The 72,089-nt window shown below is 44.5% G+C and overlaps 1 long non-coding RNA gene across 1 annotated transcript; it reads left to right on the forward strand.

Annotated features, from left to right (window-relative positions):
• Positions 1–9,877: 9,877 nt before the first annotated feature.
• LOC115646191 lies at positions 9,878–31,604 on the forward strand. The gene is made up of 3 exons (XR_003998967.1): positions 9,878–9,943; positions 30,545–30,677; positions 31,262–31,604. It is a non-coding gene; the product is annotated as an uncharacterized LOC115646191 (long non-coding RNA).
• Positions 31,605–72,089: the final 40,485 nt, after the last annotated feature.

The following is a 72,089-nucleotide window of genomic DNA, read 5'->3' on the forward strand; positions in this document are numbered from 1 at the left end:
CTGGGAAGTAGTACCACAAGTAGCCAGCAACTGTAATACATGGAGGAACTAGACTGGCTGAGATGTCAGTGGCACAGGAGGTACTGAAGCTTAAGGTAAAATTCAATAAGAACTAGATCCACAAAGGGGCTTAAGTGCCTAGCTGCCACTTTAGGTGTCTAAATGTCAGGATCAGGGCCCACTATGATTCACAGGAACTTCCCCAGAGCCCTGTAGATATCTAAACTCACTTGGCACCTACATTTTTGCAGTAGGCTTTCCCTAGGTGCATATGTCTTTGCTTCTGAGCAAGCTCACTGCAGCTCCATGCCAGATGTCCAGATGCTGAAGCCCCCAAAGCGATGCTCAGACTAAGAGAAGATAGATGTTCCTTCACCTACCTCATCTATGGGGTCTGACCTAGTAGGTGTTATCAGAGCTCGCCTACCAAATTGAGCCTCTGTGGGCAAGCTTGCAGAAAACTGCCACAGGCTGTGGTAGCAGGGCTGCCTCCCTCGTGACTATTAGCCCAATGGATAGGGTACTCAACTGGTGTGGTAGAGACATGTGGGTCAAGTCCCCCCTCCACCTCAGAGGGAAAAGAGATTTGAACTAGAATCAATGTGAATAAATAATGAAAGAATCATTGGGCACCCATGCAGTAGTGCAGGGTTTCTCAAACAGGGGTTGCTGCTTCTGTAGGGAAAGCCCCTGGCAGGCCAGGCCAGTGTGTTTACCTGCGCCTTCCGCAGGTCCGGCCGATCGTGGTTCCCACTGGCCACGGATCACTGCTCTGGGCCAATGGGAGCTTCTGGAAGCGGCGCAGGGCGAGGCATGTACTGGCTGTCGCTTCCAGCAACTCCCATTGACCAAGAGCAGCGATCTGCGGCCAGTGGGAACCGCGATCGGCCAGACCTGCAGATGTGCCAGGTAAACACACCTGCCTGGCCTGCCAGGGGCTTTCCCTACAGAAGCAGTGACCCCTGTTTGAGAGACCCTGGAGTAGATGGGTAAAGAAGACAAGCATAATAATGACTTCTTAGCTTGATAGGGCACTCACCTGGGAGGTGGAATACCTAGGATGCAGTCCCTCTGCTCCAATGATTTTTTTTAAAAAATTTTTTATCCAGAGTGCAACAGATTCAACAGGACACAGACTGACGGATCCCCATATCAGACTATCCTATAGCTTAGTGGTTAGGGCACTCACCTCAGAGGCAGCAAATCCTTTCTCCCACTCAGGAAGAGGTGGAATTTGAACTAGGGTTCTTCCACATCCCAAGAGAGTACTCTGACTGCAGGACTAAAAGTTATGAGGGAGGTCTGATGGAGAGCACTCCTGTATTCACACCCTATTGTAATAATCTTTATACAATGCATGCTAGGTGAGATACCATTTGAAAACGCATAACTTGCTGATTAGTAATATGGTAAAATGCATGTAGCAACATTATATGTAAAGTTATGAACATAAGCTGAAATCATGAGTGAAGTATTTCCCAGATAAGTATGGGGAGTGACTAAATCAGTTTCTCAAGACAAAGGGTGAGCTGATGCCCCAGCCAGGTGTCAACAAAGATGGGTGATCACCTATCAAGTGCCCATTCTCTGGCAAGAAAGGAGTACAGCATACCCCCTGTCTTAGTTGTCAGTTGGCAAAGCTTTTCAAAGACGGACTAAAACTACAAAAAGGAGAGGCAAATACCTCAAACCCCACCCATCTCATTCTCTGCACTCGAGAAGACAAAGGAAACAGCCGTTGGAGTCTTGAGGGGAGGTCCTAATCTGAAAACTTGGTCAGTTATGCTGTTGAAAACATGCATGGAGAAACTTCCCTTTGAATCTAATATAGTTTGAGTTAGGATCTAGAAAGTGTTCATATTTATTGTCTTGTAGCTATTTCTGATTTTTATGGCTTATTGCTTTTACTCACTTAAAATCTATGTTTTTGTGGTTAATAAACTTGTTTTATTTTTTATGTAATCCAGAGTATTTAACTTAAATTGAGTTACCCAGAAATTTTAAGGGGATAAGCTTGGTATGTTATTGCCTTAAAGGAATAACAGACTTAGTATATTTGGACTGTTCAGGAGAGGATTGGGCAGTACAGGACATATATATTTTTCTGGGGGGATTGGGAGTGTGTTGGCATCACCCTGCAGCATAGCCGAGGTTGGTAAGAGCCAGAGCGTAATCCGACTGTGGCTGGCAGGCTGCAGTTACTCTCAGATATCTACTCAGGCATGGCTTGCATTCCTGAGGATTTTTTGTGAGCAACCCAGGTGAGAGCTAATGCAGAAAGATATTGCAGGGTACCCAATGTTGTAGGGCAGGTGAGACATAGTGCCTTGCTGGTCTGGATAACACCCCCAGTATGTCATAGAGCTCCTAGTCACCTTCTTCTTTTCCCTGCTGGCCTCTTGCAAAAACTAGTGTAGACACTTAACCCAAAGGAGGGTTTGCATCCAAGAAGCCCAAGCAGAGAGTGCCACCTCCCTGCAGCTCAGACTTAGGTGCCTATCTCTCAAAGAGAGGATGGGGCTTTACAGCTTTAGACCTCTCCCTTCTTTCTCCCCCACCCTCCAGCTTCTGGCTCAGTTTGCCATTGCTAGCTTAGGTGAGCAGCTGCCTAGCATGCTGGCTTTTCTGAATCCCACATTCTGGGGACTGGTCTTCACTAAAGCTGTAAGTCAACCCAAGTTACGCTACTTCAGTTATGTAAGTTATGTAACTGAAGTCGACGTAACTTAGATCAACTTAAAACAATGTCTACACCACACTGTGCTGATGAGAGAAACTCTTCCACCAACTTCTTAAGCTTCTCAGGGAGCTGAAGTACAGAGTAAATCTGCCATCGATTTAGCGGGTCTTCACCAGATCCACTAAATTGACGCTCCTGCATTGATCACAGCAGTGTTGATTTAGCCTTAAGTATAGACATGCCCTGAGGCACCTATCTCTCCCCATTCGTTGTTCAGGGAGCCTAGGTGCCTAACTCAGACTTTGTGAATCCCAATGATTTTTCTAGGTGCCTAAAAGTTAGGCATGGCCACACTCAGCATCATCACATCCAAGTTCCTTTGTGAATCTAACCCTAATTGAGCAACATCAGTTCTGTGCACTGTAGAGAGAGTATATATGATCATGTAATTATGCACTACATCATAATGCATCTGTACAAAAGGGGCAAATTAAGGTTGCACAGGCAATGCAATTCTTGCATTTCATAACTTTTGGGTGCCTTACTTTGCAACTGTAGTCATGTTTTTTGGTTTTTTTTTAAATGTAACTTTTTGTGTGTAATACATATACATTCCACCCACCCACATAGAAAGCTGGATGGGGACAGGGTTGTTACTTATAAAAGGGAGTGGTATGTATCACTTAATTAGGTACTCTGATTCTGCGGCTAAAGGGAGAAATATTTCCAGCAGAGTATTTCACAGCCTTTGTAGCAGAAAAACTAGAAAGGCCTTGTAGTTTTCATGGTCCAGAAGTCTTGGAAGCTATTTTCATGTGGATATGACCATTTTGAAGTCTAGAGACATTCTTGGATCCTACTGATGCAGAGTAAGATAGAAGAGTTGGGTGAATAGAATAATTTGACAACAAAAGATGTCTGTCTTCAACTTGTGTAAAATTTTAATATGAAAATCAGTATCATTTACTTCAGAAAACTGGATAAAGTAATGTAAATCTGTCATTGTTTGTAGGAAACAAAATAGGTAAAGTTTCTCTACAAAATTGCAAGTTGTAACTTGATGGCATAACTTATAAGCATGCTGATAACAAAAGAGAAAGTGAAAAAATCTTGTAATAGACAACTGAAAAATATTCATCATACAAGTATAATTTACTAAGAAATGCAGTTTTCTATTATGTTATTGAGACTGTGAATTATAATGTACAAAGTTGTGATGGACTGGTATAAACAATCATGGGATTTTTTTGTTAATTAACCAAAACAGTTTTGGTTAATATCTCATAGTATATAACATGTAAATAAATGAATATGAGCAAAATTATTACAAGAGCAGCATTATGATAAAGGTAGAAAAGAGGCAAAACTCTGTATTTACTTAAAAATTGCTAGCAAAAGATCAAATGAGGTACAGCTCTTCCTTATTGTAGTAGTCTGATGACAGCAACAGCAGTGACTATTATACATCAAATTATTTCCAACACATTAAGCAAACAAATCATTTATATAGACTAAAGCAAGCAAATTATTGATAATTTACTGTGTGCAGTGTATCAGTAAACTGTGCCTGAGAGACTTGCAGCAAACAGCACATCATACTATCTAAATCCATAAAGTGTCAGCTGCAGTTGAGAGAAAATACATGTAGATTAAAGATATCTATTGACTTACATCTGGAAGATACCACTGCCTCTTCATGGGGATTAGGTAGCGGGAGAATCCTGACATATATTAGTATTTGTTAACCCTTTATGGTCTTGCAGTTTTATTGGTTTTTAACCAGTGATCTTTAATGAAAAAGAACATGTCCTGTTGTCCTTACATTGAACAGAGTGCTATGGGCTCAGGCAGTAATTCACAAATGGGGTCCATTGTGGATGCCTGCCAGTTTGGAGGGTTGTCTGTGATGAGCTGTTTTTCAGCCAGCAGCTTCACAGTGATTGGTCCCCAGTCTCAGAGCACCAATGTTCAAAGAAAGCCGCCTGCCCAGGCAAAACTTCAGCTTTCTGTGCTCCAGCCAAACTCAGTGTGTTCAGACTTCTAGCAGCAGCAGGTGCCAGTAACACACTATACTAGTGGGAGATGAGAAAGTTCTGCATCTTAATACAAGGTCTTTCTGAACTGGGGAGCAGAGTATAGTTTATTACAATTTGGTTAGGAGAAAGTGGTGCTATCTCTTCCAATGTCCAGAACTTTCTGATTAGGTGAAGCCTGGCCCTACTGATCCATGTCCTTTTACATTGGGAGTGGGACCTGCACCTTCCCCCTTTCCATCAAAAATGTTCTCAAAGAAATGGAGGAAGAGAGAGGTGTCTCAAACCACAGGTCATCTATTCCCTTCCCTCATGTCTTTCCCTATAGCCTATCCCTTCTTGGGCAGGGAGGGGATCCTGAGTCCTATCTTTCTCCAGCTAAACGGAGAGATGGCCTCTAGAAGCTTTCTGTTCAGAAAAAGTTAATTCAGTGGAAATGTTTTACTGGTAATAAATAAAACAAATACTTTATGCTTTTATAGTGTGGAAGTAGAGAAAGAACGGACAGGGATTTGTAGGAGACCTTAATGCATGATAGTCTTTGTTAGCAAGAGTTAGGCTACTGTAACCCTAATAACGCGAGATTTGTAGAAGCGAGGGATGTGTGAGGCGAGTGGAAAAGAACTTTGTGAGAAGTTTTTCAACCTTGTGTAGATAATACGAAACATAGACTGGAGTCTCTTAAGTGAGAAAAACAAGATATCAGGATGACCTACGTATAAACAAAATGCAGCTGTTGCTTATTATTGTCTGTAACAAAAGTATAAATGCTTGCTATAATTGTTTACCTGTTGAGAGACCTGTCTAGGAAGGGGAGACCCTATGTCCTAGTGCACTCTCACCCTGCTGTAGCTGCTAAACAGAATAATGTATCTGACTTTGCTGCACCCAAACAAATAAGTGGGAACTCAGTTTTTCTCTGATAATAGCAATAGCAAAATATTGTCCCTGGGTGAAAAAATAGATCTTTAGATTTTGATAAATTTCCCTAAGCCAAAGGCTGGGGGCTATATGCATAATCAAAGGCACTATTCTTCACCGGAGGGAACTCTGTTTTTTTGGTAGCTGCTATTGCCTTTGGAGTTAGTCAGCATTTGTATAATATTAGTAACCTGCCTGTCATTATTCTCAAGATACAAAAATATCCAAATAAGACATTTTTCCCCCCAGTTGAGTGTAAAAGGAAAGTTTTAATGGATTGAAATATCTACAGTGGTTTAACAATCCCACTGCTATAGAGAGAGGTCTGTAGGAATTCTTCCTCTCTACCTCCAAAATGGACAATGTTGTTATAGCCATCACATAAATAAACAAACACACACACACTTGCACATGTTAGCAATAGTCTTTTGGATCACTTGTGGCATCTTGAAATAAAGCAAACTTATCATATACCTTTTACCCTCTCGCCTGCACTCTGACCATTACTCCATCTTCACAGGATTATTCCACATTCCAAACCTCTAAGAAGCTTCTGATAGCCAGCCTTCCCTGGAAAGCTATCTGGTAAAAGAATGTTTGTTTCTTTCACCCAGACCATGCCAGACAGAGAATGAAGGATCAAGACCTCATAACAGTTTTCATTTGGCTTTGTGGGAGAGGGATAGCTCAGTGGTTTGAGCATTGACCTGCTAAACTCGGGGTTTTGAGCTCAGTCCTTGAGGGGGCCATTTGGGGATTGGTCCTGCTTTGAGCAGGGGGTGGGACTAGATGATTTCCTGAAGTCTCTTCCAACCCTGATATTCTATGATTATACTATTATAGCCCCTTTCATCTCAAGCATCACAAGGCCATTGGCAATAAAGAATAAGCCAAATTAATGAAATCAGGCTTAAGCCTAGCTTTGAAAACACCACAAAGCAACATGGGGAGTTCCAAATTAAATGAACACAGTAGCTAAAGTCTCTGTGCTCAAAGGCTTTAAACCCAGATGTCTTTACACTGATAGCTAGTCAGCTTTGCACAAGCAGAAGGCTTGCATTACTTGACCTCAAGGTGCAAGACAGAGTTCAGGAAATAAAAAGGTCAGTGGCATAAGCCAGACTGATTTTATTCAGTGCCTTGTATGTTAAAAGAGCAATTTTCAGCACAGTAGGTTAGAACTGATTATTCTGATCTCCTAGAAAAGGCAATAATTGAAAATGCCTAGCAAGAACAGCAACCCTGGCTGCAGAATTGTGTACAAGTTATGATCAATACAGAACTCTACCAAGGAAGTGTGTTAAAGAGGATATGGCAATAATCAAGTCTTGAAGTGACCAATCCAAGGATCACACTCTAGTGTCATATTAAGGCAAAAAAGACCTGAATCCTAGTGATACTATTTAAGTGATAGAACAATAAATCAAAAGACACAATTGGTCAAGTTGCTGTGAAATTTTTCACTTGCTGTGCAGATAGGTTGCTAATAAAACATTAACATTTCAAGAGAAGAATCCATTTCCCCACAGCCAGGTGCTACAATAAAGAGAGATACTAGTTTGGTTTTCGTAAGTGTTTATCTTTCAAAATTGTTGTGACATATTTGCTTGTGTGTGTCTGGGAGATGGGAAAACAGTGCTGGGACAAATGTGGCAGAATCTATTCATAAGACAAGATGGAGCTGAATGTTAATAGCATAGCAATTACCAAATGTACTGGGTATTATGTTGCCAAATTGGACTTTTTTTGTATTTAGCAATCCCAGAAGATAAAAAAAAAGTGATTTTTATTATGATTCATACTAAGTCACAATAAGACGTACCCATGAACATTGTTTTCTGAAAATAAGTAGAATTAATTTAAAAAAAACAACTACTTAGAAATATTTTTAAATCACGACATAAAAGTTTGATCTTGCATCAGTCTTACTCTGGATGTCATTTATTTTGATGGAGTTGCAGTACTTATGATTTACACCAGGGTAAGCTATATAAGAATTCAGATTCCAGAGATTTATATGTGGATAGTGTATAATTGATAACACAAGAAACTATATGTCACATTGGTAGACCTATGAAAATCAATGGTTTGTTCTGTGCAGATGTTTTCTTTGGCTTTTGTTTAGTGGGGCAGATGCTCCCTGCAGAATTGAGTCTGTGTGAGCCTGTCAGAGGCTGACTGCCCCTTTAAGGCAAGCTAGACTCTCACTGGCAGCATGGGCTGATGGAGATAAGGTAATGTAATGATAATGACTAATCCCAGCTGTAAAACGAAAAGACTATACAAACAGAGTGGAGAGCTCAGCTTGGAGATGGGCATGACTGCAGAGAAGACAGGACTGTTCTGTATGTAGGAAAACCAACAGGGAGCAGATTCCTGTGGGAGAGGCCCTGAGGTAAAGTCAGTAAAAGTCTTTCAGTGGGGCCTGAGAGAGGTGGATGACTTATTAGTTAAGCAGACAACGGAGAAGCCAGAAACCTGAGAACCAGAGAGTGCCTATGTTGAGCACAGGCTGCAGGGAAGCAGCACAAAGGGATTCAGAGGTAGGAAGTGACCCAGGGAAACCGCAGCATGTTGGAGGAAGAAGACCTAGCTGCTTAATAGAGGGTCCCTGGGCTGGAACCCAGAATAGAGGGTGGGCATGATTCCCCTACTAGTTTCTGAGGAAGGAGCACACAAGCCCAACTGCAGGAGTAGATTAGGTTTCCTGTGAGGAAGGTCCTGAGGGAAGGCCAGTGAAAATACTTCAGTGAACCCTCAGAGGGGTGGAAGAATCATTATTGAGCTGTTTAGCTTGGACTTTCAGTTGGATGTTTTGTTATCCTGGAAGGGACTGATTTTTGTGACTTGCCCAGCGGGCTGAGCCATGGAAGACCTGGTGAGAGGCAGATGATCTGCAGGGGGCGCTGGAGACCAGGGCCCCTTGCAGCACCGCAACCTGAACGCAACGGGGGTACTATGGCTGGTTAGTGTATGATGTTACAGGGTCAGATAAAGCAATGTCTTCAGAACAAGGCAACAAAGCTTCCCTTCCATGCCTAAAAATCTCTACTTTGTCCAAATTTGTTAGAAAACTTCACTCATCTTGCTGCCAGTGGCTAGGCACCTCAAATACCTGCTTTTTGAGCACAGGAGGTCTGATACTCTATAGTGCATAAGAATTGGGTAGTATCCTTTTAATTAGCTTCTTAGCCCTCTTGTGGCCCTCAGTGTCTTTTATCTCTATGACTAGATAGGTTTGAGCTCGGCTGATCTTCAAGAAATGCTTATCATCTGTTAATGAGGAAATTCTCTGTTTTAGGTAAAGAAATCTGATTCACGTGTAATATTGGGTTAATGGTAACCTAGAAAGCAACAGAGATATGTACAACCCCTTTGTTTTTAATCACTGCCCTTGTAGAGTAGAGGTATCCCATTAACTCCAACTAACCTAGTCTATAATGCTAAAGTTCTGGGACTGCTGGTTTTCTTCCTCTGTATTTGGTATATCGCAAAAGGTATTGGATGAGCTTTATGACATTTTGAAATTGCATTGTGAAATTTTGGAATTGCTCTTCAAGCACATTTTTATTATTTAAGATTTCAATGCTGTCGTGAAAGACATCAAAATTCTACTAATTTTTGTTTTGCAGTTCATATTTTAAAAAAACAAATCAACTTGCAGGCATTTTATTCTTTGCCAGTGCAGCTTTATTTCTCCATCATTATTGTCTATCAAGTACTTCATGACCTGCTTGCTTCACAAGAAAGAAGTTTAACATATGCAGTTTACAGTTGTTGCCTTCCCTATAATAATGCCCAGAGGAATGAGGATTTCCCCTATACATATAATTTTACTACCACTGAGGTTTTCTGCAATTTCACCTCTAATTAATCTCTAATAGTGATATGAAGTTAGAGAAACTGCACAAACAAGCTCCATTGTAAACCTTACTCCTTCTAAATCCAGACAATAGATCAGGGTGGGCAAACTATGGCCTGCGGGCTGGATCTGGCCCTTCAGGGCTTTGGATTTGGCTCACGGTATTGCCCCTCATGGTGCTGCAGGCCCGCCGCTGCTCTCAGAAGCGGCACCCAGGCATGGAGGCAGAGAGCTCCGCATGCATTGCCCTTGCCTCAAGACACCTCTCCCCTCCCACTCAGATCTTATTTTCTGGGAATGGGGAACCGTGGCCAATGGGAGCTTTGGGGGAGGTACCTGGAGGCGTGGCAAGGGTAGCACACACTGATCCCTCCGCTCCCCCTCCCCCAGGGGCCACAGCACTTCCTGGAGCGACACGGGGCTGCTGCCACGCCGGTGTCACTTTAGGTAAGTGGTGCTGGGCCGGAGCTCGAACTCCTTCTGCACTCCACCCCCAACTCCCTACCCTAAGACCCCTACCTGCACCTCGCACCCCTCCTGCACCCCAACCCCTTGCCCTGAGCCCCCTGCTGCACCCCAACCCCTGTGCACCCCAACCCCTGCCCTGAGCCCACTCCCGCAGTTGCACCCCGCCCTGAGCCCCCTCCTGCACCCCAACCCCCTTCCCTGAGCCCCCTCATACACCCCACACCTCTCCTCTGCCCCAATCCCTTGCCCTGAGCCCCTTCCTGCACACCACACCCTGTACTCACTCCAGCACCCCAACCCATTGCCCCAGCCCTGCATACAATTTCCCCACCCAAATTTGGCCCTAGGCCCAAAAAGTTTGCCCACCCCTGCAATAGGTTGTATTCTAAATCAACAGCTGTAGTGAACTCTCACTGGACTTCATGTCACCTGCAAGCTGATGAATCAGAAATCCTCTGGTACGGCCCTTGCAAAACGGTGATGGTTGTGCTTTGTGCTGATATGTGTTTTCTGGGTGCTCCATTCCCCAATTGCAGTTTCTAGGAGGTTTGTCCTTAAACCAACAATCATTTGCGTTGTGATGTTATCCCACAATGAAACCACAGTCTCTGAGTGTTCTTCATATTGTTTCCTGCTTGATGCTCAAGTATTTTGTTGTTGTTGCACAGATTACATGATGCTGTTGTTTTTCCCTGGCACCTGTAGTAGCTGTCTCAATTAATATAGCAATTTCTAGTGCATATTTTCAGACCAATAGTTCAATAAGCCACTTAGCTCTGTGTGTATGTTGGGATGGGGGAAGACAGTTCTTAGACCCTATGGCAGACAACATCACACCAGGGCCATGAACATGAACTTAGACTAATGTTTACATACCACTCAAGAGCCTAAACCCTCTCTGTGATTACGCATGGGTTCAGGGTTCACCTTCCCTCACCCACATTTTGCAATCATTGTTGAGTTCAAGTGAATTTAGAATTGCAAAGTGAAAGTGAGTAAAAGCCAGCACACCCATGCAGGGCTGTGCAAACCTAGCCCTCAGTGGGTGGGTTTGAGAAGACAGTGGGTAAATAATCTCAACAGGTAGATATGCTCTTTCATTACGCATTTGAATTCCAAGGCATCTCTGTACTGTAGGTTTCATTTCATTTTATTCTCATCATTTGATTCCATCTATCTGAGGAATTTTCCTTAGAATTCACAACAGCCCCAGAGGGTTCTCACTTTGAAAGTTCACATCAATGAAACACTTACTCTAGGTAACATAAAGATTCTTTCATTCATTCATCATGTAACATTGTAGGAGATAAGTGTGTTAAAGACTCTTCCAATAGTATAACAGGGTGGGTATCGTTTTAGAATTGATGTGGCAATTTTACAATTAAAAATTCACATCTTTGGTGAAACTTCTTTTCCACAGGCATTGTTTTTAACAATAGCAAGGAATCTGCATGTGGTGGTTGGGGGAGGGGTGTGTGGCGAAAGAATGGTATAACTTAAGTTTGTTTTTAAATGTGTTGTTGGGCTTTCTAGCTTTCAGAGTTTTCAGACAATCTCTTTATTAAGTCATAATCTTGGGCTGCCTCAGCTCTCTATCTTGGGGTATGGCTACACTTATAGCTGTACAGAGCTGGGAGTTACAGCTGTCTTCATACAGCTGTGTAGGGAAAGCGCTGCAGTGTGGTTATTACCAGCTGGCCACATTTGCAGCATTTGCAGCGCTGTTGGAAGTGGTGCACTGTGGACAGCTATGCCAGCGTTCAAGTGGCTGCAACGTGCTTTTCAAAAGAGGTGGGTGGGGTGGAGTGTGACAGGGAGCGTGGGGGAGACAGAGAGAGTGGATTTTTGGAGCTGACACTGTTGTCAGCTCCCTGCCTCGCAAGTTCTAAGGACTGGAAGATACGCAGCACCTACCTTCAATCATTTTAAAAGTTTCGACCCCTTCCCCCACCCCTCTCTTATTCACTAAATGCAAGTTATGCACTCCTAAATAGCCTTCAGTCCACATAGGCAGCTGCTCAACACAGACTCCCCCCTCCCCCTCTGCCGTGTGGCTTCTCTCCTCAAGCAAACAGCTGTGAACATTCCAAAGCAATTCCCCTGCCTGCCTCTGCTCGCTCGCTCGAGCAAACAGGAGCAGTGTTTGTTTTTTAGATAAGCAGCTCTGGGGTGCCCGGAGTTCAGCCACTCTTCCGGTTTGTTGTGAACAGGCATTCAAGGATACCTCCTAATACCCTGGAGGCCAATTACAGCGCTTTTGGTGGCCACACTTGATGAGCAGCGCTGCATCACCAGCTCTGCAATCGTTATACCCCAAGCAGACCAGGTGTATAGCCAGTGCTGCAGCCAAGGAGTTGCAGCGCTGGATGTGCCTTGCAGGTGTGGACAGTTACTAAATTGCAGCACTGTAAACCCACCACCAGCCCTGCAACTCTCCAGTGTAGCCATGGCCTGGTCACACAGACTGAGTCTCTCCCGTCTCACAGCATCCTTTGGCAATCACAGCAATTGCTTATGTGTAAAATACACTAAATATTTTCTGAATGTCTTTAAATGAAGTTTAGAAGCTGGAAAGAAGGACAGCCAACACCATTATGAGACCAGTCTGCTTCATGGACTGTCAGTAATCAAAGGACCACAGTTTGAGGACAACTGCCCTACATCAGTCTTCCAGCGTCATTGCATTTGCCTTAGACATCCTCCCCTGAAAATTACTGTATAGTACTGTGAAGCTGAGGGTGGTCCTCTGGAAATTTTGTTGCTATAGATGGGAACCATTCGGTAAAATAAAAATACTCCCTGCATTACCTGTCCCTCCCCACCCCCGCCCCTTCACCAATCAGAGTGTCATCTATGTAAATACCAAGAAAAATTGATCCTTCTTTTGGTATTTTTGCTGGAAACACTAGGAGACTATGCTTTCTCATTATAATTCAGTATAAATACCATAAAAGAGAACTTTGTTACTGTATTTGTTAAGCATATTTGTCATCCTCTGTGCCAGTTTATCCAAATAGGAATAGTTACAGTTATTTGTATTAAACAAATATCTCAAAACTCTGTATCTGTTGCTCTTCTGACTTACTTAATATTCTGTGCATAGCATTAATCACAATTAATATTCTTTCTGGAACTGTTAATTAAAGGTGTGATGGGAGATCAGATAGCAGCTGCTGAATAGTAAAAGGAAGTTAGTTAAAATTATGCTATTCTCAAAAGAAAAGAAAATCTCCATGGTGATTTAACCATTCAGCCTTTGATATAAAGTATCAGAAAAAATATCAGTAGTTAATCTTTTCTTCTCCAATTCAGACAAAATATTTAAGAAAGTTAGCTTAATGAGTCCTTTTTATTAGCACAACTTTGCCTGTTTAGATCCAGAGTTTGGAGGGCTAAAAGCAGATGTGTCCTTTTCAGGGCTGCTGCCTGCAGCGTGTTGCAACAATATTTAAATTAGGGTAAATATTTGTTACTGTATTATGGGGGGGTGAGGAAAGTTCTCTCAGCTATAGCACTCCTTGCAGTATTTCAGCACTGCAACTCCAAGGAGCAGTTAAGAGAAAAGTTAGAGTATTAGTTACTCACTATGTCCACCGCGCCCCCCCCCTCCAAAAAAAGAAGGGACTTAGGTGCTTAGAAAATCACAGGAACAACACTGCAATCCACAAAGCCTGGATTAGGTGCCTAGCCTTCCCTACAATGAATAGGGAGAGATAGCTGCCTTACAATACTATCCACAAAGCCAACACGCTGGGCAGGGAGTCGCTTAAGCTAGAAAATAGGAAATGCCAAAGATAGAAGTGTGTGCTATGCCCTGCCCCTCCCTCAGAGATAGGCACCACCCTGTATACAGTAACTCCCCACTTAATGTCCTCTTGCTTAATGTTGTTTCGATGTTATATAACGTCCCTGCTCTATTACAGAACCTGCTTGTTTAAAGTTGTGCAATGCTCCCCTATAACATCGTTTGGCCACCTGCTTTATCCACAGCTGGCAGCCCCCCATCAGCTCCCCCATGCCCTCTCAGCGTCTTCTACCCGCCAGTGGACCCCGTGGATCAGCGCCTTCCCCATGCTCTCCCCACCTCCTGCCGGTGGCAATCAGCTGTCTTGCAGTGTTCAGGAGCCTGGGGGGAGGAGTGAGAACACAGCACATAGGAGGCAGGGGAGGGAGTGGGGAGGCTATGTGCTGTGTCCTCACTCCTCCCCCCAGGCTCCTGAACACTGCAAGACAGCTGATTGCCGCCGGCAAGAGGCGGGGGGAGCAGAGGGAAGGCACTGATCCATGGGGTCCACTGGTGGGTGGCAGGCATTGGGGGGAGGCGTAGGGGAGCTGATAGTGGGGCTGCCAACCTGTATTAAAATACTTGTTTATATCGCTAAAGATACTATACAGTGCTAAGTTATAACTAAGGATTGGTGAAGTGTGTGTTTGTACAGAACCTAGCACAAGGGAGTCCTGATCCAAGATTGCACTCCTAGGTGGTACCATAATAACAATTAACAATAATTAATAATATTTTAATAATTACAAATATTAATAATAAGGTTTAGATAATATAAGGACCAGAATGAATCATTGTCAAATACTTGAGTGGACACAGAAAATTATATTTTTGAAGTTCAAACTAGTTAAGTTAATACTTATGTTTTCTCATTTTTATGCTTCTCTACACTTTTCCAGTCATGACTAGAAAAGAAAGTTTCAGAATACTATGGTGCTGTTATTACTATGTGGTATTTCAGTCAAATAAGAAACAAAGTGTCAGAAATTCTTTTTTTTTAGATGCTCTTTTAAAAAAAAAATCCAGCCAGATGTGTAGACCAATGATCTTTTGGTAGGGATCTAAACTGAGTCTCCAAACTTGATGACAAGATCCCGTCACTTCCCTTCACTAGACACTTCTGGGAAGACTTTTTTTTAAGGTCACTTTCTTTAGACATGTGCTGGTCTCACTAATGCCAGCTTCTGACTCAAATGCGACATTTGCTTATTTCTCAGAGTGAAGGCTTCCCCCCCATCCAGAGTAACTGAGGCTTCGGAATGAGTTCATCATGAAATGTTGAACAAATGTTAACATTCACTTTGAGCAAAGAACATCTTTGTTTTTTGTCTATGCTCATTTGATTTTTCTTTTCACTCCAAACACAGTTCATCACTGGATGCCTTTTTTTTTTGTTCTTTCTAGTAAATACAGAGCAAATTCTTTGGTATATCAATAAGTCTTAAACAAGTGTCTTGTAGTTAGGGAGAAACAACTAAAAAACAAAACCATATAACTGGGGCATTGCCAGCATCATAAAAAAAGTTCCTGGAACACCAGACGATCATATGAAAAACTAGGCGTGTCCTAATAAAATATTAGAGAGGTAGCTGTGTTAGTCTGGATCTGTAAAAGCAGCAAAGACTCTTGTGGCACCTTATAGACTAACAGACATTTTGGAGCATGAGCTTTCGTGGGTGAATACCCACTTCGTCAGATGCATCTAGTGGAAATTTCCAGGGGCAGGTATATATATGCAGGCAAGCTAGAGATAATGTGGTAGTTCAATCAGGAAGGATGAGGCCCTGTTCTAGCAGATGAGGTGTGAAAACCAAGGGAGGAGAAACTAGTTCTGTAATTGGCAAGCCATTCACAGTCTTTGTTTAATCCTGAGCTGATGGTGTCAAATCTGCAGATGAACTGAAGCTCAGCAGTTTCTCTTTGAAGTCTGGTCCTGAAGTGTTTTTGCTGCAGGATGGCCACCTTAAGGTCTGCTATAGTGTGGCCAGGGAGGTTGAAGTGTTCTCCTACAGGTTTTTGTATATTGCCATTCCTAATATCTGATTTGTGTCCATTTATCCTTTTCCATAGCGACTGTCCAGTTTGGCCAATGTACATAGCAGAGGGGCATTGCTGGCATATGATGGCATATATTACCTTGGTGGACGTGCAGGTGAATGAACTGGTGATGGTGTGGCTGATCTGGTTAGGTCCTGTGATGGTGTCGCTGGTGTAGATATGTGGGCAGAATTGGCATCAAGGTTTGTTGCATGGATTGGTTCCTGAGCTAGAGTTACTATGGGGCAGTGTGCAGTTACTGGTGAGAATATGTTTCAGGTTGGCAGGTTGCCTGTGGGCGAGGACTGGCCTCCCACCCAAGGCCTGTGAAAGTGTGGGATCATTGTCCAGGATGGGTTGTAGGTCCCTGATGATGCATTGGAGACGTTTTAGCTGGGGACTGTATGTGATGGCCAGTGGAGTCCTGTTGGTTTCTTTCTTGGGTTTGTCTTGCAGTAGGAGGTTTCTGGGTACACGTCTGGCTCTGTTGATCTGTTTTCTTATTTCCTCGTGCGGGTATTGTAGTTTTGAGAATGCTTGGTGGAGATTTTGTAGGTGTTGGTCTCTGTCTGAGGGGTTAGAGCAGATGCGGTTGCACCTCAGTGCTTGGCTGTAGACAATGGATCGTGTGATGTGCCCGGGATGGAAGCTGGAGGCGTGAAGGTAGGCATAGTGGTCGGTAGGTTTTCGGTATAGGGTGGTGGTAATGTGACCATCACTTATTTGCACCGTGGTGACTAGGAAGTGGACCTCCCGTGTAGATTGGTCCAGGCTGAGGTTGATCGTGGGGTGGAAGCTGTTGAAATAGTGGTGGAATTTTTCCAGAGACTCCTTCCCATGGGTCCAGATGATGAAGATGTTATCAATGTAGCATAGGTAGAGAAGGGGCGTGAGTGGATGAGAGCTGAGGAAGCATTGTTCCAGGTCGGCCATAAAAATATTGGCATATTGTGGGGTCATGTGGGTGCCCATAGCTGTGCCACTGATCTAGACATATATATTGTCATTAAATTTGAAATAGTTGTGTGTGAGGATAAAGGCACAGAGCTCAGCAGCCAGTTGTGCTATAGCATCATCGGGGATATTGTTCCTGACAGCTTGTATTCCATCTGTGTGTGGGATGTTTGTGTAGAGAGCCTCTACATCCATGTTGGCTAGGATGGTGTTTTCTGGAAGGTCTCCAATGCATTGTGGTTTCCTCAGGAAATCAGTGGTGTCACGGTGTCATATAACCTAGTCCTATATTTGGACCTTAGCGTCCAAAATATGGGGGTTAGCATGAAAACCTCCAAGCTTAGTTACCAGCTTGGACCTGGTAAAGTTGCCACCACCCAAAAAATTAGAGTGTTTTGGGGCACTCTGGTCCCCCCAACAACCTTCCCTGGGGACCCCAAGACCCAAATTCCTTGAGTCTTATAACAAAGGGGAATAAACCATTTCCCTTCCCTTCTCCCTTCCAGGTATTCCCTCCCTGGGTTCCTGGAGAGATAAACAGAAGCAAACTCCGTGAATCTAAACAGAGGGATTCCACCCTCCCCCGTTTCCAGCCTTGGAAAATAGAAGTACCGAGAACTAATCTCTCTTCCCCCCTCACCCAGAGGGAATGCAAAGACAGGCTAGTAAATCTAACACACACAGATTTCCCCCTGACTTCTTCCTCCCACCAATTCCCTGGTGAGCACAGACTCAATACCCTGGAGTTCCCCACTAAAGAAAAAACTCCAACAAGTCATAAAAGAAAGCTTTATGTAAAAAGAAAGAAAAAATACATAAAAATGGTCTCTCTGTATTAAGGTGACAAATACAGGGTCAATTGCTTAAAAGAAATATGAATAAACAGCCTTATTCAAAAAGAATACAATTCAAAACATTCCAGCAACTACACCATGTAAATACAAAAGAAAAAAACCAATAACCCTTATTGTATTATGATCTCTGTACTCACAACTTGGAAACAGAAGATTAGAAAGCAGGAAACAAAAATCCTCCCACAGCCGAGAGAGAGACAGGCAGAAGACCAAGAACAAAGGACTCACACACAAAGTTCCCTCCACCCAGATTTGAAAAAGCCTTGTTTCCTGATTGGTCCTCTGGTCAGGTGTTTCAGATTACTTCTTTCCAGGTGAAAGAGATGTTAACCCTTAGCTATCTGTTTATGACATGCCCCCCAAATTGCAGACAGTGGGGAAGCTCACTGGCGGCGATTTCCTCCTAGAACTTTAAAATAAACAGATTAATACAACACATGCACCTTTACATATACCACTAAGTATATAACTAACAGACTTGTACATTTTAAGAACACTTTTTAACTACTGGATTCTGGGAAACTCTCACGGGAGAGTGCATCAGCTACTTTGTTAGAAGCTCCTGAGATGTGCTGAATTTCAAAATCAAAATCTTGGAGAGCTAAACTCCAACGAAGAAGTTTCTTGTTGTTCCCCTTGGCAGTATGAAGCCACTTTAGTGCAGCGTGGTCAGTTTGTAGCTGGAACCGCCGTCCCCAAACATATGGGCGTAGCTTTTCCAGGGCATACACAATGGCATAGCATTCCTTTTCACTGACTGACCAGTGACTTTCCCTCTCAGACAGTTTCTTGCTGAGAAACACGACAGGATGGAAGTTGTGATCCGTTGCTTCCTGCATGAGAACTGCTCCTATACCACACTCAGATGCATCCGTGGTTACTAGGAATGGCTTGTCAAAGTCCGGGGCCCTGAGCACAGGGTCAGACATGAGCGTCGCCTTAAGCTGGGTAAAGGCCTTTTGACACTTTTCAGTCCAGTTAACTGCATTTGGCTGGGTCTTTTTGGTCAGGTCGGTCAGTGGGGCAGCGATTTGGCTGTAGTGTGGTACAAATCGCCTGTAGTACCCGGCCAAGCCTAAGAAGGATTGGACCTGCTTCTTGGACCTTGGGACAGGCCACTTTTGGATAGCATCCACCTTGGCCTGTAGGGGGTTTATGGTTCCTCGACCCACCTGGTGCCCCAGGTAAGTCACTCTGTTTTGGCCTATTTGACACTTTTTGGCCTTAACAGTTAGTCCGGCCTGCCTGATGCGCTCAAAGACCTTTTCCAGGTGTAGTAGGTGTTCGAGCCAGGAGTCTGAAAAAATGGCCACATCATCGAGGTAGGCAACTGCATATTCTCCCAGTCCTGCTAGTAGACCATCTACCAGCCTCTGGAAGGTGGTGGGTGCATTTCAAAGGCCGAAAGGAAAGACATTAAATTCATACACCCCCGCATGGGTAACGAATGCTGACCTCTCCTTGGCAGGTTCATCTAGCGGTACCTGCCAGTACCCCTTGGTTAAGTCTATTGTAGAGATGAACTGGGCACGTCCCAACTTCTCCAATAGCTCATCGGTGCGTGGCATTGGATAGTTGTCCGGACGAGTTACCGCATTTATCTTATGGTAGTCCACGCAAAAGCGTATGTCCCCATCTGGTTTGGGTACCAGAACCACTGGAGATGCCCATGCACTGCTAGATGAGCGGATTATACCCATCTGTAGCATGTTCTGAATCTCCCGTTCTATAGCAGCTTGGGCATGAGGAGACACCGGGTAGGGTGGGGTTCTAATGGGATGAGCATTACCTGTGTCAATGGAGTGGTATGTCCGTTCAGTCCGTCCTGGGGTGGCTGAGAACAATGGGGCAAAGCTAGTGCACAGCTCCTTGATTTGTCGCCACTGCAGATGTTCCAGGACGGTTGAGAGGTTCACCTCTTCCACGCCACCCTCTTTTTTCCCTTTGTAGTAGACACCGTCAGGCCACTCAGCATCATCACCCTGGACTGTAAACTGACAAACCTGTAAGTCTCTGGAATAGAAAGGCTTGAGAGAATTAACATGGTACACTCTGGGCTTTAGTGAGGAATTGGGAAATGCTATGAGGTAGTTCACAGTTCCCAGGCGCTCTTGGACCGTGAATGGCCCTTCCCATGATGCTTCCATCTTATGGGCGTGTTGCGCCTTCAAGACCATAACCTGGTCTCCTACCTTGAAGGAACGTTCTCTGGTATGTTTGTCATACCAGGCCTTTTGCTCTTCCTGAGCATCCTTTAGGTTCTCTTTAGCAAGGGCTAAAGAGTGTCGGAGGGTGCTTTGTAGGTTGCTTACAAAGTCCAGAATGTTAGTTCCTGGAGAAGGCGTAAACCCCTCCCATTGCTGCTTCACCAACTGTAATGGCCCCTTAACCTCGTGATCATACACAAGTTCAAACGGTGAAAACCCTAAACTGGGATGTGGTACAACCCTGTAGGCAAACAGCAACTGCTGCAACACTAGGTCCCAATTATTGGAGTATTCGTTGACGAATTTACGTATCATGGCCCCCAAAGTTCCATTAAACTTTTCCACCAGGCCATTGGTTTGATGGTGGTACGCGGTGGCAACCAAGTGCTTCACCCCATGCGTTTCCCACAGTTTTTGCATGGTCCCTGCCAGGAAATTAGATCCTGAATCAGTAAGGATGTCGGAGGGCCAACCTACCCTGGCAAAAATGTCTGTTAGGGCCAGGCACACAGTGTTAGCCCTGGTGTTGCCTAGAGCTACTGCTTCCGGCCATCTGGTAGCAAAGTCCATGAAAGTCAGTACGTACTGCTTTCCTCTGGGCGTCTTTTTTGGGAAAGGACCCAGAATATCCACAGCTACTCACTGAAATGGGACCTCAATTATGGGGAGTGGCTGGTGAGGGGCCTTGACCTGGTCTTGGGGCTTTCCCACTCTTTGGCACACCTCACAAGACTGGACATACTTGGCAACGTCCTTGCCCATCCCCTCCCAGTGGAAGGACTTCCCTAACCGGTCCTTGGTTCTGTTCACCCCAGCATGGCCACTGGGATGATCATGGGCTAAGCTTAAGAGCTTCCCCCGGTACTTAGTTGGAACCACCAACTGTTTTTGTGGCTGCCATTCTTCCCGGTGTCCCCCAGAAAGAATCTCCTTGTATAAAAGTCCTTGGTCTATAACAAACCGGGATCGATTTGAAGAGCTGAGAGGTGGTGAGGTGCTCCGTGCAGCCACCCAAGCTTTCTGAAGGCTGTCATCTGCTTCCTGCTCAGTCTGGAACTGTTCCCTTGAGGCTGGAGTCACCAGTTCTTCCTCAGACTGTGGACTTGGGCTTGGTCCCTCTGGAAGCGATGTAGGTGATGGGGTTGTTTCCGTTGCTGGTGAACCACTCTCCGCTGGTGCACCTGATGGTTTTTCAGGCTCTGGCTGAGCCTTTTGGGTATGGCTGTATGTTGCTTCTGCCAGTTCTGGCTCGCTGGTGCCCTCTGGCGTTGAGTTTGAAGATGTGGTTGCAATTGCTGGTGCTGGTTGCTGTTCCAGTTCCGGGCCTGGGACTGGTGGCTGTTTCAGTGGTTGGCATGGAATCCGGGTCCACCACCTCTGTCTGGGTCTCTGGTAACACAGACGGGGCGTCTGTGGACAGCTCAGGAACAGGAATGGGTCTGGAAACTTGCCTGGTTTGGCTACGTGTAACCATTCCCACTCGCTTGGCCCGCTTCACCTGGTTGGCCAAGTCTTCCCCCAGTAGCATGGGGATAGGATAATTGTCATAGACTGCAAAAGTCCACATTCCTGACCAGCCTTTGTACTGGACAGGCAGTTCAGCTGTAGGCAAGTCTACAGCTTGTGACATGAAGGGGTAAATTGTCACTTGGGCCTTTGGGTTGATGAATTTGGGGTCTACAAAGGATTGGTGGATAGCTGACACTTGTGCCCCCGTGTCTCTCCACGCAGTAACCTTCTTTCCGCCCACTCTCAAATTTTCCCTTCGCTCCAAGGGTATTTGAGAGGCATCTGGGCCTGGGGATCTTTTGGGTGATGGTGGTGTAATGAACTGCACTCGGATGGCGTTCTTTGGACAGTGGGCCTTGATATGTCCCAGTTCATTACATTTAAAGCATCTTCCATCTGATGGGTCACTGGGTCGAGGTGAGTTACTGGAGACTGGTGAGGTGGAAGAATAGTGTGTCTGTGGCTTTACGTGGGTTGTAGGTGGGGTTTTTGGCTGCCCTCGGTTGTAGGGTTTATGGTCGGTGTGCCATATTCGTTCCCCTTGAATATGGGGTATTCGTTCCCCTTGACAGTAGTTTTCTTGCTTTCTGCCACTTCCATCCATCTGGCTCCAATCTCCCCCGCCTCGGTGAGATTTTTGGGTTTTCCATCTTGTATGTACCGTGTTATGTCCTCAGGAACACCATCCAGGAACTGCTCCATTTGTATGAGGAGGTGCAGTTCTTCTAAGGATTTAACATTGTGTCCTGATATCCAGGCCTCATAATTTTTCCCAACTTAGTAGGTGTGTTTGGGAAATGACACATCTGGTTTCCACTTTTGGGTTCTGAAACGCCGACGGACATAATCCGGGGTTATCCCCATTCTGTATCTGGCCTTGGTTTGAAAAAGTTTATAGTCGTTCATGTTCTCCTTAGGCATTTCAGCTGCCACCTCTGCTAAAGGTCCCCTGAGCTGTGGCCTCAATTCTACCATGTACTGGTCTTCAGAGATGCGGTACCCAAGACAAGCTCTTTCAACATTTTCCAAGAAGGCCTCGGTGTCATCACCTGCCTTGTAGGTGGGAAATTTCCTGTGCTGTGGAACAATCATTGGCACAGAGTTGTTAGTGTTGGCTGTGTTTTGCTTAGTCTTTTCTAATTCCATGGCCTGTCGGTGGGCTTCCCTCTGGAGTTCCAGCTGTTTTTGGTGGTCTGCATCTTTGACTGCTTGCTCTCTTTTGTAGGCTGCCTCTCTTTCTCTTTCTCTCAGCTCCATCTCTTTTTGTTTTATTTCTAGTTCCTGTATTTTTTTTTCCATATCTCGCCTGTGGTCGGCGTCTTTGATTTGTTCTTCGGCCTCGATTTTTGTCTTGTTAGGCATGGTTCCTGTTTTCTTGTGTTGGGGTGCCCTCCGGTGTTTGTTGTCTGAACTTCAGGTTCTCTGTTGCCTCCTGGGGTCTGCCCAGCAACAGTGCCTTTTTCCCTTTCTTCCTCTAGCTAATCTTTTAAATGAAAGTAAACCAGAAAAACCACTTTATTTCCATGTGTATAGTGCTGGTATTTGACTCCTAATGGGAGTGCTACTGTGTCACAAAAGACCCTTTTGTCACAGCTTAATGGTTCCTTGCTTAATATGCAAGCCAGAAACTGCAAGAGAGAGCAGAGAAAAAAAAATCTCTCTGGTTCCTTTTAAAACCAAACTGTCTCTGCTTAAAAGCCCCAACAGAGAAAAGAAAAATATAGTATTCCTACTGGCTTCTGGATTCTATCTTTCCCACAATGCTGCCACTCATGTCATATAACCTAGTCCCAGATTTGGACTTTAGCGTTCAAAATATGGGGGTTAGCATGAAAACCTCCAAGCTTAATTACCAGCTTGGACCTGGTAAAGTTGCCACCACCCAAAAAATTAGAGTGTTTTGGGGCACTCTGGTCCCCCCAACAACCTTCCCTGGGGACCCCAAGACCCAAATTCCTTGAGTCTTATAACAAAGGGGAATAAACCATTTCCCTTCCCTTCTCCCTTCCAGGTATTCCCTCCCTGGGTTCCTGGAGAGATAAACAGAAGCAAACTCCGTGAATCTAAACAGAGGGATTCCACCCTCCCCCGTTTCCAGCCTTGGAAAATAGAAGTACCGAGAGCTAATCTCTCTTCCCCCCTCACCCAGAGGGAATGCAAAGTCAGGCTAGTAAATCTAACACACACAGATTTCCCCCTGACTTCTTCCTCCCACCAATTCCCTGGTGAGCACAGACTCAGTACCCTGGAGTTCCCCACTAAAGAAAAAACTTCAACAGGTCTTAAAAGAAAGCTTTATGTAAAAAGAAAGAAAAAATACATAAAAATGGTCTCTCTGTATTAAGGTGACAAATACAGGGTCAATTGCTTAAAAGAAATATGAATAAACAGCCTTATTCAAAAAGAATACAATTCAAAACATTCCAGCAACTACACCATGTAAATACAAAAGAAAAAAACCAATAACCCTTATTGTATTATGATCTCTGTACTCACAACTTGGAAACAGAAGATTAGAAAGCAGGAAACAGAAATCCTCCTACAGCCGAGAGAGAGACAGGCAGAAGACCAAGAACAAAGGACTCACACACAAAGTTCCCTCCACCCAGATTTGAAAAAGTCTTGTTTCCTGATTGGTCCTCTGGTCAGGTGTTTCAGATTACTTCTTTCCAGGTGAAAGAGACGTTAACCCTTACCTATCTGTTTATGACACACGGAGATATCTGGGAGTGCTGGTGGCATAGGATCTGAGTAGAGAGTCCACATATCCAGACAGTCCTTCAGTGAGAGTGCCAATGCCCGAGATGATGGGGCATCCAGGATTTCCGGGTTTGTGGATCTTGGGTAGTAGATAGAATAACCCTAGTTGGGGCTTTGTTGATTGTTGATTTGTTCCTGTGTTAGTGTAGGGAGTGTCCTGAGTAGATGTTGCAGTTTCTTAGTGTATTCCTCAGTGGGATCTGAGGGAAGTGGCCTGTAGAATTTGGTGTTGGAGAGTTGTCTGGTAGCCTCCTTTTGGTAGTCAGACCTGTTCATGATGACAACAGCACCTCCTTTATCAGCCTCTTTGATGATAATATCAGGGTGGTTTCTGAGGCTGTGGATGGCATTGCATTCTGCATGACTTAGGTTATGAGGCAAGTGATGTTATTTTTCCACAATTTCTGCCTGTGCACATTGGTGGAAGCATTCAATGTAGAGGTCCAGACTGTCATTTCGACCCTCAGGAGGAGTCCATGTGAAGTTCTTCTTCTTGTACTGTTGGTAGGAGGGTATCTGTCCACCAATATCACGTCCACCAATGTAATATACGCCATCATATGCCAGCAATGCCCCTCTGCTATGTACATCAGCCAAACTGGACAGTCGCTACGGAAAAGGATAAACGGACACAAATCAGATATTAGGAATGGCAATATACAAAAACCTGTAGGAGAACACTTCAACCTCCCTGGCCACACTATAGCAGACCTTAAGGTGGCCATCCTGCAGCAAAAACACTTCAGGACCAGACTTCAAAGAGAAACTGCTGAGCTTCAGTTCATCTGCAAATTTGACACCATCAGCTCAGGATTAAACAAAGACTGTGAATGGCTTGCCAATTACAGAACCAGTTTCTCCTCCCTTGGTTTTCACACCTCAACTGCTAGAACAGGGCCTCATCCTCCCTGATTGAACTACCTCATTATCTCTAGCTTGCCTGCATATATATACCTGCCCCTGGAAATTTCCACTACATGCATCTGATGAAGTGGGTATTCACCCACGAAAGCTCATACTCCAAAACGTCTGTTAGTCTATAAGGTGCCACAGGACTCTTTGCTCCTAATAAAATTGTAATGCATAGACAATTTATAAGTAGCATTTGAAATTGTGGGTCTATTTTTTGTTTATTTTAATAGTGCCTTTTATTCTGAGGGCTGCTGAAGCATTTCACAAACTATATCAACATAGTATCATTAACACATAGCCACTTTTGAGATAGGTGATTGTAAGGAGTCTCCTTTTGACACTTTGTACTGTGCATATGGGGGGGATGTTGTCTTAGAGGTTCATGTGCAGTCACTTCCCTACATTAGAGAGAACACTAACATTTGTTCTTGGCAAGACAAAGCTGTGTGAATGTCAAAACTAGACTGTTGGCAAGGTTTCCAAGTAAAGCCAACCTTAAACTAATATAAATAGCTCTTTGGACTGACTGCAGAATGTCAATGAATTCAGAAGTCAAATGGTGGGCAAGCCTTTGTGCTGGATTCTGACTGGCATGTAAAAGTGTCAGGATTTCATTATCAGGTTCTGTAGCCTGTGATTAATTGAAAATGAGATTTTTAAGAGCCTGATCTTGCCTCCATTTAAGTTAATGGAATCTTTGCTATTGAGTTCAGTGGAGCAGGCGCTAGGTAATGATGGAGATAAAATAATCTGTTGCCACTTTTATGACTCCATGCCATTAATGCAATTAAGTAGCCCTCCTGTAATCTCATCTAGGGAAAAAGTTAATCTTCTTAATTCATAATTAGCAGAATGTTATTGAGACTTCTGAATGACAGTAAAGCCAGAAAGTAACTGGTAATTACCTTGTAAACATTCAGGTAGTTAGAACAATTTAGTTAAGGGGTTGATTTAACAAATTCCGTAGGAGCTAAGAATTTGTGCTTCCCATATTAGCTACTGCATGTGGCTGCCTAAGTAGCATGTTAGTTTTATGCCTTTCACCACTGAGATATTTAAGGCTATATTTTGCATTTATTTCCTAGCAGGTAGTAGTTGGCTTTCTTTTCAGGTAGTTCATATTGATTTTGAAAATGGATTTCATTACTTCTCTCTCTTTCAAACATGCACATTAATCTTCTGTACAAGAAAACAAATACTGAGTTTCACCTATTTGGTGAATATTATGCATATCAAGTTTTTGTTCTCTGTTCTCATTATTCATTAAGAAGAAGTAGACTTTATGGCTGCAGAAAAAGGTTAATAAGAAGATATTCCCTCTTTGGCAATCACTTCTGTAACTCCTGGTGTTTTCCAGATCCTGGAATGCTGGACTGAGCCTTTAGGTGTCCCACCCTATTAAGTTCTGGCTGTAACTACCAGAGCCCTCTGACACTGTTTCACAGCTTGCATTATGTCCTGTGAGGGCATAAAGGATTGGAAGCTCTTGTGGAGACTAATAGGCAGGTTTCTGATGGAGGGGTTTACAGACTCAGTCTGCTGGGCCAGTGAGCAGCTGGGACTGCTCAGTCCCTCAGTGTAGGGTGACCAGATACAAGTATGAAAAATCAGGATGGGGGTGTGGGGTAATAGAAGCCTATTTAAGACAAAGCCCTGAATCTTGGGGATGTCCCTATATAATCGGGACATCTGGTCACCATACCTCAGTGAGAGGACACGACCTGACTCAGAGACAAAGAGACTACGCTTAACTTTGCTTTGGGCACTGTTTGAATTTGGAGAAGGGAGAGTCTCTAATTTCCACTCCCCACAAAACTGGTTTCTGAATTATTGTAGGATCCCGTGCATGGTCAGACAGTTCCAGCCCTGAGGAGACTGGCATCTAGAGTGGCAGAGATCTGACCCAGCATCAGTTTCCTAGAGCTAGCAGAGAACTCCACAAGATTCCAGTCCAGGGAGCCAGGAGAGGACTTTGCCCCACTCTGGGGTGAATACACATTAAGAAGGCTCATTTTATCTTCTTTAAGCTGGCCAACATTTTCAACACTGCAGCAGCCATATCTAGACCCGTCGTATGCATTTCATCTTCTTGGGAAGGTGCCAGAGAAGAGCTGGGGCTTGTGTTCTTGTTACAAATGATGAGAGATTGAGACTTTGTTATATATATAGCATATATTAGTTAACCTTAAACTTTTCCTTCACAAGAGTCTGTTTCTTGTCCCACAGTAAAGTTCCCCTTTGTTAAATTGGTTTTTTTGGGTGTAGCATTTCATTTGTTGAGGTTTGTGTTCATGTATGTTGTTTATGCACAATGTCATACTCCTTGTTAAGAAGAGTAGTATTAGTGGTTTTCCCAAGAGACTAGCACCTTTTATGTCCCAGGCACAGAGAGGAGTCACCAGGGTGGAGGCACCAGACGTTGCACCAGACGTTGCAACAGAGAACCCAGTACTCATCCCATGTAAGGAGGGGGACAAAGCTGCTTTCATTAGCAAGCAGCAGAGAGGAGGCTTGAGCCATACTTTGTGAGCGGGGCTAAACCTATTATACTCTGAGGCCATGGCACACTTTAGCCTGCTTGCCACTGGTCACTGCCAGAAATAGTCTGTCTCAGGGCCCGTGCAAGGATGTTTTGTGCCCTAGGCAAAACTTCCACCTTGCACCCTCCCCTGTCCCCGAGCCCCTGCCCTGAGGCGCCCCCCCCGCAGCAGTTCCCCCCTGCCCTGAGGCACCCCCCCCAGCTCAGCCCTGCTCCACCTCCTTTCCGAGCACGCTGTGGCTGCTTCACTTCTCCTGCTTCCCGGGCTTGCGGTGCCCATCAGCTTAGACACTGCAAGCCTGGGAGGTGGGAGAAGTGAAACGGCCACGGCGTGCTTGGGGAGGAGGCAGGGCAGGAGTGAGCTGGGGCAGGGAGTTCCCCTGCATGCTGCCCACCCCCCTTACTTGCTGCAGGCGGCCCTCTCTGCGCTCCCCTGCCCCAGCTCCCTCCGCCTAAATGCCAGCGGCAACCGGGATGGCTGAAGATCCAGCCGCCATGGTCGCTGCCAAGGAAAATGCTGCCCCCCCAAATCCTAGCCCCCTAGGCAACTGCCTAGGTCACCTAAATGGTTGCACTGGCCCTGGTCTGTCTAACTCAAAGCCATGCTCTTGCCTGCCCCAGAGAGGTCTGTCCGTCTAACTGACTTGGAGGAGCCATAAATGAATGGTAATGGGCTTCTTCCTCATTTACAATGAATTTTTAGAATCAGTCTATGTAATGCTGTGTACAGTGGTTATCATTAAAAATCATTATTTGCCAGGCTTGTAGCTGTGAAGATTGTCTCCTCAGTCCGAACTATGGTGACAGGACTGAGAAGCGGAGATAAAAAAGCGATGATCTGTAATAAGATATGCCCTATGGAGGGGATGGGGAGAAGTTGTCAGCAACTGGAGGCTGAGACAGAGGCACACAGGAAGGGCGTGCTGAACATGCCAGAGACTTACAGAGAGTCAGGGGTCTGGAGCATGCAAGCTGTAACTTGGGTTCTTCCATTCTCCATTGGCACCAAGGGCTACATCAAGACTACCCAGGGGTGTGAGGGGAATGTGGGTAGGCCTTTGTTTTCAATTCATTTCTCTTAAGCACTGTGTACCTTCTGGACAAATAAATCATAGTTTGTTTTGAAGAAGCTGCCTCTTTGTTGCTGTGCACTGGCTTCCGAACGAGAGCTCTTGCAAGGATCCAAGCCCAGAGGCTTGATAAGTAGCACAGTCAGCAACCAGGTGTGTTCAGCCTGAAGACATAGTTGGAGAGTGATGAATTGCAGGGTCCCACCCCAAAGAGAATTGTAGGCATGGGTATGTCACCCAAGTGCACCTCTTTCAAGTAATGGGAAAGAGGCTTAGAAGGGGTAACCTGCACCAGGGACTGTGACAGCTGCTACAATATGTTGTTGGGTATGAGCAACTTCTTCATTAGCAAGCAACAAGGACCCCTTCTTCTGAATGCCGTCTACTCCATCCTAGCCCGTTCCTTTAGTGTCATGGTGCAGAGTGTTCAAGGGAGAAATCCAGGAGATTCTTTTCTCTGGTAGGGGGCTTTGAGGGGAGGCAGAGTACACTCCCTATGTACAAGGAAGGCTCTATCACTGACAAGGAAGGCTCTATCACTTCTGTGTTTTAGGGTGAGTGGTGTACAGACAGCACAGTATTACCTCTCAGGTGGAAATGGCAGCTTGCAAAAGAGGTTGTCCTGGTTGCTGGGTTTCCTGTACCACTCTCCCTTCTTGGATTTCTCTGAACACAGTTCCTATAAGATCAGGCCTCAGGCCTTTACCTCTTCTGGGATGGAATTCCACTACCCATCTATTCTTAGACCAAAACTTGGGTTACAGTCTCCTATGTATCAAGCATATCTAATTTTGCAAGTCCAAATGGAGGGTTAGACTTTGAAAGCTTGTGACAGCACATACTTGCAATGAGACAGAATCAGCATCTTCAAAATGAAGCATGGTTTATCTTTCCCAAAAGGTATATAGCGCTTGGAGAGATGGATTTAATATAAGAGTCCAACATGCATATTCCCTTACTTAATCTTAATCTCTCTATCCATAGCTCAGGCAAGTCTTGCTTATTTCCCATCTCTGAGTTGGGAGAACAAGCTGACACTTCTTGCAAACTTGTCCCTCTATCTCTATGTCTCAGACTGTCAGCCTCTTCACTGACACATCCTGGTCAGCCTCTCTCAGTAACCATAAAAATCTCTCTTCCTTTTTGCCAGGGATACCTTTCAATCAGTTAATATCTTTTTTTCTTATCTCAGGATTAGCTTTTTGGGAAGAGTAAAATGTCCTAGCCTGGATGGAGTCAGCTGGGTAACTTATCCATACAACTGGTGGCTAGCCATTGTTAGATGAACTCCCTTGAATCTGGGCACCTAGAAGCTGACCTATCCATGTCATTGTTTTACCCTTCCTGCTTGGCCCCTCAAGAACCTGAATACTGTCTCCTTTCATTTAAATCTATGTATTCAAACAGACAGTGAACAGGAAAAGAGTCACATATAATATTCAGAAGAAATAATAGACATGTACCTAGTTTGTCAGGGAGGCAACAAAACATTAGTAAGGCAGTGGTCGCAAAAGGGGAGTTCCAGCTGACAATGGCAAGAATGGACCTTACGTTTTGGGAGTAACAAGGAGCTGTTCAGCTGAGATTACTAAATGAGTATAATGAGATAGACACCACTAGTATGGGAGATGTATGGTCTTATCCAGTCCGGCAACTTCCCATCAATGGGATCATTTGTTAGTGGTACGTCCTGACCTGACTCTGCCAGCCACACACCCTGTCTTAATGCCCTAGCAGCAAAATCACTGCTGAAATGAAGGGGCTGTTTATTCTCTCTCCATTCACATCACTTTGTTTCATCTTCAAAGACACCAGATCCTAAGCTTAGGTTCTAGTGAGAACTTGAAGAATCTGAATTTGGAGCTGGCCAGCCATTAACAGACCACCAGTGCAGTCTGATAATTGTCTGAAGTTAAACATATGATGAATGTTTTTCCTGTTTCCATTCTCGCAGTGCTCTCCTTCCTCACTATCAGCAGTGCCTGACATCAGAATGTTCTGCACTGGATCAGAAGGAAGAAAAAGCAAGCTCTTCGACCATTTCTTTAAGTAAAGTGCATGTGTAATTGAAGTGGAAGGCTATACAGGTTGGTGAGTAGGTTTGCCATCTTTCCACAGGGCAAAAAATTTAAATAAGCTCCATCCTTGTCTATGACACTTAGCCATGCCCTTTAAAACAATCCACCCCATACCTAATATGTAACTAAGAGTTATGTAGCCACACAGCTGGAATGTCCTGACTGGCCTCTCCCTAATGTCAGAAATACTTTTCCTTTTTTCCTCTCTGTCTCTTGCTTCTCTCAGTGTTCTAGCCTTTTCCCACATTGTCTCCATCTCTTCCGTGGTCATCTTCTTTCTCTGCCTTAAGCTCTGTCCCTTTCAGTGGCATCACTTGCTCTGCAACTCATCTTCTCTCACTTTTTTCTGCTGCTTCTATTCCCAAGCTTCCATATTGCTTTCTTGCTTCCTTCATTCTGTGCCCCCCCTACATCTTTAGTTTCCTTTCTTTCTGCCCATCCTCTATTCTTCTGTATTACAATGCATAATCCTTCAAGCCTTATTCCAGTCACAGTTTACATTTACAGTGTGTAATTGCTGATCATTCTGCTTCCCTGTTACCGTTCCATTTGAGTGCTTTGGAACAGTATTTTGATTCTCTCTCCTCAAATAGGAACAAGAAGAGCTCTTCTGATTGGCATTCCCTGCTCTCCTTAGGATCAGCCAAAGTAAGAAGGAAACATGGATTACAGGATTTTCAGGAATGGACTCAGTAATGTGGAATCTGCATAGGTCCAAAGCTGAACTGCCTCACGGTGTGTGTTTGATCTGAAGATGTCATTGAGGGGTCTAGATAGACTACTGAAATCCAGTGGCATTCACTATAACTAGTACATGCAAACAGTCTCACAATAAATATGAATTGAAGATCTCTTGTAACAAAAAAGATACTGAACAAAAGCACAGGTGGTTGTGTGTGTGCTCTGATATAAAAAAAACAATTAGGAGCAGCAAGTAGGGGAGAGGGATAGCTCAGTGGTTTGAGCATTAGTCTGCTAAATACAGGGGTATGAGTTCAATCTTTGAGAGACCTATTTAGGGAACTGGGGTAAAAATCTGTCTGGAGATTAGCCCTGCTTTGAGCAGGGGGTTGGACTAGATGACCCTCCAAGGTCCCTTCTAACCCTGATATTCTATGGATGTAATAACAGTACTTCAGGATGTGTACAGCGGCAGAGTTAGTGTGGCCATGTGCACAGATTCATTTTCAGGGCTCCCCCTTTCAGGACCCAGCCAAGGAAAATAACAATTTCTCTTATTCCCCTCAACCCATTTTTCATTCTTTTTTCTTCATCCTCCTCCCATATTATAAGTAATAGGAAATAAATGAAAATAAAATGAGGTACCTTGATTGGGGCAGGAGTTGGGGTGAAGGAGGGGGTGCAGGGGGCAGGCTCTTGGAGGAAGTTTGGGTGCAGGCTCTGGTCTGGGGCAAGGGGTTAGGGGGTGGAAGGGGGGCAGGGTGGCTCCCAAAGTGACTGGCACACACAGCCCTTCGGCAGCAACTCCTAGGTGTGGGGGCAGGGGGGTTCCACATGCTGTTGCACACAGGGGCAGCCCCTGCAGCTCCCATTGGCCACATTTCCTGGCCAATGGGAGCTGCGGAGTCAGTGCTCAGAGTGTGGGCAGCGTGCGGAACTCCTCAAGGCTGCAGGGACATGCCATTCGCTTCCAGGAGCGAAGAGACGCAGAGGGAGGGAGGCAGAGCGGGAGGGAGCTGCCTTAGCCCTGCTACTTACTTATCTCTGCACACCCCTTGGGGAGTAGTGGGTATCTGTGCACTGCCAAGGGGCAATGTGCAAAACTGCCTTCCCCACATTCCCCCTCTGCCAGGGGTGCGCAGAGACGTTCCAGCAGCTGGACACTTCTGGGAGCAGTGTGGGGCCACTGGCCATGGCATGCAGTCAGTCTGTTTGCCTGAGCCCTGCTGCGCCGCCAGCCGGGACTCAGAGGCAGGTTATCAGATATTTGTCCTGCATTTTTGGGGGGCCAGGTCATTGGGGGCCACATGTTACCACATGGTTTGTTTCATGGTAAATCCACTCCTGGATTTGTACATATCAGCTAATTGTGCCTGAAGTAGAAAATATATTTGGCAGATACAAGCATGCTTCATGTATGTATGTGACCTTTCTCAAATGCACATATATGTTCGTGCTCTCTCTACCTCTAATATAGCAAATGTGCTGGGGTGTGTGTGTGTTTGTAATCCCGTAGTTTGGACTTTATAGACATCTAATACTTTGTGTTTTAGTTGACATATACTATATGCCAAAGTATACTAAATTGAAGAGTGATTATGTAATAGGACTGCTTTTAATTTTTATATCAATAGGATAGTCATCTGATATTTTAGCATTTAAAATCCCACTTGAGGTCCTTTTATTTTAGAAGGATACACATTGTAAAACCTTTCCTTTCTGTAAATTTCATTTTCTAGATTATGTGGAAGTAGGTTTGTTTCCTGTGCATGGTTGACATTGCAACAGAAACTCCATTGGTAAATTTCAGTGTAATTGTTATAAATATCCTGTAGTGGAGATTTGTGTCCTGTGTACAGCTGGCATGGTTTTTGTGGATGCTGGATATCCCTCTCAATATCTGAAGTCACTGGGAGTTGTGGTTTCTTAGCAGTGCTAAAATTCAACTTTTCATCCTTTACATGTTAAAAGTCTTCTTCCTTTTCTGCTGCATATCAGTTCCAAATGGCAGCTAGAGAGAGAGTAATAGAAATAGACAGAGCTCACATGATTTCTCATTCATAGAAGCCTATCTTTATTTTGTTTTTGTTAATTTAAAATAGAAATTAAAACTGAAATCATATTTCACTCTTTGTGTGTGATGCTCTTTATTTTGACAGCAGTTTCTTAATCTGAAAACACCATCTCTCCTCCTTTGGGTGGTAGCCGATTTTTGGATTCTCACAGATTGGCCTCCCAGAGGAGGATAAAGCTGTAATGCAAAGTCCAGGTATATTCTACATGTACTTTCCATTATTTACACACACATTAGTCCAGGAACAGAGGTGGTCAAATAGCATGCTGGGAAATCCCTTTATGTGGGAGTCTCAGTGCAGCACTAAACCCAGAGAACAATTTTGCTTCACAAATTGACTTGAAGCAGAGATCAAAATAGAGAGTATATTCTGCTGCTGCTCAGATGATCCCCTCCAGAAACTCTCTACACAGGAGCTTGCAGAACACAAAAACTTAATACCACAGCAACTTTGGTCCTGCCATGAGGGCAGGGGACTGGACTCGATGACCTCTCGAGGTCCCTTCCAGTCCTAGAGTTCAATCTTTGAGAGACCTATTTAGGGAACTGGGGTAAAAATCTCCCAATCCTCCCAATACTATTTGCTCTCATGCTTTAAAAAAATGAATAAACAAACACCTTTGAAAACTGTAAAAGCAGCAAAGAGTCCTGTGGCACCTTATAGACTCAGGCTACGTCTACACTACAGCATAAAATCGAAATAACTAAAACCGGTTTTATAAAACCGATATTATAAAATCGATTTTATGCGTCCACACTAGGGCACATTAATTCGGTGATGTGCATCCATGGTCCGAGGCTAGCATCGATTTCTGGATTTCACTGTGGGTAGCTACTGTAAAATGATGAGGCCAATAACTTCGATTTCCATCCACACTAACCTAAATCAATATAGTAATATCGATTTTAGCATTACTCCTCTCGTTGGGGAGGAGTACAGAAATCGATTTAAAGAGCCCTTAAAATCGATATAAAGTGTGTTGTAGTGTGGACGGGTATAGCGTTAAATCAATTTAACTGCGTAGTGTGGACCAGGCCTAACAGACGTTTTGGAGCATGAGCTTTCGTGGGTGAATACCCACTTCGTCAGATACATGTAGTGAAAATTTCCAGGGGCAGGTATATATATGCAGGCAAGCTAGAGACAGCATATATTACATTGGTGGATGTGCAGGTGAATGAACTGGTGATGGTGTGGCTGATCTGGTTAGGTCCTGTGATGGTGTCGGGCACATCACACGATCCATTATCTACAGCCAAGCACTGAGGTACAACCACGTCTGCTCTAACCCCTCAGACAGAGACCAACACCTACAAAATCTCCGCCAAGCATTCTCAAAACTACAATACCTGCATGAGGAAATAAGGAAACAGATCAACAGAGCCAGACATGTACCCAGAAGACTCCTACTGCAAGACAAACCCAAGAAAGAAACCAACAGGACTTCACTGCCCATCACATACAGTCCCCAGCTAAAACCTCTCCAATGCATCATCAGGGACCTACAACCCATCCTGGACAATGATCCCACACTTTCACAGGCCTTGGGTGGCAGGCCAGTCCTCGCCCACAGGCAACCTGCCAACCTGAAACATATTCTCACCAGTAACTGCACACCGCACCATAGTAACTCTAACTCAGGAACCAATCCATGCAACAAACCTCGATGCCAACTCTGCCCACATATCTACACCAGCGACACCATCACAGGACCTAACCAGATCAGCCACACCATCACCGGTTCATTCACCTGCACATCCACCAATGTAATATACGCCATCATATGCCAGCAATGCCCCTCTGCTATGTACATTGGCCAAACTGGACAGTTGCTATGGAAAAGAATAAATGGACACAAATCAGATATTAGGAATGGCAATATACAAAAACCTGTAGGAGAACACTTCAACCTCCCTGGCCACACTATAGCAGACTTTAAGGTGGCCATCCTGCAGCAAAAAAACTTCAAAGAGAAACTGCTGAGCTTCAGTTCATCTGCAAATTTGACACTACCAGCTCAGGATTAAACAAAGACTGTGAATGGCTTGCCAATTACAGAACCAGTTTCTCCTCCCTTGGTTTTCACACCTCAGCTACTAGAACAGGGCCTCATCCTCCCTGATTGAACTACCTCATTATCTCTAGCTTGCCTGCATATATATACCTGCCCCTGGAAATTTCCACTAGATGCATCTGACGAGGTGGGTATTCACCCACGAAAGCTCATGCTCCAAAACGTCTGTTAGTCTATAAGGTGCCACAGGACTCTTTGCTGCTTTTACAGATCCAGACTAACACGGCTACCCCTCTGATATTTGAAAACTGTGTAAGTGTGCAATCTAGTGATGCCTGCCATAATAATGATGCTGCCTTGAAGCCCAGATCCTTAACTCTGATAAACTTGGAACCAGTTCCTTCACTGAAATCCATGACTAGGACCCTGCACTAGTGGATTCTGATGCATTATCAGGGCCTTGGTATACAAATAATTTTTTTTTTTTAAATCTTAAAACTACTGTAGGTGGGCTCAACTTACTTAAAAGGTGCATATTAGCAGATTTGGCCTATGAACTCCATGCAAGCTTGTATGTGTCTATAGTAGACATGTCTGTTCTTTAAACTCAAAAGATGCCAGCAATTTGACATTTTCAGTCCATATACTTTAGTGGTTTGCCCTGAATCAGGTCATTTCAAGAGGTTTTAGGCAGTTGCCAAAATGATTTATTATTTAAGTGTTGACATAATGAAGACTGGAGCATATGACTGCAGCTTTCTAAAGTTCAATGCTTTGTGGTGTAATACGGTAGCAGGGTGCATTTAGTTACTAATTTATTTTACTAAAGATAAGCAGAATTGTTGATAGCGCAAGTTATTTTCTTTCATAAACAGTAAGATATTTCTAAATGTACAGCAGAGTAGTGGCAATATAGTGTAAGGGTTATGAAAAGTACAATATAAATCACTATAAAAGAAACGTCAATTATTTGTTTTAATTAGTTCATCCTACTTATTCTGTTCTGTCTTTCCACACATAGTACATTTGTTAACCTAACATTCAATAAAATAAGTCCAAAAGACTCTGTGTAATCTAAGATGGCTGCATGAGCAGGCATGCGGACTGCTACAGTCACTGAAGAGTTGAAGAGGCATTTACATTCTCTTTTTATGATGGCACCAACCATAGGCGCTGACTCTATGGGTGCTCCGGGGCTCAAGCACCCACCAAAAAAAATAGGGGTGCTCAGAACCTGCAGGGACGGATCAATCTTTTGTGGGCCTCAGTGCCCAGACTGTGGCCCTGCTCCTGCTCAGCCTCTTTCCACTCCCTCCAAGGCCCTGCCCATGCTCCACTCTGGGGCCCTAGCCCCACTTGGCCTCTTCCCCCGAGGCCTCATCTATCGGTCACACAGGGGTGATGGGGGAGGAGAGGAGCACCCACAGGAAAAAACAAAATTCAGCACCTGTGGCACCGATTCCTGTGTATAATGTTAGTAGAGATTTGTCTATCTATATCTGTATCTCTATCTATCTATCTATATATATTTGCATTTATATGAATGGTATGTGATATTTTTGATCTGTTCTTGGAATATAGTGTTTATAGTTTAATGGTCTGTGCACAATGTTCATCAATAAGGCATGATTTGGGGTAGAGGTAGAGTTCAAGCTGTTATGGAGACCTACCCAAGCACTTCGATACTTCAGACTTTGATTGTTTTAAATGTAGCTTTAAATATTGCCCACCCTGAGCCATGTATGAATTATAAGCTGTACAAGCAGTCTGCTCCCCACTCTGCCACCCCAGAATTTTGTTCACTTACACCCACAACTTAGCAGCCTTCGTGGCCTCTTACTCTGCGCCCCCTGCCCCCATTTGGACACTAAGTTTTCCTCCATATAGCTCTCTGTTTCCAATTCTACTCCCAGGCCTACCTCATCTCTAGGTGCATGAAGATTTTTCTCTGATACAAGTTTTAGGATGCCTACTACTTACGCTGCTCTGATCCAAGGGTTATAATACCAGCATATGCCAGATGCAACTATTAAAATAAATACATAGGATTATGTGGGGCTTAATGTGTCCATGAAAACAGCATGTAATAACTAAGCTACAGATCATCCCTTATGGTAGAAAAACCCTAGTACAGGGCTAGATATTCTTCAATGTTTTCTTAATGGGTTTGCCTTCCCATTAAATTAATCGGCATTCAGTCCCCCAAGCCTGAGAAATCCTCAGTATGCATCTTAGCGAACTGACTAGAAATCCAGTATCTCTTGGCACTCCTTCCTGGTTCTGGCTCTCTAAACTTCAGTTCAGATGGCCTGAACTCAGAATGATTGAATTGTTTGGGATATTTTGACTAGCACCCCGTATTTTGGCACTGTAATTTGTCTGTTGCAGTTTAACTTTCATACCAAAAGGGTAGCACGATTTCTGTGCCAGGTTTGGCAAAGGATTAAAAGTCACTAAGCATCATTTATTTATTCATTACAAAACAGGTAGAGTTGTTTGCGATAATCATTAATCACTGATATTTAAGATGACAAAGTGTTGTATTGCACAATACTTATGGCCATCAGAGCATATCACAGTATTTGTCTCATAGCCAAGACTCTTCCAGTGTCAAATAACTTTCTAGTTTACCATCTTGTGAAGATAGTGAATCAAAGAATGATGTTGCCATGTCAAGAAATCAGCACCATCTTTTGCTACTGTGTGCACCTAAAGGGAGCACATCTTTACTGGGCATGAAGGGCCCTCTGGCCATAGGAATGGAGAGGTTCTGCTTCATGTAAGATCAAACGTGGGGAGGCCACTTATCAGGAAGCCAAAACCCTGTGTAACACAGAACCTAGGAGTCTGTGATCAAAGGCAGGAGTAGACTTCGAGATAAGAAGCATCTGCCACTACATAGTTCTCTGGCACTTCCATCTACAGGAGTGGGTGGGGCTTTGATTGTGGGAATTACTTCTCATATTGGGCTGTGGCAGTCTCCATGAAATGCTGCTCTGTATCTCGTCAGGAAGAGGGGGAAATCTTTATCCCATTGGTTTTCCCCTGTTCCCAGTGTATATATTCAAACTGGGTGTTGAGCAGAGGTGAAAGTAAGCTGGTACGGGCCAGTACAGAGGACTAGTAAGAAAAGGAGACTGACTGAGGGAGGGAGAGAGAAGCCTGCTCCCTGCATAAGAATAGTTTAAACTCAGCTGTTCCCTGATGGTTCAGCCCCCAGGGCTAGGTTTCTGGCATCCTTGTTAGTTTAGCTCACAGTAGCTAGGAGGAAGAGGTCAAGGGGAGGGTGTGTTTAACCATGGCAGGGGCCGTCCTTTTCTGCACCTGGGATAAGGGGATCTCTCCAATACTAATATACACAACAAATACAAGCATTTGGCTGCACAGCTTAAATCTAGAGCTAATAAAAGCAGGTGGAAGGGGAAAACTCACTGTCACATTGGTTTCTCGGCTCCTCCCTCTCCCTCCTCCAGCCAGGCTGCAGACAAGGCTCTGCATTCCTGCCCCCCCACCCCCAGCAAGAGTTCTCCTCTAGGCTCTAGCTTGCAGGAGGGACACTGGTTGAGATGCCTGCTGCTGCTGCCTGCAAAAGAACAGTTTAAACTCAGCTGTTCCCTGTGCAGTTCAGTGCCCAGAGTTAGGAGCCGTTTCTGGCATCCTTGTTAATTCCACTCTCTGTTGTTGTTGGGTGTGTGTGACCATGGCAGGGGCAGTTCTTTTCTGCCCTCGGGATGAGGGGATCTCCTAAACACAATCAAAATCAGGAACCATTTCCAAGTTCAAATCTATAGCATTCCCTTCCCAGCAGAGAATCATGGTTGTGATGTCCAAACTGCTTGCAGATCCTCTTTGAAATGTTACATTTAAAAAGAAAACAACACACAAAACATGGAGAACATGGTGGAAAGATGTGTGATGATGATTAGGGTTTATTTTGGGCAAAGCAGTTTTGCTAAAGCAACTAAAGATTCACAGGGAAAGCAAATAGCCTCCATGACAAAACCACAAAGGGACTGGAGGGAAAAACTGAATATTCAGAGAAATTATTGTGCCTTCTTTGAAAGAAATAGTAGTTTTCATTCCAATCCACCCTCTTTATATATTGATTTAAACACCTGAAATGTCCTTAGGACATCGGGTGCAATCTCAGATCTCTTTTTGTTTTGTCCTGCCTGCAGAGTGCAGAGGCTGAACTTGACAAAACTGTCTCTAAATATCTTGTATATTTCATGAAGGCTATTCCAGTTGTCCTTCATTCACCCCTGACTTCCCCTCCTTCTACTCCCTCTCTGGCTGGCTGGCTGTGGTTTTTGCCTTGGTTATTTACTCCTTGGCAGACCCAGCCCAGCGGCACCTGCTGGCTCTCTGCAGGCAGCAGTCCACTGGGTCCAGTTGCTGGGGTCGCTGCTGGTCAGTGGCAGACTGTAGCTGCATTGTTTGTGACACATTTATACACATACATACAGTCAGAGATGAAAGTAAGCCGGTCCAGTCCGGTACTGCATACTGGCAAGAGCCAGTACTGCGTGCTGGACCACATCGACTTCCACAGCGGGGATTGAAAGGGCTCTGGGCTGCCCGCGGAATCCCAGCCGTGGCTCCGGCGGCTGGGCTGGGGCAGGGATTTAAAGGGCTCAAAGCTCTCCATGGCTGCAAGCAGCCCAGAGCCTTTTGAATCCCGGCCACGGCTCTGGTGGCTGGGCTGGGGCCAGGATTTAAAGGGCTCCAGGCTTCCCTCAATGGCAGGAGCTCTGGGCCCTTTAAATCCCTGCCTCAGCCCCACAAATCTCAGGGTTCTCCCTGGCGGCCCCAGGCCCTTTAATTTGCCCCTGAGCCTTGGGGGTCTCCCAGCCACCTCTGCAGCTGGGAGCTCCTGGTTGATTTAAAGGCCCTGGGTCTCCCAGCCACAGCTGGTTCCCCAGGGCCTTTAAATCTTGAGAGGCCACGCCTCTTCCGGATGAGGCCATGCCCCCCTCAGGACTCTGGCAGTACCGGTAAGTCCTGTAAGTTACTTTCACCCCTGGTGCTGGGGCATGGATTTGCCCTTTAAAGCATTAAAGCACACGACCAAGAATGCTCATAGATCTTTGGGAAAACTGTGAGATGTGAAAGTTAGAGTATACTGGATAACAGAAGAGCTCATATTAACTTAGTTGCTAACACATGCTCTTATTGAACACCAGTTGGATGCGATTTACAATTTGTAATGTACTATGGAAGATATGAAGCCTGTAATGTAAAGGGTGCTAAATGTGAAACATCAATCAAAAACACTTTTTTGCAGAATACAAACACATTTTTGTGAACGTATCTTGTGGTGGCTTGGCATAATTTATTCTCTAATTTACTTTTTCTCAGCTGTCAGCTTTGCATTACAATATTACTTTAAAAACGGTAATTTAGAACTGCAAGGGCTGAATTTGTTTTCTGATAGAAAGTCTATCTATTTTTTTTCTTTCTATTTGTTTACTCCTCCATGGTGTCCTTTATAAGCCTTATAGATTCAGAAAACATTTGCTGCTACTACAGTACTTAACATCTTTCCAAGAATGACACATAGATAATTTTTTCTGAAGTAGCAGTGGTTTGGTATATCTGATCTATGCTGGCATGTTATAATAATTCCATCAAATTGATGATTTTACAAAAAAAAACCTTAAAAATGTCTGTAGAAAAATTTATTTTCAGAATAGATTTTTGATTTTTTTATTCATGAAGGATGAGGTTTTTCAAATCTGAAATAAATCCAATAATACTGAATTATTTTGGAGATGAGATTAGGAGAAATGATTGGAGTTTTACAGAATTTTGTTCACAGTACATGCCACTAGTGATAAACTAATGTACTTGTTAATTTTCTTAATATACTTTAACTTTCCACTGGGTCTTGTATGCTTTGATGTTCTTCCTCTGACTCTTTTTCATTGAAAACTCAGATACAGTAATTGCTTGTGTTACACATTTTGCTACAACAGAAGGAAGGGAAGCATTATATTTGATAACAGTGACTTAATTAAATGTCTATTTGGAATTTCAGGAAGAAAGCCAAAATGACTAAAGCTGATGTTTCTGCAGTGCTGATGATATCTATGCAATTCTGTGTGCAGCTATAAAGCTTTTATTTTACTTAGTGAGAGAGGAAAAAAATATGGGAGGAAATATGTTAGTGTCACTATTGCAAAATCTCTCTTTCCTGAACAGTAATACTCCTCAAAAATAAACCCCATTGTTTTATGTCAGAGAGTATAATGTGAGTGGAATTATGAATTGCTAGTACATGCTTGAACACTGCTTAAATTGTAGAATTTTAGGTGACCCTCTAACTTATATCATCTCACTCAGAAATACATTACATAACTTAATTTTTGTCCATCCAGTTATTGATTATTCTTTACAGCATGGCAGGATTGGAAAGCCTGGGTAGAAAGGAAAATGATCACTTCTTTGTTTTAAATAATAAAAAGTGCATTTTTAACAGTTTCCTGTTTAAAACAAACAAACATAGTACCTGTGCTTTTAGTCACAAGTGGTACTGTATTATCTACTATGTCTGCTATCATTTTCATCTGTTCAGACTGTTCTTTATGTTTTACACAGTTCAAACAGCCCTGAAAGTAATTAACCTTTCTTATACATATCTCGAGATATTTCCAAGTTGCATTTTTCCCCTTGCATAACACATGTAAGTAATGCCAACAGCTCTGCCTTTTGGATAATGATGTGTTACACAAAGATCAAAGTTCACCACTGCATGACAAAAGCAACAAGAAGCATTATGCTCTGTGTGTGTGTGTGTGTGTGTGTGTGTGTGTGTGTGTGCGCACACGCAGATAGAGGTGGTTGTCTCTGTGTGTGTAGAAGTGGCTGTCTCTCTGTGTTAAAAATAAGAAGTTCTAGCAAATATTACCATTAAAATTTCTGATTAGGGCATATTTCCTGTACTTCACATTGTTAACGTTTACATTATTCAAGCTGAGCAAGAATTCCATACATCTATATGCCAATAGAATTATTTTCCTTATAAACCTATTACATTAACAATACAGCTTATTGGTGGGGTGTGTGCGTGCAAATGTGTACACTGCTAGGTCACAGCCTGGAGCTGCCTCCTCACCACCAACAGGGACTGTGAGTGGGGGACTCTGCCCATAGCAGGGAACCCCTCAGACAGCAGTGACTCAGCAGTGGGATTAGGAGCATGCCTTCAGATCTTCTGTGGTGAGTTGTTTTTGTATTGTAATCTTGTCCATCTGCCACTCGCCCATGGCTTTCACTGCACCTCTCTTCTGCATGGGCATAACATCTGTCCTCCTTCATATCCCCTTCCCAGTTACTCTCCACCTTCTACAGTTCTCACCAGCTCTCACCTGCTCCTCTTGCCCTCTCTACCCTGATCTTCCTCCTGCCAGCACAAATCTAGGTCCCCAGTCCACATCCTCCTGTTAATCTCTGGTGACATTTTCCCCAACCCTGGCTTTCACTCCGTCCCACTCCTGTCTACTTCCTACACCCATCCCTGCATCACCTCCACTTCTCTCATGCCCCCTCCTTTCTGCTCCCATTCTCTTGCTGTCTCAGGACTGCCCACTCCATCACTAAAAAGATCACAACCATCCACAATCTCTTCATATCTCCCTTTCTCCAGCTCCTGACTCCTACAGAGATCTGGCTCACTTCATCTGACACTGTCTCTACAGCTGCCTTCTCTTACAGAAGACTCTTTCTTTCAGACCCTATGCCTTTGATCAGACTGTGGCATGGGTGTTGGGTTCCTGCTGTCTTTTCTTTTCCCATTAAATTACACTGAGATTTAGCTAAGAATGATACAAACATAAAAATCTCCATTCCCTTCTTCGGCTTGTGTTCCTTTGAAAAACTTGGTAGACAGCCAAAATATTTGAACATAAACATTTTTGAAGAGCTGGGCCTATGCTGCTGCACATTACTCTAGGAACAGCTCTAGAGAAAGGGGAAACCCAGCTCAGGCTAAGCACACCTCCCTAGACACAGTGCATGGCAGAGTGTTCCATTCTCCCCATTATGGGCATATCACATAGGCCAGGAGATCCCTCACTCCGCCCCAGCTTCTACAGGGGTGGGGGAGAGAACAAAGAATTGGTCCATGCTGCTTGAATAATGCTTCCTGTACCCAGCATGTGGCCCATCCCTTTCAACAGCCACCTGCTGTTGCCAACTCATGTAGCTAGTCCTATAGCTCAAATGTTAGAGGTCTCTTCTTCAGTGCTCCAAGTTCAAGCCCGTCTGTTGGGGCATGATGAGGAAGAGTTTTAGAATGCTTTTGCCTTACAAATAAACAAAAAAAACCCTATGAAATTGTCTAAAATACTGTTTAAAAAAAACAAGTTATTTAGGTTGTAAAGTCAAGCATTTTACATTAAGAAATGCCAGATTTACACTGTTTCCTGTGTAACCTTAATTCAGCCCTCTTGTATGTATTTTGTTGTTGTTCTCTCTTGTCCCATGATAATCATATCAGCCCATGACATTCAAGAATGAATTTGGGGAATTAAGCTCCTTTAGTAAAGGCAATGATCCAAGGTTTCAAAACAAAACAAAAACCCTTTCCTTGCAATATCATATTCAAAAGCATAGGTAGCTATTAAAGCCTGCTCCTGATGCAATTTGCAGAGGGTATATATCTTGGTTTCATCTGTATTGATTTTAATTCCTGCAGAGTGCCCTGTCCACAGTCCAATGATAGTGGATGTTATTTTTGAGATGCTTTAATATTGATCAGAGGAAATTTTATCTGATCATATGCCTTATGATAGGCTTTCATTACATAACTGTATAGTATTTTTTCCACAGGACCCCGCCCCTTTCAGTACACAGGATTAAAACATAAGAGCAGAATTAAGCTATACAGACAACTGTAAATGGGGTATTTCCTAATATTTGAGTATAGTGGGGTGTGTTTGACTAGAGGAAGAAACTTCTGATTGACAATCTATGATGGAGACTATCAGACCCTCTTTGCCTCCTGCCTAGACATTCCTCTGCTTAAGGAAACCCCTCTCAGACTGGGCTACCAACAAAACTTAGTCCTTCAGGCTTGGTCTACACTATGTGTTTAAACCGATTTTAGCAGCGTTAAACCAATTTAATGCTCCACCCATCCACACAACGAGGCCCTTTATATCGATATAAAGGGCTCTTTAAACTAGTTTCTGTACTCCTCCCCGACGAGAGGAGTAGCGCTGAAATCGGTATTACCATATCAGATTAGGGTTAGTGTGGCTGCAAATCGATGGTATTGGCCTCCGGGCGGTATCCCACAGTGCACCATTGTGACTGCTTTGGACAGCAATCTGAACTCGGATGCACTGGCCAGGTATACAGGAAAAGCCCCACAAACTTTTGAATTTCATTTCCTGTTTGCCCAGCTTGGAGCTCTGATCAGCGCGGGTGACGATGCACTCCCAAATCCAAAAAGAGTTCCAGCATGGACCATATGGGAGATACTGGATCTGATCGCTGTATGGGGAGACAAATCTGTTCTATCAGAGCTCCGTTACAGATGACGAAATGAGGAAGCATTTGAAAAATCTCCAGGCTGTGATAGACAGAGGCCACAGCGCTGTGCTGTGTGACAAGCATAATGGAAAGCCAAAGAATCAAATGGATGCTCATGGAGGGAGGGAGGCAGAGGGTACTGAGGACTCCAGCTATCCCACAGTCCCCGAAAAGCATTTGCATTCTTGGCTAAGCTCCCAATGCCTGTAGGGTCAAACACTTTGTCCAGTGTGTTTCAGGGTATATGTCGTCAATTTACCCCTCCTCCCTCCCATGAAAGAAAAGGGAAAAGAATCATTTCTTGACTTTTTTATGTCACCCTATGTCTACTGCATGCTGCTGGTAGATGCGGTGCTGTGGCAATGAATAGCAGCATCCTCTCCCCTCCCCTCCCCGCTGGCAGATGGTACAATATGACTGCTATCCATTGTCATCATCAGCCCTGTGAGTGCTCCTGGCTGGCCTCAGGTGAGGTCAGCCGGGGGCGCCTGGGTAAAAATAGGAATGCCTCCTAGTCATTCCCAGTAGATGGTGAAGAATGGCTGGTAACCGTCCTCATCATAGCAACTGGGGACTGAGTTCCATCAGCGCCCCCCCCTTTAATGTCTAAAGAAAAGATTCTGGACTGCCTGGACTATCATAGCAGCGGGATGCTGGGCTCCTCTCCCCCCCACCGTTTAATGTCCTGCCTGGACTATCATAGCAGCTGGAGGCTGCCTCCCCCTCATTTTATCTCACTAAAAAGTCAGTGTTTCTTATTCCTGCATTCTTTATTACTTCATCACATAAGTGGGGGGACACTGCCATGGTAGCCCAGAAAGGTTGGGGGAGAAGGGAATCAATGGGTGGGGTTGTTGCGGGGGCACCCCCGTGAATGGCATGCAGCTCATCATTTCTGCGGGATCTGATACAGAGTGGCTGTGCTCTCTGGTACACTGGTTCTCTAGCACACTTGCCCCATATTCTAGGCGGACTGACTCTATTTTTAGATAAACCATAAAGGAGGGATTGACTTGGGGAGTCATTCCCATTTTTGTCTTTGCGCCCTTGGTCGACCTCAGCTAAGGCCAGCCAGGAGCACCCATGACAGCAGCAGATGGTACAGAACGACTGATAACCGTCATCTCATTGCCAATTTGCAATGGCACAGCAGACAGTATAGAACAACTGGTAACCATCTCTGCTACCTTGCAATGGCAAATGAATGCTGCTGTGTAGCACTGCAGTACCACCTCTGTCAGCGGCATCCAGTACACATACAGTGACAGTGACAAAAGGCAAAATGGGCTCCATGGTTGCCATGCTATAGCATCTGCCAGGGCAATCCAGGGAAAAAGGGCGCAGAATGATTGTCTGCCATTGCTTTCACGGAGGAAGGAATGAGTGACGACATTTACCCAGAATCACCCGCGATGCTGTTTTTGCACCATCATACATTGGAATCTCAACCCAGAATTCCAATGGACGGGGGAGACTGCAGGAACTGTGGGATAGCTACGGGATAGCTACCCACAGTGCAACGCTCCGGAAATCGACGCTAGCCTCGGTACATGGACACACACCACCGAATTAATGTGCTTAGTGTGGCCGCGTGCACTCGACTTTATACCGTCTGTTCTACAAAACCGGTTTATGTAAAATTGGAATAATCCCGTAGTTTAGACATACCCTCAGAGGCCTAGAAGGGCCAGGAGGAGACACTGACTAATCAGGAGCAGGCAGGCCAGTTAAGAAGGGCCTGGACCTCAGATGCTACAACTTTGCACTTGCCTTTGAAGCTATTTGTTTGTTTAAAGGCACAAGCAGCAGACACCTTTTGAGTTTATTTTTTATGTAAGTGTTTACATACTGATGCTGAGCTTAGAGGATAGGCCACTGTGATTCGAGCAGGACTGGACTAAGGCAGGGAGTGCCTGCAGCGCCACATTTGTGGCTGCAAGTAGGGTGATGAAGTAGCCCTACCTGTGACACAATCTTATCTCTTATGCTTATTCCCTCTGTTTGTAAAACTCATTTGTCTTTTAAATTAGAAATAGTACTTATGAGATAAGCGTGTTCTGAAGATTGGCTAATATTTTAAACATGTTTTAAAAATGAAAAGCTAAAATGCACTTGTTAGATATATCTGCATGTTTTATGATGTATAATACTTGGAATTATTTATAAGGATATTTCTTCGGCATGAGCAATCACTCATATCTGACAAATTAAATGTAGGACACTTACAAATAGCAATAAAGCATTTGTGTTTGCGGTGTGAATTTCTTAACCACAAAGTTATACCACAGATAATCCTTCCTTCTGTGGATAAGCTTAATTATTGCTTCCTTAGTTTGGTGATTTGCTGCTGTTGCTGCTACTCTTGTTTGAATTTTAATATTGAAATTCATTTGGAAGCCAGTTGTAAAACACACCAGGAAACACTGTCTGTTCAGGTTCATGGACTGCTTTGTTAGAAGTATTGTAAAATGCATCATCACAGCTCTTTGTGAGATTAAGCCACAAGCTAACCTTAAATAACCCTAGGCCTAAATCAAAAAGAGCATTTCAAGTTCTGTTCTTACACTGACACATGCATAACTATAACTTGTATCACTTGGGGCTTCAACTATCTTAATAATGTAAGTTGTATCCAAAAAATTCTAAAACAGTTAATAGCCACTCTAGGAATTGACTGTGTTTCCCTCAAGTATCAGCATTAAAAATAGTTTACATTCTGATTCTCAAATGTCTAGCCTATAGAGTTAGCGTTAGCATTTATTTTATTCGGCATCAGTGCAAGGAACCTAAAGGCCTTGTATCCTGTAAGACATTGCTTCAGCAGTTAGCATAAGGCTTGAGGCCTATGAACTTTGTCACAGAGAAATAGCCTAACAGTTACCACTAAGAGTGCTTAAGGGGAAAGTTTGTGCATAACTACCCCACCCAGCCTGAAGATCATGAGCTAACACCAGCTTTTGGATACGTTAGGATGGAACATCTGCAGATGTCTGACCACAAGTGAGCCGTGGCAACGCATTGACATATATGATCATAAGTAGAAATCATTAATATACTAATCTATACGAGAAGGTGTCATAAACAGATAGCTAAGGGTTAATGTTCTTTTACCTGGAAAGGAGTAACCTGAAACACCTGACCAGAGGGCCAATCAGGAAACAAGACTTTTTCAAATCTGAGTGGAGGGAAGTTTGGGTGTGAGTTCTTTGTTCTTTGTCTGGTGTCTGTCCCTCTCGGCTATGGGAAGGATTTTTCTGTCTCCTGCTTTCTAATCTTCTGTTTCCAAGTTGTGAGTACAAAGATCATAAAACAATAGGAGTTATTGTTTTTTTCTTTTGTATTTACATGTGTGTAGTTGCTGGAGTGCTTTGAATTGTATTCTTTTTGAATAAGGCTGTTTATTCAATATTCTTTTAAGCAATTGACCCTGTATTTGTCATCTTAATACAGAGAGACCATTTTTATGTACTTTTTCTTTCTTTTTATATAAAGCTTTCTTTTTAAGACCTGTTGGAGTTTTCTTTAGTGGGAATTCCAGGGAATTGAGCCTGTAGCTCACCAGGGAATTGGTGGGAGGAAGAAGTCAGGGGAAATCTCTGTGTGTTAGATTTACTAGCCTGACTTTGCATGCCCTCTGGGTAAGGGGGAAGAGAGATTAGATATCTTGGTACTAGTGTTTTCCAGGACTGGAAACGGAGAGGGTGGAGTCCCTCTGTTTAGATTCACGGAGCTTGCTTCTGTGTATCTCTCCAGGAACCCAGGGAGGAAACACCTGGGAAGGAGGAGGGGGAAGGGAAATAGTTTATTCCCCTTTGTTGTGAGACTCAAGGAATTTGGGTTTTGGGGTCCCCAGGGAAGGTTTTTGTGGGGACCAGAGTGCCCCAAAACACTCTAATTTTTTGGGTGGTGGCAGCTTTACCAGGTCCAAGCTGGTAACTAAGCTTGGAGGTTTTCATGCTAACACCCATATTTTGGACGCTAAGGTCCAAATCTGGGAAAATGTTATGACAGAAGGGCATGCCAACATTAGTAGAGTGAGGACATATAAATAAGGAAGAGAGGAGAACCACCTACTGAATATGGATTAGACATAGTGGCATCAACGTAACATATTTTAAAAGTTGCATCCCAGCCTATGGCAGGTGGAGAAAGAGAAGTAGCCCTTGGGAGATGCCAGAATGATGGACACTGGTGATGAGGGAGAAGGTGAGGTGATGAGGAAGATCTTGGCTCTGAAAGGGGTTGGTGTGAGTATATGGATGTGCAGATGTACATTCTGTATTATCTCTACGTACATTGCTGGGTTAGAGTGTTTGTGGCTTTGTTAAAACTATTCATAAACTATTGTAAATACAGAAGGGTTCCTAAAATGTGAGTGTTGCAACTGTGCACACTGAGGTTCTCAACTGAACAGTAATTTTAATAATACTGGACTGGATCTTGGGACAAAACCTGTCAAACCTCAGAGTGATTACTGGAAATTCTTAAGCAATCAGTATAATTAATACATAATCTATAGATCATGCTACAGAGGAATTTAGGTATAGTGACAGGAGAAGGAGCACCACCTCCCTCAGAACTCTTAGACCAGTGGTCAAGGTATTCATCTTGGATGTAGGAGAGCCCCAGTTAATTTCCCTCCCTGTGTGAGAGGGGAAAGTGACCTCTCAGGTGAGTGCTCTAGCCACTGAGCTAAAGGATATTCTGAGATGGGGCTCCCTCATCTCTCCTGCGGGACCTGTTCCACTGTGGATCAACAATGAAAGAATCATTAGATGAGGGAGACCAGGCAAGTAAAAGAGTGACTTTATAGCTTGGTGCCTGGAGCGCTTACCTTGGAGGTGGGGAGTCCAGTCCTCCTGCTCCAATGATTTTTGTTTGTTTGTTTAATTATTTAGCCACAGTGGAAGAGCTTCAACAGCAAAGACTTAGAGAGCCCCACTTATCATATTATCCCCTAGCCAAGAGGTTAGAGGATGCATCTGAGAAGTGGTTGGTTCCTCTTCAAATCACTCCCCCCCTCCTTCAGACAGAGAGGGAATTCAGGCAGGAGTTTTTCACATTCTAGGTGAGTGCCCTAACCACTGAGCTAAAAGTTATGTTGGAGGTCAGCTCCGTCCATTCAAACTGTGTATCCGCTCTTCAAGAGTGCAGCCTTTTCTTGTTCCTTTAAAAATAAATACATACAAAAGTTACTATTCTTGCAGAGGAATAAATCACAAACAGGCCCCTCCCTCTAGAAAATTTAAAAGGTTAAGTTTTCTAAGTGCTAAGATGCTAACTCAACAGAATACATGTTTAAGGGCTTTGATGAATTGGAGTCAAACACAGATCAAACACAAGACTTGAATGAGGCATCTTATGTGCACCTAACGGCACAATTTGGCTCTTATAATATAGAGTTTGGGTTCAAATTTACCCCTTTTATTCCAAAATTGTGCATCATTAGTGTGAATAACAACTATTTTCATTTTGAAAAAACATACATCATAATACCGAAAAAAAAAAAAAGAAAAAAAATCCAACATTTTTTTAATTTCCTCAGCTATTGTTTCTCATCAGTAATGGAAATATCTTGTCTGGATATTACTGGAATTTTTTCCTAACCATATTTTGGTCACTCATGTATTTGTTGAAACTTCATTATAGGATCAGGCCTGCAATTTATTGTGTATCTTCCAGATCCTGTCTGAGTCAATCAAAGGGAATCTCATTATCTTACTGCATCAAACACCCACGTAATTACGCCTTTTTTGCAGGCTTTGTAAAGAAAAGGCATGAAGGTGATTAAGTCACCTGATGCAAGTAAATTCTGTGATATGGTAATTGAGAAATGATGTATCACATTATGATCCAGTTAAGTTATGCTCTAGGTAATGTGCAAACCAAAAAAGAAAAGTAAGGTTGCTCAAAAAGGAATAAAAGTGCAATAGTGACTAGAAATAAACTAACTAGTATATTCAAGGGGAAGCCCATTACTGCTTTATTTTAAAAGTCCAGAGTGCATTCTAAGTATAATTTATTGAACATTCACTGTAACATTCATAATTGCTCACAAAGTGGAAATATGGCTAGGACAGCAAACTGTATGTCTGTGTACAAACACAGGCTATCAATTTTCTAAAAAAGATTGGCTTTTTCCTGTCAGTGGCTCTTACCTCTTTCCTGTTTTACACCTGACTTTTGTCCCACTTGAGTTTCCAACACACCCAAATATCCCTTCATCCTTTCCTTTCTTTTCTAAGCAGATTGACAGAACCACTTACAAGCCACTGCTTTCTATTATTCCTTCCCTTCCTCACACTCCAAATCCATCTAGATTATTCCAAACTGCTCTTCTCAGGGTTTCTAACAATTTATTTGTGGTCATATTCCCTTTACTACTTCTTTATGTTCCTCAATCTATTCTTTGTTTTCAGCAGCATTTATTTTTTTATTTGATATTTGCATGTTCACCAAGCCAAGCAATATCATTTCAGTGACTAAATGGAACTCCCAGGGCTCACCACTGAATTTGGATAGCAGCCACTGCTTGACATATCATTGTTTGATCTGTGCTACAGCTGCAGCTTGGATTGTCTCGGAGACCACACTAGTGCTGCTTGACTGCACAGAGGCTTTTTCCAGTCCAGAATTGGTTAAGAAGGGCCCACTAATGATGAAGCATGTCAAAGCTGGGAGTGTGAGAAGCAGGGTCTGGGACGAGGAACTGATTAGTGGTTTTTATTAAGCACCAGTCTTCCCGCCACAGGGTCTCTGGTCTCATGTCCTAGCATGGCAGCTATTGAGTACGAGATGGAAAGGACTGAGATCCTTAGGGTGGGAGCATCCACTCCCCATGAAGAACCTCCCAGTTTGCTGCAAAGGTTGTTGCAAGTCTTGACCTTTGCTACTATATTGCTTAGGAGGCTTTTGTATGTCAATGTTTAGTTGAGGCCTAAGCAAACTGGATAAGCGTCATGCTTCAGCTTCTGGCTATTCAATATGATGTTTAGTTCCCTCTTATCACTGGCATGATGGAGGTGGAATGTGCTAGAAACTGTTTTGCTGGTGCTAGGCTGAAGACACCATGTCTTGCAGTGGTCGGCCAGCTTTGCAACATAGTCACTCAGTCTTCTCCAGCTCCAAGAAAGTCAGAGCCTGTAGCCTGCAGCAAATGTCATCTACACAGATGAACTTCAACGACTGGGTTGATGGGAGGTCAATGATGTATAGGTTGAACAAGGTTGGGGCTAGAACAGATGCCCTGGGGTAACTCATTCATCTATTTTTTCAAAGCACCTGTTTTCTCACCCACATGCACCATGCTCTGTCTGTCTCAGAGTGGCAGTTCAATGGAATCAGTAGTCTATAGTGGGAGGACTCTTGATATTTTAACAAGTAGACCCGTATGCCACACTGTGTCATACACTGTGGTGAGGTCAAGGAAAATAGCGCCTGTTTTTAGTGCACATAGTTGGTTTCACATGCTTTGACCTAATCAAAAGCCTGGTTGGTCAACATTCAAGATGTTCTCCATCTCTGGTTCTATTTTCTGTAAAATTAGGTGCTCTAGAACCTTGAGACACACAGAAGGCAGTGATATAAGGTGGTAGCTTGATGCCTAGTTTAGGTCTTTTGGGGAGGCAGATGACTTTTTCACATGCGCCAGATTTTCAGCAGTCTTCCTTCAATGGGGATCCTTCTGAGGAACTGAGCCAGTCAAACACAGGCACATGGGCTAAGATATTTCTGGAAGGATGTTGTCATAGCCGGCAGGAGTGCCAGATTTGATATTATAGAACACTCAGTACAGAGCTGGAATGGTGAAAGGTTCAGGGCAAGCTCTAGATTTGTGCTGCCTGCAGAAGATCCTCCATTCACTCCAAACTTGAATCTTCACTCCTTTTCTAGGAATGTCTGTCCCATGCAAAGGAAATGACTGGCTATTTGACTGGCATGCACAGATAATTGCTTGGTGTCAGTGGTTGCTAAGCTACTCCAAGGCAACAAAGTAAACTCCAGCATATCTGGCTGGAGCAAGTGAGGTCCAGGTTTTTGGTCTTTTCTTTCCATCTGACTCAGCGAGCACAGCTCAGAACATTAAGTGGTCATTCACGTCCAGATCACCAGTTGACTCAGACTGCTTAAGTAGAGTGGTGAACTCCTCTTCAAGTCAGGGCATATACACAGGGCAATATCCACGTGGAATGGCTCTGGTGGCTGCTTTGTAGATGACTCTACAGAAATGCCTATAAGTCTGATATATTGGGATGTGGCAGAGCAGTATCACTACATCACTCCATTCCAGTGCCTCACTATATTTTTTCCAGCTGGCTTTGCACAGGTTCCACTGCTGCTTCTTTATGTTTGTGACTATTAGTAGCTGAAGACCAATATGGATCAGTGATGGCTCAATCCATATTGTGCTGGCTGTGTGCAAAGTTGTGCAAGACTTGACATGATGATGTATGCAAGGTGCCATGTACTGAGCTGACCCAACATATGTCAGGTAAATAGTCAAAGTTCCATTTAGAAGAATGGAATGTCTGCTTTTTATCATGAACAAGGGCAAGGTCATTCTTCTTCGAGCAATTGCTCATATGCATTCCAGTTAGGTGTCTGTGCGCCGAGTGCACGTTCGTCGGAGAAACTTTTACCCTAGCAACACTCGGCGGGTCGGCTGGGCGCCCCCTGGAGTGGCGCCGCTATGGCGCCGGATATATACCTCAGCTGACTCGGCCACCCTTCAGTTCCTTCTTACCGCCCGTGTCGGTCGTTGGAACAGTGGAGTGCGGCTTAGCTTATACTATATATATACAATAAGCTTATACTTATTGTATATATATAGTTCGTTAGATTTAGTTATAGTTCATAGTTACAGTTGTTAGTTAGCAAGTGTTGCGGGATTCGGGGGGTAGCCCGTTCCCTGCACCCGGTGCCGGAGCTCATGCCTGGCTCACCGGGTTTCAAGCAGCGCTCGGCCTGTCATAGGCCGATGCTAACAAGAGATCCCCACGACTCCTGTTTGAAGTGCCTAGGGGAATCGCACTTATCGGCTAAGTGCCCAATTTGCAAGGCTTTTAAGCCGAGAACTAAAAAGGAGCGGGACATTAGGTTAAAGCAGCTCCCAATGGAAGCGGCCCTGACACCGTCGCCCTCAGCACCGAGCACGAGCCAGTCAGTGAGCAGAGGCACCCCTACGGCACCGGGCGTCGCTGGTACGCCTAAGGATTCCTGGCACCGGCCACCGCCGGCACTGAAATCGACTCCGCACCGCTCCCTCTCCCCAGGGTCGAAGACGGCGAAAGGTCAGACGGCAACACCCGCTTTGCAGCCAGAGACGGCGCCTAGGTCTGATCGCCTGGCACCAATACCTGCCACGGCGCAGCCGAAACCGGTACCGTCGACTCCAGCCCCACGAGGGCTGTTGAGTCCGGCGCCTGACAGCTCCCCGGCACCTGCCGTGGTAGAGCTCACTTTGCCGTCTACCCCGGAGACTTTTTCCACGGCGAGGGACTTGATCGCCATCACCGAGGCAACACCGCCCCTACCCCCGGCACCGCCGGTGCGGGTATTGCAGTCCACGGGCAAACCGACCCTGACCAGACCGCCGTCTGTCAGCGTAGCGGACCGGCACCGCTCAAGATCACGATCCCGCAGGCGCTCCCACTCTCGACGTCGCTCTCAGTCCCGACACCTTTCCTCACCACGGCACTGGTCGGACTCTCGGCACCGGTCGGACTTTCGCTCCCCAACCCGCTACTTGCGGTATCGCTCCAGTTCTGGGCACCGTCCCAGGCACCGTACCTCCCGGAGCAGGTCAAAGCATAGAGACTCGAGATCCCGGTCGACCTCCCTGCACCAGTCTGGTCGCAGGTCCCGGTCTCGCTCTCGGTACCGTTCTGTGTACCAGCACCGGTCCTCACGATTGAGGGGTGCGAGATCCGTCGGGACTTCGGCTCCAGGCTTTTCTGCTCCACCATGGCCGTCCAGACACATGTCCGTATCCTCCCAGGCAGACAGCTACTATGACTGGGACCAGGATATGGAGGTACCTACGGGAGTTTTCCAAGACCCTTGGCCGCAGGATATAGGACCTCAATAGTGGTCCTTCTGGACACCCTGGGCGTACCACCAAGCCCAGGGTGCTCCCCTAGTCCAGACCCGCTCTGCTGACTCAGAACATCGGGCATCAGAGGCCACCATTTCCCGCCCCCCCGCGGTTGAGTCAGAGGAGCACGCGACACATCCTCCGGACTCCCCGGGGCAGCTGGAGCAGGAAACGTCCCAGGAGCAGGAGGCCGTCCAGGACCCTCTCATTCCCGGGGTATCCTCCTCCTCCTCACCGGATGAGGCTGTGGCAGGGACCTCATCATCAGGGCCCCCGCTGATAGACCTCAGGGCCCATCAGGACCTCCTTCGCAGGGTGGCCCTCAATATCAACCTCCCAGTGGAGGAAGTCCCAGAAGTCGAAGACCCCGTAGTGAGCATCCTCACCGCTGATGCTCCCACCCAGGTCACATTGATATTCATTAAAACTATCCAGGCCGCTGCCGACACCCTCTGGCAGTCTCCAGCCTCCATTCCACCGACAGCAAAGGGAGTTGAGAGGAAGTACATGGTACCCTCTTGAGAGTATGAGTACTTGTACGTTCATCCTCCTTCTCCTCCTTAGTTGTCCAGTCGGTCAATGAAAGGGAGCAACATGGACAGCAGGTGCCGGCCCCAAAGTCCAAAGAGGCCAGACAGATGGATCTCCTGGGTCGCAAGGTGTACTCAGCGGGGGCCCTACAGCTCCGAGAGGCCAACCAACAGGCTCTACTGAGCCCATACAATTATAACACTCGGGCAGAAGTGGGTAGGTTCACCGAGCTGCTACCCCCGGACTCACGCCAGGAATTTAATGCGTTCCTGGAGGAAGGAAAGAAAGTGGCCAGGACCTCTCTCCAGGCCTCCCTAGACGCGGCCGACTCAGCGGCCAGAACTTTGGCCTCGGGCATCACCATGAGGCGTATCTCCTGGCTCCAGGTCTCTAACCTGCCTCCTGAGCTGCAGTACACCATCCAGGACCTACCCTTTGATAGCAAGGGTTTGTTCTCGGAAAAGACTGATCCCAGGCTTCAGAGCCTGAAGGATAATAGGGTCATCATGCACTCGTTGGGAATGCATACCCCCATAACCCAGCGTAGACCCTTCAGGCCCCAAACACACCGCCTGTACTTTACATCTCTGCAGAGGCAGGACCTCAGTAGAAGGTGCAGGCAGGGTGGCCGCAGACGCCAGTCCGGTCCCCAGGGGGCTTCACCAGGCCCTAAGTCCAACTTTTGAAGGTGTGCCCGGGGACGGCGTACCAGTCTCAGGACAGGATCCTTTCCCTCCCTTCTCCAACTGTCTCTCCTACTTCCTCCTGGCGTGGTCCCAATTGACATCGGATATTTGGGTTCTGCACACGGTGAAGCAAGGATACTACCTCCAATTTGCTTCATCACCACCCTCCCGTCCCCCATCCCGGTCCCTCTTCAGGGACCCCTCTCATGAGCAAGTCCTCCTACAGGAGGTTCAATCTCTCCTCGCTGCAGGAGCTATAGAGGAGGTACCTTTAGAAGAGAGGGGAAAGGGGTTTTACTTCCGCTATTTTCTGATTTCCAAGTCCAAGGGAGGCCTCTGACCTATCCTAGACCTGCGCGGACTCAACAAATGGATGCTCGAGCTGAAGTTCCGCATGGTCTCCCTGGGAACGATTATCCCATCCCTGGATCCTGGAGACTGGTTTGCCGCCCTCGACATGAAGGATGCGTACTTCCACATTGCCATCTTTCCACCACACAGGAAGTACCTTTGCTTTATGGCCAACCACCAGCACTTCCAATTCACAGTCTTCCCCTTCGGCCTCTCCACGGCCCCGAGGGTGTTCACGAAGTGCATGGCCATCGTCGCTGCCCACCTCCGCCAGCAACAGATACATGTGTTCCCGTATCTGGACAACTGGCTCATCAAGGGGACCTCTCAATCTCAGGTCCAGCAGTATGCTGGCATAATCACGGACCTATTCTCCCGGTTGGGCCTACTCCTCAATACCGAGAAATCCACCCTGGTCCCTACACAAAGGCTGGACTTCATAGGGGCAACGCTGGACTCCACTCAAGCCAGGTCCTACTTGCCTCAGCCCCGCTTCCAAGCGATCGTATCGATCATACGAGGTTTACAGGCCTCCCCAATCACCTCAGCTTGCACCTGCCTCGGCCTTCTGGGGCATATAGCCGCATGTACTTATGTGACCAAGTATGCCAGACTCCGCATGAGACCCTTTCAAACGTGGCTCCATTCAGTCTTCTGCCCGGGCAGTGACCCTATAGACGCCCTGGTGACAGTTCCCCCCAGCTCCCTCCGATCCCTCAATTGGTGGCTAACTCTATCCCTGGTATGCGCAGGGATGCCGTTCCATCCACAGCCGCCTTCGATGACCTTAACGACGGATGCGTCATCCCTCGGTTGGGGGGCCCATCTAGGTCACCTGCATACCCAGGGCCTTTGGTCGTCCCAGGAGCTGACACTCCACATAAACGTCCGGGAGTTGAGAGCAGTCCGCCTTGCGTGCCAGGTGATCCAGCAACATCTTCACGGCCTTTGTGTTTGGGTATTCACGGACAACACAACGGCCATGTACTACATCAACAAACGGGGGGGGACCCGCTTGTCTCCCCTGTGTCAAGAGGCCATTCGACTCTGGGACTTCTGTATAGCCCACTCAATAGACCTAGTGGCTTCCTTTCTTCTGGGGGTCCGGAACGCTCTGGCGGATCAGCTGAGCCGGTCCTTCCTATGTCATGAGTGGTCAATAAGACCAGACATCATCCATTCGATCTTCCGGAGGTGGGGATTTCCCCTCATAGACCTGTTCACCTCCCACTCGAACAGGAAGTGCCAGGAGTTCTGCTCCTTTCAGGGTCTCTCTCCGGGGTCGATCACAGACGCATTCCTCCTGTCGTGGAGGCACCACCTGCTGTATGCCTTCCCTCCGTTTCCTCTGGTGCACAAGGTCCTGTTAAAGCTCCACAAGGACAAAGCGCATCTGATCCTGATCGCGCCTGCATGGCCCAGACAGCACTGGTACACCACCCTGCTAGATCTGTCCATGGACACCCCAGTTCCCCTTCCTCTCCTCCCAGACCTGATCACGCAAGACCACGGCAGACTTCGTCACCCAGACCTGCGAGCCCTCCATCTCACAGCATGGCTCCTGCATGGCTAAACACAGTGGAGTTGTGCTGTTCCACTCTGGTTCAGCATATTCTCCTCAGCAGCAGGAAGCCTTCCACCCGCTCCATGTATTTGGCAAAGTGGAAACGCTTCTCTTGCTAGTGCGCAACTCAGGGCATTACTCCTTCGGGGACCTTGATTCCCACGGTCCTAGACTACCTCTGGTACCTTAAGCAACAGGGCCTGGCGACATCCTCTCTGAAGGTGCACTTAGCGGCTATATCCACTTTCCAGCCAGGTGAGGGTGGTCACTCTGTGTTCTCCCACCCCTTGGTCTCTCGGTTCATTAAGGGCCTAGAGCATCTCTATCCCCCCGTACGTCGCCCTGCCCCTACCTGGGATCTCAGTTTGGTCCTAAACAGACTATGCACCCACCCTTTGAGCCGCTAGCGACTTGCTCGCTCCTGTACCTATCATGGAAAACAGTCTTCCTGGTGGCCATTACATCGGCCAGGCGGCTCTCCGAGCTGAGAGCACTCACGGTGGACCCGCCCTACACTGTTTTTCATAAAGACAAGGTACAACTGTGTCCTCATCCGGCGTTCCTCCCTAAGGTTGTGTCTGCCTTCCATACCAACCAGGACATCTTTCCTCCCGGTCTTCTTTTCTCGGCGGGAGCAGCAGCTACACTCCTTAGATGTACACAGGGCACTCGCTTTCTATATTGAGCGAACGAAGCCATTCCGGAAGTCTCCCCAACTGTTCGTGGCGGTCGCAGAACGGATGAAAGGCCTGCCAGTCTCTTCCCAGAGGATCTCCTCTTGGGTGACTGCATGCATCCGCACATTCTATGACCTAGCTCATGTCCCTTCGGCCCACCTCACAGCGCACTCTACTAGAGCTCAAGCGTCATCAGCCGCCTTCCTGGCGCACGTGCCTATCCAGGAGATATGCCGTGCAGCGCCCTGGTCATCGGTCCACACCTTCACCTCGCACTACGTGCTGGTCCAGCAATCTAGAGATGATGCAGCCTTTGGCACAGCAGTTCTGCATACTGCCGCATCTCACTCTGACCCCTCCGCCTAGGTAAGGCTTGGGAACAGCTAACTGGAATGGATATGAGCAATCACTCGAAGAAGAAAAAATGGTTACTCACCTTTGTAACTGTTGTTCTTCGAGATGTGTTGCTCATATCCATTCCAAACCCACCCTCCTTCCCCACTGTCGGAGTAGCCGGCAAGAAGGAACTGAAGGGTGGCCGGGTCGGCTGGGGTATATATCTGGCGCCATAGCGGCGCCACTCCAGGGGGCACCCAGCTGACCTGCCGAGTGTTGCTAGAGTAAAAGTTTCTCCGACTAATGTGCACGCGGCGCGCACACACCTAACTGGAATGGATATGAGCAACACATCTCGAAGAACAACAGTTACAAAGGTGAGTAACCTTTTTTTTTGTGAGGCCTAGTCCACAAGTTGTTCACCAATGGCATCAGCCACTTTGCAGCTGCAGTCTGTATGATGGCTCTTGAAGTCTCCAAAATAAATGGCTGGGTACAATAAGCATGGAAGAATCCGTTGAACCCCAGCTAATGCTAGTAGGCTTGTAGATGTTTGCTGTCCAAAATGTGCCAGTCTTGATGACTTCACAGTATTCAGTGGATGACAGTTGGATTGTGTCTGCAATGGTAACCCGAATATATGGGCACATGAGTGTGCATTGTGGCATATTAGATCAAAGCCAATGATCTTGTATCAGCCGGCTTTATTAGATGAAATGTGAGCTTCTTGTATGCAGATAACATTGATAGCATGTTGATGAGCAAGAGCGCTGATTAAGTGTTGCTTCGCTGTCGATAAACTCTCAACGTTGAGTTGCAAGACTCAAAGTGCAGGCCTACTTGTATGGAAGCTATGGGATTGTACATTCTCAGGGTTACCAGAAGTGGTGATACTGGGATTCTTCAAGTATGAACTTGTGAAATTCTGTTTCTTAGGAGGATCATTAGCTTCCCCAGACTATGCCAGGTATTGACAGGTGGCCCAACAAGAATGATGATCCTTTGTCACCCATTGAACACAGCCTTCTTCTTGACATCCTAACTTCCCTTTACCTGTGCAAATCTGATTTCTCTTGTGTTCTCCACCTAGCTCTGAGTAATTCTGAAGATTTTAGTAGTGCCTCCTTTTCCCACAGGATCCAGCTTTTGCACGCTTCTATTCTCCCTCTGTGCTCTTGGCCTGGGTAATCCCATGCCCTCACAACTTCAGTTACCATCACCTTCATGCCCAGCACAGCACTGCCCTCCATTCTCCCTGCATGTCAGGATCTCAGAGTATCTCCTATTCTCCCTCTCTCTCTCCATGTGTGAGGCTCTGAGTTGCACTTCCCCCATTCCGTGGTCACCCATTCTCTCACCCCCATTCCAGAAACTCTGTGTATACCCCTATTCCCATCCACCATTATTTCTTTTTTTCCCTCTCTCGTACATAAGTCATTCAGGGTGTCAACTTTTTAAACTGTATTGTGGCCACAGGCAGTGGTGAGATTGGAGGTGGGTTCTATTATGCTGGAAGATGGCTGCCATTAATGGGTTCTCTGATCTATAGATAATTATAGATGTCATTGAACCAGGTGTGTCTCCTAACCAGTTACCAGGGACTACCTATCTCCTCCATTCCACGCTCGCTTTCTTTTTTGTTCATTTTGGTAAAAGTCAGACAGAGTTCTGCCAAAGGATGCCTAGAACATTCCCTCAAATTTTGTAATTGATCAGATGTGCTGTTCAAAAGTTATTTTGTACAGACGATAATTAATAATTACAAAGTAGATCTAGGCAAGAGTTCCTTAAAAAAAAAACAAAAAACAACCTCACCAAATGATGTAAGAATTAGAATTTATATACCACCTCTAAACTCCATATTTATTGTATGAATTACAATAGCACCAAAATCAGGGTCCCTTAGAAACATATATGAGAGAGATAGTCCCTGCTGTACAACTATGTCTACATTGTCTCATATTTCAGACTTTGTGGGTGTGAATAGCAGTATGCACCAAAGTGCTGCACTGTATCACCTGCTTGTGAACACCTCAGGTGCTGATTAGAAAGTTTCTGGCTTGCATTAATATAGTCCTCTTCAAACAGGACTACATGAATGCCAAGATGGGCAGTAACTGAACTCCTCTACGGGGAGAGCAGTGTTATAATTCTTTATTGCTTCTGTCCACTATAAAAAACATCCCCATTTCTCTTCCAGGATTTTATTTTTGTGTAGAGGGTAATGTTTAAATGGCACTTGCTCTCAACCCTGTAATATTTGAACAACATCATGACTTTTGCTTACAAGAAAAACTATTTTTCATACATGAATTGTCTCCATTCTAGAATTACATGTAAATGTTCAGTACATTTTTTGATCATGTATTCATTTAAACAAATAAAGATACAGAAATTTTTTTTTGAACTGCATGCATTTAAACATATACTACAAATTGTATGTCACAAGGAGTCCCCCACTGTACTGACTTTGCTTTGCGTAGGGTCTGGGGATGGCAGCTTTGCAAGTCTTCAGTGGAATGAAGAGCTAAGGGATAGTGGCTTGATCTCAGCAATTAGGGCTTATCATGGTAACACCATTAGCAAATTATCTTTTTATGGCATGCATGTGATAACCTTCCTCCAGTATCTACCTTCTATCCACTGTACTCTCTCTATGCTATACTGATGGGAGGAAGAAAATGATACTGAATAGCTGGTGCTCTCCTGCTTGAGTTTTTTTTCCCCAGAGTGAATCCTAATTCTGAAATACTCATTTGTGAATTTGGGGAAGCTCTGGCCTCTTAGGAGTGTTCTGAAATTTGATTCTGTTTTTTTGTTTTTACTGGGGCAAAGTGTTCCTCTCCTAAGTGTGCATTTTTCCTCTCTAACATCTGTATGGAATATTGTGTGTGGTACTGCTATTTGCTTTTGTCCTGCTTTCTTTTGCATGTGATTTCTCTAATCTAGTTGCACTAGATGTCTGCAATACTGCCAACATTGGGGCCTTATTCGCACAAGGGACTGACACATCGTAAAGGTATTTAGGCATTACCTGGTTCAGTGTTTCAAGACCTAAGTCTCATTGTCAGAAATGACATAAGAGCCTAAATTCCTATTGACTTTCAATTAGACAGCTAAGTCATGTAGGCCATGCAACAGAGTGCAGCAATGCCTAAATACCTTTACAAACCTGGGCCTGAGTGTCTTCTGCAATGTGGTGATTGCCCTCAACTACAGGAACATTAATAAGAATTAAGTGTTCATTGCTTCATAGGAGGTGCTAAGTACCTCACAAGATCAGGCCCTAGGGGATGTAGTCTCTTACAGAGACTAAAAAACAGGCACTAACTTTTATTTCCTGTCAGTTTTGCTCTCAAAACTCTAACAGTTTTTGAAAGTGCAATTTATACTGGTATGTTCAATATGCGAAGAAAAGAGGCTATTAAATTCCGAATATGAATTGTGCTCAAATACTCATAAATTGCACATGCACTCTTTTCCTATGCTATCTTTTGGAGATGAAGTGCTTGCATTATCTTGTTAGGTGAATGGGCAATTTCTTGTTGTTTCCGTGTTTTGTCTATCTGTAGTCCAAAAGAAAAAAATGATTGGAAAGTTTCATTCTTCAACGTATTTCCAATAAAAAAATATAACAAGCTTTGTAGATATCCTTTGATATGAAATAATAGCGAACATCATTTATGTTGTATCAAAACAGAACAATGTTCTGTGTAACATTTCAATAGAATTCAGCTATCCCTCTCTTACATTACACAAAACTTCATAAACAATGAAAATGGGGAAGGTTTTATAGAAAATATTTATGCTAAAGGAATTAACTCCACAATAGTAGAAGAAATTCTGCCTTATTGACCGTGAGAGCCATTCACAGGAGTAGCTGAAGAAAGAAAGGCTCTGTAACTTGTAATCATAACTAAAATCAGTGAGCACTTATCTTTTTTCATATGACATGAGTACTTTTGGAATCCTTAGAAAACAGAATTCCCCTTTCTTGCTATTTCCTGTGTATCAGATCCTTGTATCTTTGTACTATTGTACATTTTCCTTCATAATGGGTGTGACACTCTGTACCTTGGGGAACACCTACCACCCCCATGTTCATCCTTGTAAAATGATTGTGTGGTATCCAATGCAAAGTTTGTCATGCCGGGTATCTTCAGAAGGCTCATGATGAACTGAACATTGTTGTTATAGTGATGTTATAGTAACTGTTATTATAGTAATGTTAAAGGTTATAATTTCATGCATGTAGTTATGAGGCTGCAAATGTGTCTTCATGGCTTAAAATAAGCCCAGGCAAAAACCTTCCAAGAGCAGAGAGGCAGTTCACACCTTATCAGGGCTTGAATGGGACAAACCCAGCCCAGCTTCACAGGAAGAAAGGACGCTGGCTTAGGTAGCAACAAAAGGATCTGTTGGACTCTCCAGTGAGTCACTCCCCTTCCTTTGGTCAGTTTGGGACTGCGATGAGGTAATGCTCACTTGACTCTGAAGGGGCGGGGGCAAAGCCAAGAGGGAAGAAAGAACTTGATAAAAGGGAGAGACATTTTCCGTGCTCTTCCTCTCTCTTCCACCTACATCTACAGACCCCACACAAAGCAACTGAAGCTCTGATCAAAGGGGAGAGCCTGGCTGAAGAGCAACCAGCCAGCCTGTGGTGAGAAGCAACTAAGTTTGTAAGGAAACGGAAAGTGTTAAGATCAGTTTAGAATGCATTTTGCTTTAATTTCATTTGACCAAAACTGACTTGTTATGCTTTGATTTATAATCACTTAAAATCTATCTTTATAGTTACTAAATCTGTTTGTTCATTCTACCTGAAGCAGTGTTTGGTCTGAAATGTGTAAGCAACTCCTCTTGGGATAACAAGCCTGGTACATATCAATTTCTTTGTTAAATTGACGAACTCATGTAAGCTTGCAGTGTCCAGTGGCATGACTGGACACTGCAAGACAGACGTTCCTAGGGATGTTTCTGGGACCAGAGATATTGGCTAGTGTCATTAGGTTGCACAATCCAAGGAGCAGCTTACATGCCAGAGGCTGTGTGTGAACAGCCCAGGAGTGGTGGTTCTCCCCAGTGTTTTCAAGGGATCCGATTGAGACTGCTTTTTCATGAAGCAAACTCGTTACATGTTTGCTTCCTCAGTGAAAGTGCCTTCTTTGCCCCCCAGATATGGTAGATCAACCCTTTGATCTGCACTACCAGATAGGGGGGTCAGCCTCCCGCTGTTTCTCTCTTCCTGTTGGTTTCTTTGTGAAGTCCCCACCAGCACTTTATTAACATTTGTCTTAGAATATTAATAATTGGTGATTGTGAGTGAGACAATAATCACTTTTCATGTAAACAGATAAATGGATAAACATCTCTTGTCCACCAGAAAACCTGTTTTTTTTCACCTTTGCTGGACACATAGACACAGATTTTAAGAATGCATTTTCAATGTATATACGCAACTCCTTACACAAAATTCATACATGTTTTTCACAATGATATTCATGATGAGTCTGACACAATCCCAGGTTTCAGATGGATTCCAGTACCAGGTGACATGGGCACATGTCCTGTGAGACTCCAAGCCTTCATTCTTTCTGCCTTGACTTGCAGGAAGGCTTTCAAATAATCAGAGCCATTTACAGCTAATTGTCCTATTTGATGGGCACTATCAAGATTCCAAATCACCATTAATGGCCCACACTTTGCATAATTACAATAGAACCTCAGTTATATTTCATATTTCTAGTTTCAGATACAATAATTATACATTTATACAAATAGGATGATCACATTCAGTAGAAGCAGCAAAGAGTCCTGTGGCATCTTATAGACTAACAGAGGTATTGGAGCATGAGCTTTCGTGGCTGAATACCCACTGCATTGGATGCATGCAGTGGAAATTGGTAGATTATAAGATTTGTAATGTTACCTTACAAAAGACCTTTTGCATGAAGAATATTCAAGTTACATTATATTCACACTCATTAGTATATTTTCATAAAATCATATGGAGTGCAACGTCACAACATTGTTGTTCATAGATTACTTTGATTGGTACTCTGTACATACTTTAGATAGTTATTGGGTAAGATTCTGATTTCTGTTACAAGGATGTGAATTAGGAATATTTCCATTTACTTAAGGAGAGTTACTCCAGACTTCGACAAGTGCAACTGAAATCAGCATCTGGCATACAGAATACAAATTATATGTAGATATCACTTCACACACAACTAAAATACGGCCATTTGGGGGTGGTTGTTTAACATTATATATCCAAATCTGGTATATTGAACAGGAGATGAAGAATATTTTTTACAACTGAATCTCCAGGGAGATCTTTAAGTAGACAGAAGGTCATTATACACCTCTTGATATATTTCTGGGGAACCCACACTTTTAAGTAAACTGCTGTGGGATTTTTAATGATCAGCTATGATCAGGGACTATATGAATATGTTTCAAGCACAAGTCCAAGGCCAGAAATAGTGGTAAAATATAAAACACTTCATATTTCACAGGCGTGATGGAATCTGTACTTTGCAATTGATGCCATTCCCATAAAATAGGACTATCCACCCTCACCTCAAACAAAATTCACACTGCCAGTTTTAACTTTTTCATACCAAAAGTAAGTGTGGGATGTAAAATTTCCTAAATCAGCTCTTAATATGAAGACTGTCACTGCTGAAAGTCCCTGCACTCCAGAGATAATGCTCTGGAAACCTGTAGGCATGTGCTAAAAAGAAAACTGTCCTTTAAAAACTAAAATTGTCTGCCTGATGCATGCTTCTAGAAAATAGGGTATAAGGGCTGGGATGGTTTGTGGACTGCACAAACACAATAAGCTTTTCACTGATGTTGATACATTTCTTTCATCTTTCCTCTGCTCTTTTATCTGTCACCACCACTTCATTACATTCCTTCCTTCCTTCCGTTTCTCCTTTCTATTGCTCTTTGTCCTATTAATCTCATCTCCTTCTTGTCCTCTTTTAGGGCTCAGTGCAACCCTCACTGAAGTAAACAGAAAGACTCCATATGATTTCGAAGACTGTTGAATCAAGCAATTACTTTTCCTTTCCTTCGTTTTTCCCCTCAATATCATTGCTTCTATAACCTTTTTACTCTGCCCTTTACTTCTAAGCCCATAAGTGCACTGTGATGGAGTTGGGCCTCAGAGGCCAATTAACAAAGCTAGCTAGTCAGAAAGTTAGGGTTAATTGATAATGAAGCCCAGCTGGGGAGGGGCTGGGTCATGATTATAAAGCCAGAAAGTTTGCAGCAAAAAAAACGGCTATAGGAAGAGTCTGTAGTCACTTTCTGGGGGCTAGAAGAAATAAGTGTTCTAGCAAGGAGTCTGAGGGAGTAGACCTTGGCTACCAGCTATATGGTCCCTGAGCCTGGGTTCCCCTAGCAGCCACTGAGGAAGGTGAGGTGAAATCCCCTGAGCTAAGGGGCATAAGGACCATGGAACCTAGCTTCTGGGGATGCTTTTACCCAGTTAGCCCATCAGCTGTTTCTCCACTCAGTTAATTGACAGCTTCTTCCTATTGCCTGTCTTTCCATCAGTGTAAAGAGAAGAGGAACTGAATATTGGGTCAGCATGTCCTGTTACATGGACACATACATGGGCACTACACACATTCACTGACTAGTTTAGATATGCAAAACAGGACAACAGTGATAAAAAGTCAGGAAGAAAATGGGAGTGTTTGCTTCTCTAACTCTTTTTCTCACCTCAGAAAACATTAATAGAAAAATATCTCTTAAAAAAACAAAACAAAGCAACACCCAGTATCCAGAGGTTTATAGGAAATATGGAACACTGGAATGACTCTACACTATCTGTAAAGGTGGTTTTAAAAAGGGAGAATTATTCATACATGCCAAGAAAAATATCACAAAGTTCATTATTTCTTTTGGTCACATTTTAAAAATCAGGTACATTTAGCAACTATAGAATTATGGGATGCCTGAGTTTAACCTCTTTAGTTTTGGAGAGGGGATCTCCAAGGAGCACTTTAAGAAGTAGTATTGATGATGATTGTAGTGGGGTGTTGACCCACTCCAGCCCTGACAGAGTTGGAACCAGCCCTGGGAGAGGGCTGGCAGGCTGGGAGAACAGCCCAGGCCGAGTGAGGAAACAGCTGCAGCTGTGGCCATGTCCCAAATGGACTTAGCTGGCTCTATAAAGGGACTGCTGGGCTGAAGCAGTCTCAGTCTCTCTCTGCCTTTAGAGGGAGAATGGCCTGGCTCCTAGGGAGCGTACCTGGGTGCCCAAGGTGGAGCAGGGCTGGGGGAAGGCAAGAGGAGCTAGGGAGCTCTGGCTTGGAAACCCCCCAGGCTGCAGGCCCAAGGTAAGCAGGAGCGGCGCCAGGGTTTTTGGCGCCCTAGGCAGGGGTCCTTCCACGCTCCCAGTCAGCGGCAATTCAGCGGCGGGGGGGAGGGGGTGTCCTTCCATGCTCCCAGTCTTCGGGGCACTTCAGCAGTGGGTCCAGGAGCGAGTGAAGGACCCGCTGCGGAATTGCTGCCGAAGACCCAGAGCGCAGAAGGACCCCCCGCCGCCAAATTGCCGCCGAGGGATGCAAAATGCCACCCCCTCAAATCCTGGTGCCCTAGGCGACCGCCTAGGTCGCCTAAATGGAAGCGCTGGCCCTGAAGGTAAGGCTAACTGGGTACTGGGGTTGTAAAGGGGCAGCCCATGGGTAGATAGAGGCAGCAGGTCCAAACCCCTTTGCCTGTGATGAGTAGCTGATACACTGCAGTCTGCCCCAGGGAACAGGGGCTAAGTGATGACTGGCAGTAGCCAAGACTGAAGCGAGGTGGGGATGGTGGAGATAGTGGTTTGGGGGTTCCCCATGGAGGGGAGACCCAGATCAGTGGGGTACTGCTAGGGGGCAGCACTCCAGTTAAAGGGGCACTGGGGTCCAGGGAGGGACATGGGGGCCAGAGGACAGGCAGATCACTGGCCTGCAGAGGGTGCTTTGGAGCTGGAATGAGCTAATTCCTGGAAGTCACCAGCAGGAGGTGCTGCAGGGGTGAGTCCGCATTTCTACAATGATAAATATGGGTACTCTTCCACATTTTTTTCACTATTGATTGAACACACCTTTTTTGGGATTTGGGTAGTTGTTCTCAACCTGCATGCTTCAGGCTGCTTGTGGTCCAATCAGCACACAGCTGCAGCCCATGTGACATCCTCAGGGCCATACAGGTAGCATATATATTTGTGGGTGCAGCCAACGAACACACAGAGCGCCACATATGTGTTCCACAGTGGTAAATAGGTTGAGAATCACTGGGTTGGGGGAACTTTACTGCTGAGTATACCATTATTTGGATGATGTATAAAACTAAGATGTATAAAACTAACCCTAATGTTGTTTGTCTTTACACTAGAAGAGCACAGTTGTTAGGAAAACAACTTAATTTCTATCAGTTTATGCATACTGCACAGAAGAAATTACAATCACCTTTAGAACAGAAAAGTTCAAGCATGCCAGAAATAAACAAAATTAATGAGATTAGTACTATAGTGTTGCACATTCTGTTAGATATCTGCTTGTGGTTTTTGATGCTCCCACAAAATGCTCATAGTAATCCCAATTACCTGGTCAAATTACATCTCAGGTAATTACATTCTACCTACATAAACTCCTTCTACTGTTTCAGTTGCTTATAGGTGCCTTCACTTCCAGTCCTAAGTAGGAAATACTCTGCACTTTTAAAGAGATGCTGGATTTTATACCACAGGTGGCTGCCCTTCAGTGGAAGGAGTGATTACTGTATATAGCACTTTTAAGTTAAAGTGCATTAAGCTTCTCTAATATATTATTCCAAGAGATTTGTCAGTTCAGACAGACACTGGGTTCAAGGATTTTTAGAATCTTAATACCAATGGTTTAAAATAATGAATTCTTCCACTCACAAATCCATTTTAGTCTAACATAATTATACTTTCTTTTCTTAAATCCTACATTGTATGTTATTTTTGCTATTGAATTTAACACAGGATAGAAAAAGGTTTTGCGTGTGTGGTTGTTTGCTGTCACACATAGTGGACTACAGAAGGAAAATACTTTTATATAGTAATGATCAGCTTAACATGAGCCACTCGGCAAATTTAAACATTTCAGTAACTCTAAAGAAATTAAATACTCATTCTATTAATCACTTGTCAAATCTTATTTTTTTTAAATCACAGCCATTTTGAGTTTAAGCAAGTAGAAATATAAAACTGTAAAATAAATGGTGTATATCAATAGAATTGGCCAAACCAATTAGTATGAAATGTTGATTATACTAAAAATATATATTTCTGCAGTCCTTACTTAGGGTCTGAGAATACAATTTTAGCTGAGTCGTAGCCTATTTACTCTTATGAACAGCCTCATTATTCAGCAAACAAACAGGAGCAGCAAATGGGAGTTCTGGAGGTGGTTCCTTCTGTGTACGTATGGATCTATACCAGGTAGCGAATATAGATAACTGTTTGTTGTACCCTGCCTTGGATATACTCCCTCCACCTTTTTTATTTTTTTTATTTTTTTTTTATTTTTTTTGCTAGTAGAAGAAATTTATGGTGCATGAAATACAATACTTGGGGGAAGATATGTGGTCTGGATGTTTCAACACTGTAGCATCTGAGAAAATGAAGACTCTTTGGACAATTATATTTGGAAAAAATTGCAACAAAAGTCATAGGGGGAAGGATGGGTACTAAGGGAATTGGAGAGAGTAGAAATCAAAGAAATGGACAGGTGACCCCTGACCAAGAAGGGGGGAAAAATTTGAATGTCTCCTAGCTCTTATCTGATTTGTTATCAGATAACCAATCAACTGATAAGGAGCCTGTCTCTGGAGGAAAGGAAGAGAAAACTATAGGGAACATACCAGATGAGTGTCCTTGTAGGTGAACTGTTGGTTATGTAACTAGAGTGAAGCTGAAGGTTTCGGGTTTGTGAAATATTGTGCCACATTCCAGTGGGAGATGGGGCTAGGTGAACTGGACAGTCTGCATCTCTCAGGTGTGGGATGCTACCTTCTGGGTAGCTGGGTAGCTGGAGACTAGCTGAAGCAACCAGGAGAGAGTTAAACCAAAAATGCAAGGGAAGGGTGATAATGTCTCCAATGGAGTACAAACTCAAACTCAAACTCAGTGTGCTGAGAGGAAATTCAATGGATGTGGAATGATTTTTTTTTTTTAATTTGCCTATGTATTGATGCTAGGCATCTGAATAAAAAGGAAGAAGAATTTGAAATTTGCATTGATGAGAAGAAAATTGGTATGGATTGCATTACTGAAACTTGGTGGAATGTTATAATCACTGCTTATAACTTGTTTAGGAGGGACAATGGGTAAAGAGGTGGGGGAACACTCTTCATTTAAGACACTCTGCGCACTTTTGAGTTATTGGTAACTCAGAATCACAAGATATTGAATGGATCTGGATCAACATGCTAACCAAAAAAGCTCAGGAGGGCATATTGGTTGGGCCTGTTACAGACTATGGAATCAAGCCAGCAAACAGGATGAGTTACTCCTTCAGCATCTCTGTAATTTGTGGAAAGAAAGTGTATTAGAATGGAGGACTTCATTTTGGGAGACATATGCTGCAGCACTCATGCAGCCAGTGGTAAAATATCATTAGAGGTTCCAGAATTTATAGATGATTTTCTGACACAAAAGGTATTACACTCACCATGAGGTAACTATTTTGGACCTCATTATGATGGATATAAATGAATAAATCAATGGACTGGAAGTGAATAGTTCGCTAGGGATAAGATTACATTCAGTGTGGGCTAAAAGAGGACATTGCTTCAAAAGGGATAATTTTGCAAAGCTAGGGAAATTATGAGAATTGATTTAGCAGGAAAAAATAGACCAAAAAATGTGAATGAAAAGGAAGAGCTTTATAAGAAAATGTTCATTAAATGCACTAAAAGCCATGATTCTACAATCAAGAAAGGGACAACTTTGGCTAAAAGTCTCATCTTGGTTCAGTGGTGAAGTGTAGGCAGCAATTTGAAATACAAAAGCAGTATATAAAAGAGTGGGGTGGGGTAAGGAAAATAGACAGCAAACCATATATATTAGAAGTGTAGGAAACTTGATAAAGGAAGCAAAAGTAGGAGTAATGATCTTATGGCATTGATGAGACTGATACTGGAATACTGTGTCCAGTTCTGGTTTCCACATTTCAAAAAAGAGGTTGAAAAATTAGATAGGGTGTAGAAGAGAGCCATAAAAATGATTTGAAGGCTGGAGAAAGTGCCTTATAGTGAAGGACTTAAATATCTCAATTTTTTTTGCTTATCAAAAGAAGAATGAGAAGTCACTTATTAACAGTGTAAAAAGTACCTCCACAGGGAGAAAATACTGAGTACTAAAGGCAGGACCGGCTCTACAGCTTTTGCCGCCCCAAGCAGCATGCTGCCATGGATGGCGGGGGCAGTCCGTGTGCACTTAGGGCGGCAGGCCCATTTCCAAGGCAGCGGCAATTCGGCGGCAGCTTCTATGTTTAGCTGAAGCCGCCATGGACAGCTAAATATAGAGGCTGCTGCAGAATTGCCACCACCGCGGAAACGTGCCTGCCGCCCTAAGGGATAATTTTGCAAAGCTAGGGAAATTATGAGCAAAATTATGGTGCCTGGAGCCAGCCCTGGCTAAAGGACTCTTTAATCTCACAACTAATTCAAATTAGGGTGACTAACCCCTGGAACAAACTACCACCAGAGTTTTGGATTCTCTATTTCTTGATATATTCAGATCAAGACTGGATGCCTTTCTGGAAGATACCTTTAGCCAAACATGTTATTCCTCTCAAAACAGTGTTAACTGGAGGAAATGTAATATCCCTTGATATACAGGAGGTC

This window comes from Gopherus evgoodei, chromosome 2, assembly GCF_007399415.2.
Source record: "Gopherus evgoodei ecotype Sinaloan lineage chromosome 2, rGopEvg1_v1.p, whole genome shotgun sequence".
Lineage (NCBI taxonomy): Eukaryota > Metazoa > Chordata > Testudines > Testudinidae > Gopherus > Gopherus evgoodei.